The sequence below is a fragment of the Capsicum annuum genome, chromosome 5 (genome assembly GCF_002878395.1).
Source record: "Capsicum annuum cultivar UCD-10X-F1 chromosome 5, UCD10Xv1.1, whole genome shotgun sequence".
In the NCBI taxonomy this organism is placed as follows: Eukaryota; Viridiplantae; Streptophyta; class Magnoliopsida; order Solanales; family Solanaceae; genus Capsicum; species Capsicum annuum.
In genome coordinates, this window is record NC_061115.1 from 199,418,548 (window position 1) to 199,490,636 (window position 72,089).

Genomic DNA, 72,089 nt, shown 5'->3' on the forward strand with positions numbered 1-72,089 from the left:
GAACAATGATCTAGACCTAATTCCACACACACAGACCTGCTTCATTTATTTTCCAATAGGGTTTTGGTAGTTCTTCATCGAGGTCGATAGAAAACAAACTTTGGGGGTATTGGTCGCGGTTTTTAATAAATTTCAGGATGGTTTGGGATAGTGGTCATCGATGTAAATTGAGTTTGGAGAGGGTAGTCGAATCATGAGATGAGGCAATGATTCCGATGAAAACATCATTTTCTGGCGACGAAAAGGTCGCTGTAACAGTAGCATGAATGAGCTATTATTTCTCTCCTCTGTCACACGCACAATCTCTCCTCTCTCTTATTTTTCTCTTTTCTTTTGACTAGATCTCTCTGTTTTTCTCTCACTCTGACCAGCTTTCTCTCTCACTTATTCTCTCTCTCACATCTTCTCTCTGATCTCTATTTTTTTCTCACACAGGTGTGGGCGTACGGGTCTTCTTCGGTAAGGATCTATGTGTGCATCGTGAGGGTGAGTGACTGTGTGTGTTATTATGAGAGTGATGAATAGAATTGTGAAGAAGAAAAGGGAAATGGAGTGTGGTGTGAATTCTGGGGAGAAGATGATTGTGTCTATGGGTGTATTTTTTTCCACTGAAGTGTGTTTTTGTCTGTGTAATGAGAATTGTCTGTATAGGCAGTGTAGTGTGTTCGGTGTGTTAGGTGTGTAAGGTGTATGTGTTGTGTGTGTATAGTGAGTCTATAGGGTAGGTGTAGGGGCAAGCATGTGGGGGTAGGGGTAGTTAGGTAGAGTGGTTAAGGTAGGGTAGGGAGAGGTAAAAATGAGTAAAATTTAATTTTTGGGGTAGACAAAATTACGTATCTACATTTTTTTAATAAAATTCATTATACTTAAAAATAAAAATGACATAATTAACCACATAGAGCTGAAACTTTAGACAGACATTTTCTTTCAATTTTTCTGCATGAGCTTTTTCTTCTCTAAATTCGACTTCGAGTGTATTATTGGTGCTTTCCTCACCCTATATAAACATCAAATTCAGCTATTCCAAAATTTAAGATCTTTCAAAATACAGTTTGATAAACTATCTCTCTCTCTCTCACATACACACATATATCACAATTGTTTTGTATATGGACTTAACATGCCAATAAAACTTGAATGTAAAACCTCAATCCTATTCATAGTGAACATAAGATTAAAAAATAAATATAAGAAGTTATTTATTTACTCTATTATACATTACTGTGTGTTATGTATATGAGTAGATATTTGTAACACTCAGCATTTTGGGTTAGAATGTAAACCATCATTTCTACGCGTAAATATTCCAAAAGCCATAAATCTAATGTGAATGTAGTGTGTTAATCAACTATATAGTGTGGTAATCAAGTTAAGCATGAATTAAGATCATAGAGGTCCCTTAACTCAAGAACGAGTTGAAAGTCTTCCTATCGATTGAGTTTTGGTGAGCGTTTAAACTTGGATCAAATTCAATCGATCATAACTTTTTGTATATATTGAATTAAAGGGTCTACTATATATCAAATGAAAGTTCTTTGGGTCATATTTTCAACACCTCTAGTTTTACCTAAATCCAATATCGGGTTAAAAAGTTATGGCCATTTTACAGTGAGCTATCAGAACTGCCAAAGTACGATGAGAAGGCCAACGAACCATAGCGCCAGCGATGACCATCGCCTAAACCATTGCAACTGAGGTATTAAGTCTATTTTTTGGCCAAAAAGAAATGGTTTGAGGGACATTCCATCCCTGGGGTGACGATTCATCGCCCAAACCATCCCGAACCTCCATTTAGCGACCTAAAGTCATTTTTAATGGGATTTTGGGGTCTTTTCCATTTTTTTAACACCTAATTACATCAAATCACGGGACATAACTCCTTATTAATCGATAACATCAAAATTAGGATTTTTCCTAAGAACAAGGAATCAAGAACCAACCTCTAAGTTTAAGATTTCCAATGAATGAATTGAGATTCAAGTTCTTCTCTTTAAACTAATTAATATATAGTACATGGGGTTTTCCTAAATCTCATGGGTAGGATTTTGATATGAATTTAAAAAAGATTTGTTTTTAAATATGTAAGTATGTACTCCATTATAAGTGAGATTTTGTTTTAACACAAAACGCATACATTGTGATATGATTTTGAGAAGAATATTAAAAGATCATGGGATTGTTTGCTTATATATCTCAATTGCTGAATTTGTGGACATGTGATTTGAATTTTAAAAGGTTTTATGAACATGAGTTGTGAATCCTTGACGTTTATGAATCCCACATAATGCTATTGTTAAAGTACTGAGAGCATGAGTTTTAAAACCCCTTTTTATCATGAAAAGTATGTTTGGCTAATGTTGTACTACTTCATAAATATTGAATTTTCTTGACTATTTTGTGTTGGGGAATCGATATGCATATGTTTGGTAGATGGGAGTCTTGTTGGTGTTCATAAAATGACCTACATAAAACATGTGGAGGAATTACCTCAAATGAAAAGAGGAAGAGAATGTTGTGAGTATGATGCATGTTTTGTCTTATATCAAACTTAAAGCTTAAATTGATGTAAGTTAAATGGTTACCCGAAGAAAGCACATGTCAGATGACTCTGTACTGGAAATCATGAATTGCCGACACGGAAACTTGATACCCTTCTGTGTGATCTTGTGTGTCCTTCCCTCACTAATACTCCAATCTTGGTGACCACCAAGACTTGATAATTAGTGAAAATGTGAAATTGTAAGGTGTACCATCTAGCTCAATAGTGCTAAATTTTTGTTGAAAAAACATTATACTATGCTCATGTGTTTTCAAATGATTTTACATTAAAGTGTTTTATAATAGCTCTCACCTATGTTATATAAAAGTTGTATTTTGTTTTTGGATTACTCTACGTACCAGTATAATTGTATTGTCCTTCTATCTTTCAGGGTCTGAGGCTCAGTCTAGAGGTTCTGCAAAGCCATAGAGTTTTTGGCCAGAAGTGAAGTGTGTGTGCAGCTGCTGAGCCTTCTTTATTTTAGAAGGGTCTATTTCTTTTTGCAATATGTTATTTATTTTGATTTTGGTCCACTGGGGGCCTTGTCCCAATTTTAGTTGTGATGACTGGTTTTAATGTTTTAGAGATTTCACAGATAGATGTTAGATGATATTGAAAGTTTTATTAAATTCTTTAACTTTTCAGTTGTATGATGTTATTGGCCATGTTTTCATATGAATCCATTTCTGCATTCTCTTTATGATTGTATGAATGTGTGCATGATTGCCTGTTAACAAAGGGGCGCTCGGGCCTTCACAGCTCGGGATGCTTGTCACGGCCAAGGCCTTGTTTGGGTTGTGACAAACTTGATATCAAAGCACAGTTCATGATCCCAGGGTGTCTGTGAAATTCCTTCGGATAGAATCATATTTATGGGTGTGTAGCGCACCACACTTATAAGTAGGAGGTTGTAAGTCATTTAGGAATGTTTTCCTTACATATATTCTAGTTTGTTCTATAGAGTCAGAATGTTCCTCTTTTATACTCTAGTTCATGCTATGGTGTCTTCCATACGAAAGTAAAGTTATCCTAATTTTTTCCTTACTCTGATGTTCTTTGATATATCTCATTATTGAGGTGATTCAAGTGCAGAAGCTTAGAATATAAATGATGTGGTCCTTTTTTGATGGAGTCATAAAGGATTATAAAATTGTGCAAAGACTTGAGAAGAGTCCATTAGTTCTTTAAGGTGTATTGATTCTAGTATAAACTATGATCCTGATGAAATCGTGCTCTTCATCCTGAGTTATTAAGTTTATCCAGTCCCTTTCAAAATTTTTGTTGCAGATGTCATGCCTAAGGGGAATGATGTGTAGCAGAATATTGAAATTGTATTTCCACCTGAGTAGTAGTGTATGTTAAAGTGTCATGACCTATTAGTAGGGAGATTAGGCCCAGAAGTTGGGGATATGAAATCACAAGGTTAGAAGTTAGAGTGAGAGAAGTTTTGTGTAAGTGAATACTTTTAGTTGTATAACCGTTAATTGAGGAATGATTTGTCATTTTATATTGATAGACTAATGTGGTAGTGATATTTGTAGATTTTAAGGTATTTGATGAAGGAAGTGTTTGGCTGAGATTATTATCTATTTAGAAATACGGAAGGAGCCTAGAGTGGATAGTTAGGGTAGTTACAGAAATCCCTTATAGGTTGTGAATGGAAATAGTTAGATTATCCAATAAGTTATAATTATAGACTCATTGTTGTTGTGGAATTTGAAGGTAGTCTAAAGGTATGTTTAGGTAAGTAAGTATGATGTGAGAAAGTAAAGTATGTAGATAAGATTGTATTGGGATATACTATAAGATTAAGGTTGACCATGTCTATTATGTGACTTTACCCCCTTGACCTTCTTTTCTTTAGTGGTTGTAAACTAGTGCTACTTGTGAGAAGGTATGTAGTAGATTTTGAGTTACAGTAGTAATGTCATGAAGGTGATTTGGTAGTAGGTAGTATCTAAGTAAAATGAGGTATTTGGGTTGAATTTCCCAATTTGACGGACTAGTATATTAGGTTGCATGCTTCATTGGTTGTAAATAATTGATGCTAGACTATAGGCTTGAATTTTAGGTGTAGAATAGGGTGGTAAGAATAGTAGCTTAATATTAATGATGTATCTCTTTGTGGGAATGAATTAGTAGGCTTGATGGGATTTCTGAAAAATCCTAGGTTGATGATTAAAAAAAATATTTAAGTGGTAATCATGAGGCGTATGTGTATATGAGGACTAGTGTTAAAATGATGAATTATGGGTGATTCATTAAGTGGATAAGGGCGTAAGTATATAAGAATAAGTTGCACCCTGGTAGTATTATGTTAGGTAAGATTTTATGATATAAGTTATATAATTAATGGTCTAATGTTAGAAGGTTAAGTAGAGGAGGGTGGAGTTTTATGTGATAAGGAGTGAGGATGTGTATGTTCATGAGACTGGGAGTTGTAGGTTAATGATGATAGAGGATAGCGAAAATTAAGATTAACGTTCTTGGAAAGCGATGCCTTTAGAGTATGCTTAAAGGGGGGAATTTAGCATTTATGCGTATAAGTGTTTTGCGTACCTAGGTGTGTTCGTGAAATTATAGTATGGAGAAGTCTGGTGAGTTATTGTATGGTGTTAGTTAGAGTTGAGTTGAGGAAATATAGGTAGGCAATATAAGCCTTGGTTATGGTCTTACAAATTTTGTTAAGTTGTAAGTTGTGTGATTAGAAGTGTAATGCGAGTATTCCAAGGAGTTGAAAATAGAGTGTTAATTGTTTAGAAGCGTGGATGTCCATGCCCATAATGATGTTAGTCATGAGTTGATGATTTTGGGTTTAGAGGAAGTTATGATTAGTGTCCTTGAGGGGGAATGTCCTAGAAAGAATTTAGTGTCTTTATGTTAAATTGTTGAGGGAAGTTGTGTTCATGTGTATACCTATGCCCCTTATTGTATTGAGAATTATGATTATAGACTGATAAGAAGTTATGTTTTCAAGTCTAGGATTGTGACTTTGGTCTAAAGGGGAGCTGGTGAGTTAAGGTAGTTTTTGAATTTTCTCATTGTGGCAAGTTAGGGAAGATTCATGGTAAACCTATTCCTATTCAAGCATATTCCTCCTACTTCAGTTTAAGAGTTCATTCTACCAATGTCTTATATATTTAAGTCCTGCATATGTCTAAGAATTGAGTTCTCTATGTCAGTCTTGTCATGTTCCGACCCCCAAATTAGAAGCAACGATATCTCAATAAATCTAGTCCTTCACATATTCAGCTCTATGATACGATGTTTATGATCTATAAATCTATGTCCCAAATCATGCTTGGTTCTAAGAAACTATGGTTTCATATGTTACTATTTCATCTTATGTCAGGATTAGCCAAATGACAAATTTGTGTGATCTTATGACTAATTCAGCTTTGAAAATAAGAAGCGATAGCTCCGAGTAAAAGTTCTTGTCTCAATCATTGACTTTGTGAATTCTGAACTTTTGTTAAATGACTCATGAGGTAAGCGCTCATGTTTCTCACTATGGTTAGCCCTAAGAACTCGTGCCATGTTGAGTTTATGCCATAATGACTCTTCACTCATGATCTAAATACTTGACATATGAAGCACTTCGTGATTGTATCGTATCTTCATTTCAAATCCCTCCTTGAGTAGTGCAAAAAGGTATAACCTATGGTCTGACAAGTGTTACTTCCAATCTTGATGATTGTGCTCGGGTCCCTTAATGACCCTCCATATGTTAGTGTAATGGTGGTTGTGGAAGCGTAGGAATATGTTAGGCAGGGGACTAGATGTTCTTGAAGGTTAAAATCTTGAGGTGATTTCTGGAGCTAAGGTTAAAAGAGAAGAGGGAAGAAGAGACAAATTCTCATTATGAGAAATATTTAGAAAGGAAGTATATGGCGATAATATTTGTGAGAGTTATTGATTTGCTGGTTTTAGGGGAGAGGTTCATGAAGTGAGGTGTCGTAATGATAGGCTTGAATTTTGTGTTTGGTGAATAAATAAACCAATGTGACATGTTGTTAGTAATTCTTGAATTAAGACTTGAGGTTGTGGAATTATAGTGATGAGATGAGGTGATTTCTTAATGTGATTTAGAGTACAGGGTCTCATAGGTTAAGTTAGCACCTTTTTCCTCCGAGTTAGGCTTCAACATAGAAGTATTATACGGCGGAACATAAATTATTGTGGTTAGATGTGCTATGGGAGAATTGTAAGTTGGAAATGATGAAGTACGTTGATTAATGTTGGAGTATAGACAAGTAGTATCTCTGAGTTTAAGTCTATTCGAGATATCTTTGAGTTAGAGAATGTTTCTAATCTAATCTAACCTTATATCTCGCGGGAATCTCATCTCGTGTCTCGTGCCAATCTTAATTGGGCCAAGGAGTCTTAGAAAAAAAAATTCATGCCTTACAATGTTTCGATTATGTGCAATAGAATACATGTCAAGATCATGTCGATGTTAAGCTTTGTTATCTTATGATGGCACCAATGTAAATTAGGCCTACTATCACCAAATTAACTCATTCCTTACGTTGTGGTGATAATGAATCGTAGAACTCATGTGCAAGGTCATCCCAATGTAAAGTTTCACTTCCTCATACTACGTGCTTATGCATTTTACTAGGGGTTATCATGAATCTATTTCGATGCCTTTGCATATATTATTGAGGAAAAATGTTCAATGTGAGGTTACATTCCTTATTCCATACCTTTAGAGCTTCAACAAGTCCCTACCCATCATTCGGGGATGAATGATCCCAAGAGGGAGATAATGTAACTTCGTACATTTCGGGCTAGAATTTAAATTTTCATTTCCACGCGTAGATGTTCCAAAAGCCATAAATCCAATATGCATGTAGTGTGCTAATAAACTATATAGTGTGGGAATCTATTTGAGCATGAATTAAGATCATAGAGGTCCCTTAACTCAAGGACGAGTTGAAAGCCTTCCTATCGATTGAGTTTTGGTGAGAGTTTAAACTTGGGTCAACTTCAATCGGCCATAACTTTTTGTATATATCAAATTAGAGGTCCTACTATATATCAAATGAAAGTTCTTTGAGTCCTCTTTCCAACTCCAGTAATTTTTCCTAAATCTGATATAGGGGTAAAAAGTTATGACCATTTTACAGTGAGCTGTCTGAACTGCCAAAGTGCGATAGAAAGGCCGATGGCCTGTCGCCCAAACCGTCGCAACTGAGGCAGTAAGTCTATTTTCTAGCTAAAAAGCGATGAGGGACGGTCCATCCCTGGGGTGATGGTTCGTCGTCCAAACCATCCCGAACCTCTATTTAGAGATCTAAAGCTGTTTTTAAAGGGATTTTTAGGTCTTTTTCACCTTTTAAACACCTAATTACATCAAATCAAGGGACATAACTCCTCGTTCATCCATAACATCAAAATTAGGGTTTTTTCCAAGAACAAAGAATCAAGAACCAACCTCTAAGTTCAAGATTTTCAAGGAACGAATCGAGATTTGAGTTCTTCTCTCTAAACTAATTAATATAAAGTACTTGGGGTTGTCCTAAATCTCATGGGTAGGATTTTGATACAAATTTAAACAAGATTTTTTTTAATTATGTAAGTATGTACTCTATTATAAGTGGGGTTTCGTTTTAACACGAAAAACATGCATTGTGATATGGTTTTGAGAAGAATATAGAAAGATCATGGGGTTGTTTGCTTATATATCTCAATTGTTGAATTTGTCGACATGTGATTTGAATTTTAAAAGGTGTTATGAACATGATTTGTGAATCCTTGATGTTTATGAACCCCACATAATGCTATTGTTAAAGTATCAAGAGCATGAGTTTTAAAACTCCTTTTTATCATGAAAAAATGTGTTTGGCTAATGTTGTACTACTTGGTAAATGTTGAAGTTTCTCGACCTTTTCATGTTGGGGAATCGATATGCATATGTTTGGTGTGTGGGAGTCTTGTTGGTGTCCATAAAATGACTTGCATAAAACGTGTGGAGGAATTGCCTCGAATGAAAAGAGGAAGACAATGTTGTGAGTATAATGCATATTTTATCTTATATATCAAACTTAAAGCTTAAATTGATGTGAATTAGATGGTTACCCAAAGAAAGCACGAGTGAGATGACTCTATGCTGGAAACCGTGAATTACCGACATGGGAACTTAGTACCCTTCTATGTGATCTTGTGTACCTAGTATTATGTCATCCCAAATTGGGACCTATGGTTAGGAGCCCTGCTTTGTGATCTTGAGCCCAACCACGACATATTGACTTGATTGGAGTTGTGGCACCCTGCTGTGTGATCTAGTGTGTCCTTCCCTCACTAATACTCCAATCTTGGCGGCAATCGAGACTTGGCAGTTGGTGAAAATATGAAATTGTAGGATGTACCATCTAGCTCAATAGTGCTGTATTTTTGTTGAAAATTTATTATACTATGCCCATGTGTAAAGTTTTTTATAATAGCTCTCACCTATGTTATATAAAAGTCTTATTTTGTTTTTGGATTACTCTGCTTACCAGTACAATTAGGGTCTGAGGCTCAGTCTAGAGGTCCTGCAAAACCGGAGAGTTTTCGGTTGGCTAGAAGTGAAGTGTGTGTGCAGCTGGTGAGCCTTCTTTATTCCGGATGGCCTATTTCTTTCTATCATATGTTATTTATTTTTGTTTAGGTCCACTGGGGGCCTTGTCCCAGTTTTAGTTGTGATGACTAGTTTTGATGTACTAGAGATTTCGCAGACAGATATTAGATGATGTTGAAGGTTTTATTGAATTCTTTGACTTTTCAGTCGTATGATGTTATTGACTATGTTTTCGTATGAATCCATTTTCGCATTCTCTTTATGATTGTATGAACGTATGTATGATTGACTGTTAACAAAGGGGTGTTCGGGTCTTCACAACTTGGGATGCTCGCCACGGCTAGGGCCTTGTTCGGGTCATGACAATATTTGATCAAATTTTGATTGAAAATAATCAACTTTTTTTTCTTTGTCTTGTTTCTGTGTTAAGGACTGCATCATTTTGATAGGTTGTTTAACAATTAGTTGTTGAAGACTCTCAATTTGGTTATCAACCTTCACATAAATACAAAAAACATATGAGTATATAATTAAGTTGATTAAACTGATTGAATTTAACATACACTTATATAGGACTGTACATATGACTTTATCTCGTCCAAATCAACTTTCATCATGTATTGATGTTCAAACTTGCTGGAAGATGGAAAAAAGTCTTCTCTGTGTCATGGTGCGATGAAGAACTTTTTAAACCTTTAGGATCTTTAGTTGTGCATTCACCGTCGATTTTTATTTTCTCTGTTGAGATATTTTCTTTTGAATCAACTATTGGTGATTTCTTTGGTTCTTGCACTCCGACAGTTTTTGTATCAAAACTAACTGTCTTCTTTCTTTTTGAATGTTGTGCTAATGATGTATCAGTAACGTAACCCGCCTTTATGAGAATTTCAGATGGTGGTAATGTATTGAAATTCTCAAAACCTTAAGGTTTTAGGAGAGAATCTGATAGCTTGTCATCAACAACCCTTTTCCCATAACGATCTGTCGAAGTAGTAAGTGCAGATGAAGGGGTAGAGTTATATATTTCAATTCCCTCTCGCATCAACAAATCAAGTCTTTGAACTTCTTCAAGCTTTGGACGTCGATTCTTGTAAATAAACTACAAACCAAAAAAGAAAATATAAAAATAAAAATACAAAATATTTGAAAGTTGAAGACTAAGCCGAACCAGAAAAAAACTGAAACAAAAACATAAAAGTTTCAATAGTTACTAAGAATTACCTTACTGAACATGCCACTTATAAATTTCTCATATTTCGACTTGACGCTGACAACCTTCCAGTTAAAAGTTCTTGAAATTATGTTTGTATCCCCCTTGGAGCCATTCGTCCCCCGAATGAAACTAAAACTTGGCTAAAATACCAAGGAAAGACTGAGATGATATATGGGATACTTACGAACTGAGTCATAACTGAATATCTGGAATTTGAAACTGATGCATGATGCATGAACAGAGGTGAATTTGTAATTTGCACAGATGTGAATATTTTACCTCATGGAATGACCATATTCATGAAACTCCGGCTAGTAAGACAAGATGGAAAAACCATAGGAACTTGTTTGTCTGGCTGCTAAACTAAATTACTGGCTATACGGACTGAATTATATTGAAAGCTTATACTCAACTGGAGTATTTCTTTAATACTCTTTCTAAGAAGTTCTAATAACAGCAAGGAGAAAAGAACTTGGGCATGATCTGAATAATATATATGAGTAAGGAATCTTAATATGGCTATAAATTTGTACCATGGAACATAGGCCAATGAAACATAAACTGGAATTTTCTAACCTTAGACAATGCAACTGCTACACTCAAGCTTAGACATACTCCTCAAATACTCCCTCAACTATACATTCCATTTCAATACCGTACTTCACTTGAGGCTACTAAAAATATTCACATGGGCACTGATAACTCTATCTATTGAATCTGAGCTGTACTGAATTCTCTCACTATGTTCAAGCTTACTCGAATCTACAAAGTACTACACATCACACCATGACACTAGTCTGAATCATGAATTTAATACACTCTGCGCTTTCACAACTTCTCATCTCATGAATAATTCCTATTACCACTTCAACAACTACATTCAACCCTTACTAGACATTCTCTGACGCATAATGCATTCATCTACATATATATAAACATGACATTCAAGCCTATCATCATAACCATATATGCACTTCTAAACAAACACCCATAAAAGCATCTTTCTCATATTCTCCAAACCTCTATCATCAACAACTTCCATGCACTACCCCAAGAAAATACACATAAAAATTTCAACTAACTATGACATATATAAAAAACCTGGCCTCAATTTTACTTCACACTTACAGCCTTAGCTAAAGCAAGCATACAACAATCTTTCATCAACAAGAAATGTTTTATCAATCTAATCTAAATAATTGTTCATCATCACTATATTGGCCTAAGGAGAGGTCACTGAAAGGTTAGAACATGAGGACCTGAAATATAAAAAAATACTATGCATAAATGGGACACTTTACTGAGGCTTGAGGAATAAAGTATCCACGACATAGATTTATTACAAAGATCAAAACTGAGGATATACATGACATAATATGAATTTCATTGATCATATAGAGTATAACATGAGTACCTGGAACTGAACATATTGTAAAGCATGAGTACATGAGTCATGAGCTGCATGACCTAAGTTTGGAGTTCATAATTTCATGGAATATGATTCTTACTGTAGAGTGAACTGGAACTCTTCATACAAGGATATGGAAGCATACATGATTCTCTATGATATACATGAACATGAACTATGATCATGGAGCTGACACGTAAGGCATGAGTCGATATTATGATGACTGAATATAATACTGAAATAAGAATGGGTTAGGAATCATCCTTCTTTACTGATTTTCTACACATTCAAGCATCACTACTAGGATCTGGGAGCCTAACTTGGTTTCTCGTTCTATCATCTCCCCCTTAGCTTAAAGCCATCATTCTTAGTATGTGGGACCCTTTTGATGAACTCTAAACTGAACTGCAACCACTTTACTCTAAAGCCTGAGATACATCAATAGTAAACTCTGCCTGAAAGACTACACATGATAGTGAAAAATCTACTGCTAGTACTACCTTCTGATATAAAACTCTTAACTTTCTATAGCCCCAATAGTCATCATATAATAACTTAAGCACTTACTAACTTAGAATTTTCATGAGTATCACCATACCATGAGTTCACACCATCTAAAATTTTAACTTTTTTTTTCTATTAGCTCAACCATCCATAATTCAAACTTAGATTCTAACACTTAACATGGATATTCCCAAACCTTTAATAAGCCATGCTACGTTGATCATAGCCTACTAATATCATATATCTAAACTTATATTTTCCCTCAACTATGAGAACTACCATTACACCAACATACCCAACATTAACAACTTATAATTTTGAATCAACAAATTTAAATTCTTGCATACACTGTTTCAAGCCTTCTGGTTTACCTTCATACAACTAGCCTCATGGATACATAATACATCAAATTCAAATAACACTATCCCCACTTTTACTGCTATTAAACTTCTAGGTTCATGCTTCTAACTCTAGGTCATATGTTGCATAGGATTCTGGGGAGGGATCTGAAAGCATATCAGACTTTGGATTAGTGCACGAGTTTTCATGGTCATGAATGAAATCTTTAAACTTTGGAAAATAACAGAACCGATAGGATACTTTTACGCCTGTGTACAATCCCACAACTGTCTGCGGGGGCTATCTGAATGAAGGAATTTGAGCTTTACTATTTCTATTGCCTTAAAAGTAATGTAGAGTTGACATGAGTGGAGCATGATGAGAATCTACATAAGCTTCATATAGAACCTTTCTATAACACGATCTGATACATGAAAGAAGGGAAAATTTTCTTATATGCCCTGTAGCCTCTCGAAGAAAAGTACAGACATCTCCGTACTGTTCTGCAAGACTCTACTAGACACGGCTTTATAGACACCCTAGGACACTTGAACTATGTGCTCTGATACCATATTTTTCATGATCCGAGACTATCCCCTAGTCGTAACACGGTACTTGAAACCCCAAGTGATCCCAAGATAAACTATGAATTGGCATACTATTAAGCAACTGATTTATAATATATAAATAACTAGTTCTGTAGTGCAGAAATATAATCATGACAAAATCTGGGAAGAATTATAATACTGATACAATTTACAATCTGACAAAACTGAAGAGAGAAATGAAATTACATGACTAACTCTGATTGACATCTACAAAGCCTCTACTATACTAACTATAGATAGCTGGGACATGACCCTAACTACCACAATTAATACATATGAGTAATAAAGTAAAGTATACGAACAACATCTGACTGAAGTCCCCGAAATAGGATAACTCATCACCTGTAGGATGGAACTGCAACTGTCTAATCATGATGTATGAACTTCAATTGGTACCGACATTATGAAATAATGTAGCCACACAGCTGTATATGTGGATCAGTACTTCTAGAATGTACTGAGTAAGCGGGGGTGAATGCAATAAGTAAAACTAATTTCATACGTAATCTTAAAATATGCATGCTAAGTGTAAGTAGACTCATCAAGAGACTGAAATAAATTAAAATCTGAAGTAGCTTAAATCATGAGTAACAAACATAATCTGATAAGATGGTGAATCACTACACTTAGTTTCTTAAAACTTTACTTATTGTAACATAAGTAGAGCTGAAGCTGGGATACGATAAACATGAATACATGAACATACAAAACAAAAAATACATGTACTAGGCTGATCTGATTAACTGAATAACTGATGCCTAGGTGATGGAATGATTGAAATCTAAGAAAAGAGATAACTAGCGCCTATACACTGAGTAGCTGATATATGAATACGAACTACTAATATTCGAACACTGAATAGTTGATAACTGAATACTGATCATGTAATACTGAACTATACTTAGTCTGAATAACTAGACTAAAACTGTGGGGTATTGTGAATATGAGATAAGGACTAACTGAACAACATGAGATAACCGAGCATGAATATATGGAAACTGTAATATATGAGAATGCAAGACAAAGAATAAGCATATTTCTAAAATAATCTGTAAACTAAAAGACTAAAATTTGATAACTGAATAACGGAGTGTCTGTATGTTTTGGTCAAGAAAACCTGAACTAAAACTATACTGAATACTGCACGGAGACTATGGGAGCTATCATGTAACTGACATAAACCATATGAGCTATCATGGAGTCCAACGTCTGACCCACGTTGAGGATTGAGGAGGGATGCTCTATCCTTTCCATCAGAATTGAACCTGAATTGTAGTGATCACTAACTGATGTCCTGAAGGAATAGGGTGTCAAGCCTAAATTGACGGGTGACCCCTGAGAGGAAGCCAAGCCTAAACTGACGAGTAACTCTTTATATCCTACGCTGGCTACGTAGCTCTGAAATGTAGGGATTGCTACTAACGACTCTGCCTAACTGACGGGGAAGCTGTCATCCCTGCATTCGGTCGATGCTAAATCCTACTCCCAGTTGAAAGACACTGAATACTAATTGATGCATGCACTGATAACTTATAAATGATAAGCTCAGGCCATGGTATTTTGGAAATAATAGTGCATACATATTCTAGGGTAATTATGAATATATAAACTGATAAAACTCAACATAAATATGAATATCTGAGTATGTTGATAAGATTCATGGATTAACTGTCTGAATACTTGAATATCTGAATTTATGTAAATCACATAGGTATCGGGTGTTCATAACCCACCAGCACTAAATGGAAATAATAATGATGACATATCAAGCTTTAAAAATCATAGTAGGGGATCATTACTCAAAACCCAACGTTTAGACATTTCGTCAAACATGTAAAGAGTCATGAGCTTGATCATGAGAATATGGTATACATGTGAAAGCAACATGAGTGCATGACTAAATTCATAAGTTGGGGATTTAACATGGAATCAATGGAATAGGACATATAAACTTGCAACTCAAAGAATGAATAGATTAATTTTTCACTTAGAAACACTTGTAGACATGACAAAGTTCATAATTCGATAGTATAACATGAAATTCAATTGGATACGTCATGGGAATCAAAACTTAAAGCATGAGATAACCTAACTTTTCATGAAAACATACTTGGACATGAATTTAGTCAAATTACTAAGGAAATCATGATTTAAATTTATCTTGAACACATGATATTTCATAAACAAAAGGGAAAATTCATATCTTTAATTAAAGAAAAGTTTTTTGGGCTCTATGGGTGAAAGGGGACCCATGGATGAACTCCCACATACCTTAAACCCTTAATCTTGGGAAGGAAGCACCATTCTTGAAGATTATTGAACTTGGGAAACTTGAATTCATGGTTTTCTTGGAGAGAAAGTAATAAAATTGATGTTCTTAGGAGAGGATTAGGGTTTCTTTGAAAGGAGAATTGGAGAAGAAGGCCAATTACGACCTAAAATATACCCTAAATAGTGTTATGGACGATGAGGTAGAAGGGAAAATACATAATTTTCCCTCGAGCAATTAAATTCGCAGCTGGAATGCGGTTTATAGGTTCACTGCGATGTGGTCTTTTTGCAGTGGCTTACTAGTTCTAACAAAAATGACCATAACTTTTCGATCGAGTATCGGATTAAAGAGAAATTGGTATCGTTGAAAAGCTAATTCAATTATCTATAATTTGGTGGGTCTTGAGCTGAAAAATTTCACGTATATAAAAAGTTATACACGTTCAAAGTTGACCCTTGTAGAATAGAATATCAAACTTTGGACAAATCAAAAGCTCTTAGCTTAACTTTGTTCTAAGTGATTTCTATGAACATTCTTCACCTCATAAACACTTCACACACTAGGATAAAGATCATGATACATGCATTCAATTATAAATCAAGAACTGGATGTAAACACCTTCACCGCGACGCGGCCCTATCGCGGTGACTTATTGGATTCGTGACCCAAACCTTATCTGAAAAATTCAAAACTCCCCTGAGACATACTTCTTACATCCCTAAACATGAATTAACTCAAAAACTAACATCTTGGGGTCAGAAAGACCAAAATAAAATTTCTCAAAGTTTAGGGGTCTTAAAAATGGCTAAGTTCCCAACACTTAGTGAAAATTTCAAGCCTTAAGCACCTTAAGCATGTAACTAAGAGTTGAATTGAGTTAGGATAAGTACGGGGTATTACAATCACGCAATTGCAAATACAAAAAATTATTAATGAAATACATAATAGACATGTGCAAAGCATCTGCAATGTTTTCAAAGTTTTTCATCTTAAAACGCTGAACAAAATTTATTTTTTAATAGGATTTTTAACATTTGGAAAGTACTTCTCCATTAAAACAGATTTGGATGATTCATAATACAGGTAACCTCGATGTTATCGCGACATTTAAGACTAGTAATGAGAGCAAACTCAAAGATAGAAAACTTAAGCACAGTTTTCTTCACAAAAACATGTATTTCATCTGGGTTATCTTACTCTATCTCAAGCATGAGCAAGCATTTTGAAGTTTTCCCCAAAAAGTTGCACTAAGGCATGTCGAGAAATAACCCAAAAAATAATTGGCGAAAAAGATTTTGTACTTCTTCGCCCAAATACTTTTTATATCTGACCTAAAATCGCGGTTGCATGAATTGTCGAAATGCAACGAATGCGGAGGAACTTTTTTTATTCGATATTTCAAATCATGTAAACACAAAATATACATAGCAATCATATTTAAAACTCCAAAACACAATAACATTGTTATGTATAATGTACATTATACGCTATATTGGTATGTGTGTGCCTTTTTATGTATGTGTCTTTGTATACATAGCATTATACACTACATATTTATGTATGTCCATAAATATACATATCAATGTTATGTACATTTTTCATATACATAAGAATTGTTGTGTATATGACCTGAAAATACCAGCGTAGGTCATACGTAACACTCTGTTATGTATATATAGAAACAAAAGAAAACACCTAATCTTGAATGAAAAATATTGAATCCCATACTTATTGAAACTGTTTAAGTTATCAATAACTTCTAAAATATATATTATACTTTTTACACTAAATTCTTATGTATATGCCTTTATATACATAATAATATTATGTATATACTACACATATACATAACAATTATTATTATATGGACTAAAAACTAACAAAAATTCTCACATGAATGAAAATAACAAGAAATTTCGAACAAAAAATAAGCAGATTCAAACACAAAACTCACATTACCTTTGGTAGATGAGGCCGTGGGGTATCCTTTTTTTTTCTTCCTTGAAGTTTTTTCGATTTGATTTTTTGAACTTTGAGCAACAACTTTGCTCAACTTTTTCATCTTAACGGGGTTGTTCCGATGTTTTAATCTATTTTTACTGAAATTTGGATCCTCGTTATCAAAATTTTCAGGAACAAACCCAATAACTCGATTTGTTGGTTCACTATGTTCTAACTGAGTTAATCCTAGACTAAAAGATGGAGAATCATCCGTTACTAAGTAAGATTTAACGAATGAAACACATGCAACAACTTATTCCATCGAATCTTTATTTGGTAAAATTGAAAAACAAAATTTTACTAACCTCCAGTATAAAGTTTCAGAATGTTTTTAATGGAGTTTCTAATACTTTTGAATGACGCTGATGAAGAGTTTGAACCAAACAAAATTGAGAATTCAAAATTGGTAACCACTTGAAAGTGGTTCCTTGATTGTAGGCAAAGCGTAAAGATGGAAAGGCAGAGTTCTGTATATGAATCTTAGAGAGAAAAATTGTAAAAATGGGATATTTATAATTAGTTTTGAGAAGTGGGATATCGTGTAGTAAAGTAAAGTAAAGTAGTTGTTTTATGTAACTTTTAGTAAGAATATTACCATTTCTCCCTTGTCTTCAATGAAGCACAATTTCTTTAAAAAAAAATCAATAAAGCACAATCTGTAGCCATTAAAGAACTTGATTTATAAGTTTTTCAATCTCGATTAACTTAAAATCTCCTCTTAACTATTTCAAATTTTAGATACAAGCTCTTCTCAATGTTTCGAGTTCTTTGATATATAATTCGCTTGAAACTGTTCACGTTGGCCAAGTGGCCATTTGGCGTAATTATCCCTATGAAAAAAGTCTCGTTACTTCTTAATAAACAAACGTGTTGCAGTTATTTTAGGAGTGTTATTAAGGATACACAACAATGAAATTAGGAATAACATTTTTTATGAATAGGTAAATATATTTCTTTTCTTGTTACTTTTATGAGTGCTTCGTCAAATTTAAAGTCGTCAATATGGGCCAGACCTGTTGGGCTGGCCTGATTCAGTCTGTAATTTGATAGGGCTGGGATACGATTTTTATAGTCCATTTAAGCACAGGATTTTTAGCCCGGTTCGTATAAGCCCGTTAGTCCGTAGGGCTTGAGCAATATGGGCAGGACTGGCCCGTGGACCAAATAAAAAATAATTAAAAAATAGAATAAAGTACTAAGAACTAAAAAAAATGAGTCCAAACTCAAAGTCTATTTTAGAGGTGTACAAAAATCGAACCAACCAATAAATCAAACCGATAAAAATGTTATTGGTTTATTGTTATTGGGTTATTGGGTTAACAATTTTTTAATAGTTTTATAAAAAAATTATTGGATTATTGGTTCGGTTCAGTTTTTTCTTATTGGGTTATTGGATAAACCGATAACCCAAGAAGAATATTCCAAATTATATATATATATATATATATATATATATATATATATATATATAAAAACTACTCTATATTTCTCTTTCATTTCTATAAACCTATTCAAGCTTGAAGATTCTTGTAAAATAAAGCACATCATGTAGGATTTTTGCTGCAACTAAAATTTCATTTCTTTGCTTGTTAGGTCCTACTATTTCTATATTATGCATATTTTCTTATCAGTTAAACCGGCAACCGAACTATTAAGGACTAAAAATCGATAAAAAATATCTTATTGGTTTGATTATTGATTTAACATATTTAGAAATCGATAATACATAAAATCGAATCGAACTGGCCGATGCACACCCCTAGTCTATTTGGATCATCATAGATATTTCAATATTAGGGAAAGGACAAAAATAACACCTAAAACTAAAATAATTCCACAAAACTAGCACGTAAATTTAACCTAGCAAATAGCCACTCGATCATGGCACTTCTTAGCCCAAGATGTCCACTATCACGGCGGCTACACGTACCTCACCTCCCCATCATTTCTTTTTCTCTCATGCAACCTCACTTTCCATTATTTTGGGATAAACTTAACTGGACGGATAAATATACTTAACGCGATGAATATGCAAGTTACCAATCCATTCAAATTTAAAAAATTATATTTTCATGGACTTAATTAATCCCCGTCACAAAATTCTTATCACAATCCATTTATCTGATGATCCGTTCTTATCATATTCATATTTTGATTTTTATTCTTTTCATTTTGGTCACCTACACGAGCTGTGTGGGCACTGCACTCATATTCCACTTGTTTTCACCCCAAAGCTTTAACTAGTATTATTCTTTTTTCTATGTCAAATCACTTGATTAAGTAACGATAATTATTTAGAGCTCCCGGATTAAGCATTTAAGCTTATACTCAGTTTCATTTTAGTTTTACTTATTTATACAATAAAATACAACATCAGATACCTTTAATATAATACAATTGTTAAAGATATATATATATCTATATATAATAATGATATAGTTTCTATATATACACATATTCTATATAATAATTATAACATTTTTATACTATTTTTACCTACAATTATTATTTAGATACATATTTTATACGACTCTATATAATTTCTACATGCATTATAAGAATGTATCAATCTAGTAGAAGAGAGTATCAATTGAGTATATGGACAAGTGTATCAATGTAGTATAAAAGTGTATTAATGTGGTATAAAAGAATATCAATTGATTATAGGGACTGCATGTGCTTGCATTGAATTTCCCTTCTCTTTTTTAAAAAGTGTATCAATATATTATAAAAGTGTATCAATTTGGTATAAAAGTGTATCATTTGAGTATAGAGAATACATGAAACTAATTGAGCCAAATGGCTAAGAAAAGGAATTAGTTTAGTCGACTGGACAATCCATGTCCACCTTTTCAAATGTAGGCCATTTTTTTAAAAAAATGAACAACCCATGTCCTTGTCCCAATATTAAATATGTTTATAAAAGAAAAAAATTACCCGGACTAGCCACTATTGGGCTTTTATTACCACTTAAAATCTAATTTTTAATTAATTACAATTCATAGCCCCTCTTACCTATTAATTATTCCTAATTACAATTCATAACCTTTTTCATGTATTTTCTCTCTTTTTCTATTTTCTATTATTCTCTTCTTTTTTTTCTTTTTTCAAATTTTTTCTTCAGTTTTTCTTTTCCTTTTTTGTTGCTTTCTCTTTATTTTTTATTTTTTTACTTTTTTCTTTTTTCTTTTTATTTTTTATTCTTTTTTTTTTCCTTTTCATTTTTCTCCTCTCTTTTCTTCTTCTTTTTTTGTATTTTTTCTCCTTCATTTTTTTCTCCTCCTTTTTCTCTTATTTTTCTCCTTCTTTTTTTTTTCTTTTCAATTTCTCTCCTTCTTTTCATTTGTGCGAACTAACAAACACAAATACAAGTGCAAACTATAAAAGACAAATACAAATGTGAACTATAATAAACAAATACAAGTACAAACTATAAAATATAAATTCAAATGCCAATTATAACATATAAATAGAAGTGTGAGCTATAAAATACAACTACAAATGTGAACTATAACATATAAATACAAGTGTGAGCTATCATTTGTATTTTTTAATTATTGAAAAAGAACGATTGATTTTCTTTCAACGAATACTTATTTGTATTTATTGATACTAGTTGTATTTATTTATACAAATAAATACAACTCAAATTTTTATACAAATACAATATATGCAAATACATATTGTATTTGTATTTGTAAAATCATTTGTTTCATTTGTTTGTCATTGTATTTGTATCAAGTGATATTTGTTTATTTACAAATATGAATGATAATTTTGATATACAAATACAAAACGGTACATTTGTATCAAATGATACATTGCATATTTATATATTTTAGAATCACGAAAATACAATTAATGCACTTACTTGTTTGTATACAAATACAAATGATAAATTGTACATGGTCACGACTAAATACAATATGCAATCAACTTACAAATACAAATACAAAATAATTTATTAAAAATAAAAAGGTAAGGAAGAAAATAGAATACAAATACAAGTTTAATCCAAATATAATCTAAATATACAAACACAATAAAACCATGATATAAATATAATCCAATATAATATGCAATCAATTATAAAATACAAATACAAAATAGTTCTTTAAAATACAATTGTCAATTATATAAAATATAAATGATGGCCCAAACTAACAAATACAAATACAAGTGAGAACTATTAAATACAAATACAAATATGAACTATAAAATATAAATATAAGTGCGAACTTTAAAATACAAATACAAATACAGTTGTATCAATAAATACAAAAATATAAATGACGGTGTGACTACAAATACGATAAATAATTATGGTATTTACATTATCATCCATGAATTGTGCTAGACTAGTCATATTTTTCAAAAATACAAAAATTATAAAATAGAAAAAAATAATAATAAAGAAAGTAAGTACAAAAAAGAAAATTAAAAAATCAAAGAAGAAAAGAAAAGAAGAAAGAGAAATAGAAGTTAGAGATAAAAGAGAGAGAAAAAGAAAAAAAAAAAAAAAAAGAAAGAAAAGAAAAAAAAAAAAGTAGGAAAAAAAAAAAAGAAGAAGAAAAAATAGGAAAAACACAAAAAAATAAAAATATAAAAAAAGATAACGGTAGTGTTAGGCAAGAAAATATTCAGTTCAATGAGATAAGCGTGATTGAGATTTTTTTCTTTTTTAAAATATTGAATTCCATTTTTGGCATGACTAAATAGGAATTGTATTCATATTTTATATGAATACATACAATCTGTAAAACCGAATACAATGGGCATAAATCGAATACATCAGCTATAAATGGTAATTATGTAAAATGTGGCTATGGAAGGTGGGTTTTATAGTAAAATGTTGCTATTTTGAAAGATCCCCTTTATAAAATACATAAATAATCAAAATACAAAATACTAAATTTTTAAGAATTCAAATATGTTTTATGAAGTTGATGTGACGATGTTGAACATGCCATAAATGTCATGAGGGTTTTTTTAAGGAGTTTATTTTCACTTTTAATGGACTAAATATTGTCATTTCGTCGTGTTTTATTGTGATTAGTTAAAACAAAATTAGATTAATGTTGCTATTTAGCTTAGTTGTATTATTATTCATTAACAGTTTCATTTGTTTTTTAATATCTCTATTTGATTTGAATTTGGTGTCAAAAATTATTTAATTCATAGATTATTAGAATTTTTTTGTAAATTTGAGACTTGACTAACAAATAGTAACTTCATGTAATATTATATCGTAAATATTTATTTAATTAAAATAATTTAAAATACATATTAAGATTATAAATATAATATATTTTAAAAAATGGGTTGATCCGTAGGGGCCAACCCACAGTATGATGAGTTGGACTCGCTATTTTCTGACCTGTCATGTTGATGGGTCAGTCTAGCCTGACCCGTCAAACTCCAAAGCTCGTGTGAACTAGCCCAGATAGGCTAAACTGACCCGTATTGACAGCTCTAATCAATTTTATAGCTGACTAACGATTACTTAACTTGCTGTGCTTATGTGTATAATTTTATTTTAATACAAGAAAAATGAATCTTCCCCCTGATTGCCTTGATTTTGATTCGAGAAAGGTGTTTTATCACACCACTAGACGTGCATTCATTTTCTTTATCAATTAAATGTAGGGTAATCACTCATAAACTGCACAATTACTACAAGAACATATATATTCAAGCTTTCTCTATCATTTCCAACAGCCACATATGTAAAGCACAGCCTTAAGTAAACTGGTATGACATTACATTTTCCTTAATATTATCCTTAATGTCCGTGTTATGTGGCAACTTACGTCCACATGTAGAGGCAGAGTCAGTATTTCAATTCAGGGGGTTTAATATTTGAAGAAAACCTAATCGAATGGGGTTCAACACCTATTATAGATACATAAAAAAATATTTTAATCATGTGTAAATAGTATATTTTTCATCGAAAGTGGTTCAGATGAACCCCCTGCCAAAGAGCTGGCTCCGCCCCTGCCTACATGTCGTCTTATGTGTATTGTGTCACATAGAATATGTGTGTCTACTTATTCAACTTTATACAAGGTTAAATATCTATCTCTGCACATTCAAAACTGCAAGATACTAGATGGCAGTTGAGACAAAGTCAAAAAAGAGCAAGTTTAGCCTTTAAAAAAAATAGCTCCATCTACTTAGAAATGGGAAAGAACATTCTAATTGAGCATTTCATGTATACAACGATTGAAACATTGTGAAAGTGCGTGTATACAACGATTGAAACATTGTGAAAGTGCGTGAATACAAGCTAGTACATTATTGTATTCTACTTATATCTCATTTGGTCAAGCTTATTTTTCTTCAAAAATGCTTATTTTTTCTCAGAAGTGTTTATTTTTTAAAAATTAAGGTGTATAGCCAAGTTTTTGGGAGAAAATAAGCGCATCTAGGAATCGTAGAAACTGTTTTTTATAAGCTAAAACAAGTAATTTCTCCCCAAAAGCATTTTTGAAAGCTTAGTCAAACACTAATTGTTGCTCAAAAGTGTTTTTTTTTTTTTTTTTAAATTTATGTTCAAACATAAATTACTTCTCACTAAAAGTAACTTTTTGGAAATCACTTTTAAAAAAGAATACTTCTCAAAATAAATTAATTTTATAAGCTTCGCCAAACATGCTATGTAGCTCCAATGTCTACGTTATAATAAGAGCCCGAAGCTAAAAGAGACACTTTTTCAGGCTTAGGAGTCAAAACAGACAGTACTTTTATTTATGTTACAAAATGGACGGTTTGCTCATTTTGGGGTAAACTACAACTAACACCGTCTGTCAACGTTTGGGGAAGAAAAAAAATATTAATACAGCTTGCCCAAAAATGGGCAAACTACATTTCATAAAAAAAATTGTAATAGTTTGCCCACAAATGGACAAACTACTGAGAGATTCTTATTGAAAACGTTTGCCCACAAAATTATTGAGAGATTCGCCACTTTAGTGTTATTTCTAAAACGATTCTTATATAATGAACGTTTTGTCTCTTCAATTTTTGAGAAATAGTACAACTTTTTCACTTATAAATATGTTGTTGTTTACTTTATTTTATCTCATTCATCACAAGCTACATTCATTGTTCACGAAAAGCTTTCTTTTTTCCCAAATAGTTATTCATTTAAATTTCTTATAAGGATAAAAATAATGAGTGACACCGTTAGGGTTAGTTTAGTTATTGGGGTGGAGAAGTTTTGTATGAAGGTGGTTCGGTTAGATATAGTCTTTCTGCAAAAATGGTTCAAGTGTTTAAAATAAAATGAAGTTTGCAAGCCCCAGTAGTGTAATGCATAATCCTTACAAAAATAATACGCATGCCAGTGGTTCCATAACATGGCTACTTTACTGTTTTGCAAAAATTCAAGATTAAATCTTCTTAAATTAATTATAAACATAAACATCCGTACAATTATTTTTTTTCTCTATTGACTATAGTCTAAGAAAAATTTTAAGCCGCTAAATTGAAATGTAAAACTTATTAAGGTTATAAATATAATGCTGGAAAATTTTCTTTTACTGAGCCGAATTAAAGAAAAATAAAAAAATTAACTCAAATTCAAAAGTATCTTGATATTTTAATAAAGTAGATGAACAAGAAAAAAATATGAAAAATCGTGTCAACAAAATAATTGAGATTGAAGATATTGATGTCTTGACTTATAGAAGAAGTTTAGAAACTATAATTTACAATTTTTATGAGATTGATGTTATGAAGTGTGCAATATGAACTTCTTATACAAGAGTGGGAATAAGTTTTTTATTCAAAAAATAGTATACTTCCTCTGTTTCAAAAATAATGACCTGCTTATTTTTTTTATCAGTTTCAAAAGTAAATGTCCTCTTTCCTTTTTTGATAATACTTCTTTAAAATTTCACGTGACATATTTAAGACCACAAGATTAAAGTATATTTTGATACACTTGACATAACTTTAGTTTAGGACCACAAGATTTAAAATAAAATAAAATTTCTTAAACTCCTTGCCAAGTTAAATTAGGTCATTCTTTTTTAAATAGAGGGAGTATTAAAAAAATAGATAAATTATATTCTAAGAAAATATTTATATAATACATAAATTGAATTCTAAGAAAACTGTTATGTAATTAAATACTTTTGTAGTGTTAAATAGGGGTGTACATAGGTCGGGTTGGTTCGATTTTTATTAAAAAAAAAAAAAACCAATCATGTCGGTTTATTAAAACTACAAACCAAATCAAACCAACATAAAATTGGTTTTTTCGGTTTAGGTTTTAGTCGTTTTTTTTGGATTTTTTGTTTTTTTTTTGTTTTTTTTTTATAATCTTTAGTTTTTACAATTATATTGTGATCGAAAATTAGATCAAATATGTTTTCACTCATGTGCTAATAAAAACCATAATTATGAAAAAATGAGGAGCGAAAAGCTCTTTTGAAACTAAAAAGTGAGATGAAGAGTGAAAAGTTTAGGTTTTAAGTTTATATTGGGTTTTCGATCATTTAATTAGCAATTAATGGATGAATATTACAACTTAAAGGCTCAAATCTAAATATATAGGGCAAAATTCAAAAATAGCATACTTATCCCCTTAATTATGAGTTTCATAATTACATAATATAGCAAGTTGTATTTTGTATCTTTGAAAACTGTTGCTACAAAAATACAAATACATATGATTTTTATTGTCCTTATGATCGATATGTATTTTGTATTTTTGCAAATTGTTGCTACAAAAATACAAATACATATGCTACAAAATGTAATTCGTAAAAGTGTCGCTATTTTTTTTGTAATTTAATACTTAAGTATGCTATTTTATGTATTTTTTCAAATATATATCTACATCTACTTTCAAATTATTGAAAATTACTAAAACTAGTTGAAAAAATATTTAAAAAGAAGATTATAATTAATATTTTTTGTATAAAAAATTTTAAATATTATATATATATTATGTCGCTTTGATTCGGGTTCGGTTTGACTTTTTTTTGGTTAACACCAAATCAAACCAAGAATGGTCGATTTTTTTTCTAACGCCAAACCAATCAAACCAAATCATAAGTCGATTTTTTTTCTCGGTTTGATTTGGTTCGTCGGTTCGGTTTGATTTGACGGTTTGATCTGTACACCCTTAGTATTAAATATCGGTATCTCTAATTTTAAATTATGAATTTAAAAAATATAGATAACAAAATATAATTTATAAAAATCAAAACTTGTGATAAAAAATGAATAGCAAATAATACTCCCTCCGTATTCTTTCGTTTAAAAAGGAATGACCTAATTTCTTTTTTAGTCCGTTTAAAAAAGAATGACCTCTTTCCTTTTTTGGCAACACTTTACTTTCAACTTTTCATGTGGCATGTTTAGGTACACAAGATTAAAGGATATTTTGGTACATTTGACACAACTTTAATTTAAGGCCACAAGATTCAAAAATCTTCTTTATTTTCTTAAACTTTGTTTCAAGTCAAAGTAGGTCATTCATTTTGAAATGAAGGGAGTACTTATATTAAGTAAAATAAACAACAATTACTGAATAAGAATAGATTTTATTCAAATTTAAATTGAAAAACATATTACATGACAGATTCGGACTAATAAAATTATAAAAAAGCATACTGCACAAACATTAAACTCACTGAATGACTACATGATAACTAATCAACGGCAAAAAAATTTCAAATCAAACATCAAATACACATAAAAACTTCCAATATTTTCTTTTTTTCTGTTCTTCATTTCATTTCCTTTTCAAAACACGTTTCTCCTGCTCAGTTTCATTAAGCATATCTTCAAATGAGTTTATTTTTCTTTTGATTCTTTTAGCAATGTCATAAGAAAATTTCTATCTTCTATGACTTCATTGAGATTAAATAGTGTGTCAAACTTCATAGTGTTCAGTGAAGTCGCGATATCTCCATCGAATATGGGTCTCTTCAATTGTGGTGGAATGATGTACGTTTCATTTATTGACATACTTTATACACTGAAAATAATCACATCCACCATTTTTCTAAAACAACAAAATAAGGAAAAATGTTAACATACACATATTTTTAATTGAACAACTTAAACATTTTACCTTCGAACGTGCACAGCTCCAAAACTTACGACCAAGAATTTTTGGAGTCCTTGATATTTTTATTTTTATAATATTCATTGCATTTACATACATCCAGTTCAATTCAATATAAAAACATTTCGAATTGTTGAGACATTATTATTAAGGGATTCTCAAAGTCCAAAAAGGTGATATTAGTAGAATAATATGATAGATGGATGAGATAAAATTGAGTGAATAACAACACATATATATGTGAAAAAGTTGTACCATTTCTCAAAAATTGAAGTGACAAAACGTTCACTATATAAAAATCTTTTCAGAAATAACAATCAGGTGGCGAATCTCTCAGTAGTTTTGTGGGCAAAAGTTTTCAATAAGTGCTGTTCATTTCGACTCTTAAGTATGAAAAAATATTCCTTTTAACTCCGAACTCATATAATAACGCATTTGAGCACTCTTGGGGATCAAGGTTGCTTCCTTCGGCAAGCGTTAAAAATGATCAAAGTCATTATTTCACGATTATACACTTTTTTTGTTAACTTTTATCTTACAACTCAAATGTTGTTTTAATAATATTTATGTGCTTTTCTTAAAAATTTCTCATTGAAACAAAATATACGTGTCAAAAGATTAGTTATTGAGAAAATGTACGACGTACTCAATGCAATCCCATAAGTGGATCTAAATGCAATCCCATAAGTGGATCTAAAGAGGGTAATAAAGATAAATATTAGCTAAATTTATATTTAAGAGTAATTAATCGTTGTTGTTTTAAGACCACACCACATTATGAAGAACAACATTATGGAAAAGATCACTAGAAAGCAACACACCAAATGGTTGAGATTTGAGAAGTTAAAAACATCTCACAAGAACATTATGGCAAGAGCATTTTATTTGAAGAGCATGATAGTCAAGTACAACAGCATTACAGCTCTATCACTATCCCATCTAATAAAAACCAACTTCTAAAACATATATTATGCCTGAAACTGCAGAAACAAACACTGCAACTTTGACATGGAAACCCGACGAAGTGAAAATATAGAACGGAGACGAAAGAGTCCTATACGTAAAAGCACTTCTTGTGATTTGTACAGGCCACTTGGATACCGGTGTATAAAAAGAATGGAACTGGCACAGCTTAGAAAACAAGGCATTCCGATTGGAATGTGACTCTGGAAGCAATTCTAGCTAGCAGAATGCGACACCTAAGAAGAACAGCAGCCACTTTTTTGGTTAACAGGTTGTCCGCGTATCTGCACGGTGGGTGGCTTTGCATTGTTTGATGCTGGCTGTGTTGCCATCCTGTATCAAGTAGTCAAAAACGTCAAACAAATAAAATTTTGGCAAAATATATATGGACTACCTACCAGCTTTTGTTCAGACTGTAGTGAAACATACCGCTTTTTAGCATATCAAGATCATATCTTAATGGGATTAATCAGTTTCAAGCAATTACTCCATAAAGTTTTGAAAATAGTTCCATAGTCAAACTCGCGTGAATACAGGTTCGAAGTAATCAATAAGGAGGTGAAAGTACTAGAATAATGAACAGAAAATACCTATTCTTTATCTCAGCTGCCATTGCCATGAAAGCTTGCTCAACATTAGTGGCACTCTTTGCACTAGCCTCCATAAATGGAATGCCAATTTCATCAGCAAATGCCTAGTATGTGAATCAAGAACTATTTCAGTCAATTGAAAAGCATTGTGCTAGAAGGACAAACCAAAAAAGAAAATGAACAGAATGCTAGATCTTAACCTTTGCTGTATCGTACGACACTGCTCGGTTATCATTCAAGTCAGACTTGTTTCCAACCAAAAGCTTGTTTACATTTTCGCTTGCATAGCGATCAATTTCACTCAACCATTGCTTAACATTGTTGAAGCTTTCTTGATCAGTTATATCATAAACTATCTGCCAGAATATTCAAAGAAAAAATACAAGAGTAAGGATTTCATCAAGCGAAAAGGAAAAAAGTTAACTGATTCATTTGCTTTATAAAGGAGTCACGGAAACATACTATTATGCCATGTGCCCCACGGTAGTAACTACTTGTGATTGTCCTGAAACGTTCTTGTCCAGCAGTGTCCCACTGGCAAATGTAACACAGACGAGGACTTAAAATTTCATTTTGAAAATGCATAATGACAGGAACAAAAGCTAGCAGATAAATTCAGATTATTTTCAATTGTAAAAGAACACAACTCAATCCTAGAGCACCTGATATCTGTATGGAAGAATTAAAATAAAGATTCAAGTGAAGTGCATAAATCCATGGAAAACCACACAGAATATTATAACAAAAATATTAGAAGTTGTATTCATCACCTAGCTAATTTGTAACCTCTAAAGCTACTTGACCTTTTCCAAAAGAAATTAACATGAATAAATTCTGTCAATTCTCAACCCAAAAAAACTAAAAGAAAGAAAGAAAACCATACAATTTGAAGTTTAATAGTCTTCCCATCTTGCTCCACAGTACGTATTTTCTGCAACATAAAGTAGGAACTTCACCAACTGCAAGAATTTTATATATGTAAGTCACTACTAATTTTGGCTTACAAAGTCAACACCAATTGTGCTGATGTAGCTGTCCAAATAAGAGTCATCCTGCATCAGAAGAGAAGGAAGCAGTTAATCAGCTTATAAAACATAATGATCTAGAAATGTATCACATTTGTTTGGACACAAAGCAAGATTTCCAAAACAATTAAATCCAGTGCCCATCACAAATGCTAAAGAGTTTACATCACTATCAAAAGGCAATTTACACCAGGATTCTAATAACTGCAGACATCTACATTTGAAATAAAAAATGACTGTACTTTATCCTCAAGGCATCTATCATTTTGTTCTTTCCCCACAGCCCAAGACATGCTGGCAGGCACAGTTCTCCATGTTGCTGTCTTCCTTTTCTCTATTTTCTAACTATCATCAGCTGCTTTAAGCTTTCTCTTAATAGCTTGTGCAAATGTATTTGACAGGAAGGGTCCAAACTCGAGATCAAAAAAAAGCCAAATAAAATAGAAATGTGGCATTCACAAGGATAGTCATGACATAAGTATGTGCATGACCTAATTGAGCAATGACCTAATAACTTGGACCTAACCTGACAGAAATTCTAAAATGCTTAGATAAGGCTATAGAGGAGCAACATGGGGCAACTTCCATATCTGCTGCTAAATACACGAGCACATGTCAACATGTGCAACTTCCCTGGTTTCATTGCTTATATCAGCCATTAAAAGAATCATGCAAGTAACATTCAGCTCAGATGCAAAAGTAACTATAAGTGGGACAAAATTGAATGAGATGAAAATACTCACGGCAAATCTCAGGAGAAGACATGACTTTCCAACACCTGAATCTCCTATCAACAGAAGTTTGAACAAGTAGTCACTGCAGAAAGCATAAGAAGAGACGGCGTTAAGTTCCATTTGAGCTGAAATTAACAATAATCTTTATAGGCAGATAGATTTTTATGAAGGGAACTTAAGAAATACAAGGTCCCATCCAGTAAACCTTCTGGCATCTTTAGGTCGAGGTGCAAACTAGTAGTCAGCAAGAATTGAGGTTACATAATGAAGCGGAGTAAGAACCATATGGTCCTAAGTTCAAATTCTAGAGGAGGCAAAACACTAAGTGATTTCTTTCTGTCTGTTCAAGCCTTGGTGGATAAAGGTACCCCCAGTGGCTACACCATAGATTTGTCAAGGTGCATGTAAGGACCTGGACACCATGGTTATAAATAAAAAGAAGAATCGTGTGAACATTGATAGGACCCCAGCAACCTAATCCTTATGAATCAAATCCATCAAAAATTCTCTACGAGCACCTGGACTAAGACAAAAAAGTGATCAATACAGTTCTTTTTTATCTTGTTATTATGGTAATGTCAGGACAGCTTGTGTACCTTGACCAATGCATGGGGCAGCCTGCTACAGCCAACAAGCACAAATTCCGTGTAAATCAATGCACATAGAAAACTCATATTCTTCCCTTTCTTGAGATTGATTTGAATAACAGGCAGAAACTAAAAACCAAAATGGTACCAACCAAGCTCCTAAATCATCAAATAAGAATCAAAGAAAATGGTCAATTTAGCACTCAAAGGGTGTCGCATAGCGGTCAATGAAGTGGTTTGAGAACCATGAGGCCTCACATTCAAATTCCAAAGATAAAAACACTAGGTGATTTATTCCTATCTGCTCTTGTCCTAGCCTTGGTATACAAAATTATCACGTACCTATGGAATTAAACTGACCCGAACACCACAATTATCAAAGAAAAGGGCCAATTTTAGCACTCGGTCAATGAGAATCATGGCGTATCCGGTTCAAATTCTAGAGACAAACTTCTTGTTGGTGAGATGTGACAAATATCCCGTGGAATTAGACGAGGTGCGCAAGCTGGCCCGGACACCATGTTATCAAAAAAAATAAAACACTAGGTTATTTATCCTATCTGTTTTAGGCTACGAGCTAGCCTTGCTGGACAGCTTTATCTGAACCCCATGGAATTAAACTGACCCAAACACCACGATTATCAGGAAAAAAATGGCCAACTTTAAAATTTTCATGGATCTAAAGGACACGACAATTAAATATAAGATTCAATTGAACAATCAATAAAAATCTACGCGATCCAAGCTGAAATCAACATTTCAATAGCATTTTTCAACACAGAGAAAAAAAATGCTAGCAATGAAATTCAAAGGAGAGGGTATTTTCAAAGAACTGACTATTCGGAATTCATGATTTTGCGAAACGATTAACGATTTCGATTAACACTAATTTAACTTGATATATGGGCAGATAGATCTTTACGAAGGAAGTTCTTAAAGAAAATACAAGGTCCCATCCAGTAAACCTTCTGGCATCTTTAGATAGAGGTGCAAACTAGTAATCAACAAGAATCCAGTAAACATTGCACCCACGGTGTGGCCTAGGAGTCAATGAAGTTGGAGGCAATGCACTAGGTGATTTCTTCCTATATGTTTAAGCTATGGTGGATAGAGGTACCCGGTAGCTACCTCGTCGATTAGTCAAGTTGCATGTAAGTTGCTTCGGACAGCACGGTTATAAATAAAAAGAAAGAATCAAGTGAACATTGATATGAGCCGAGCGACCTTAATCCTTATGAATCAAATCCTGCAAACATTCTCTACGAGCACCTCGACTAATAGCCTGTTGACCAATCTTCTAAAATCAGCTTATTTAATTAGTGGTTTTTCCAAAAGTGTTTTTCAAAAAAGTATTTTTGGTGAGAAACAATTGTGTTTGACCAAAAAATTTAAATCACTTTTTTGCAGCAATTTGTATTTGTCCAAGCTTTTAGAAGTGCTTCTAAGTGGGAAAAGCTACTTTTTTAAGCTTATGCTACTCCCCAGAAGCACTTGTTTCTCCCAAAAGCTTGGCCAAACACAACATTTTTTTAAAAATAAGCACTTATGAATTTTGATCTCCAAAAGCTTCGTCAAACAGGCTATAAATCAAAAGGTGATCACGGCAGTTCCTTTTTTATCTTTTAATTATGGTAGTGTCGGGCTAACTTGTGTGTACCAAGACTAAGCTGCTACAACCAACAAGCACAACCAATGCACATAGAGAGCTCATAATCTTCCCCTTTTCCAGATAGATTTGGATAATAGGCAGAAACTAAAGACTAAATTTGTACCAGCCAAAATCATAAATCATCAAATAAGAATCAAAGTGAATGGTCAACTTTACCACCCAAGGGTGTCGCTTATTGGTTAATGAACTGGGTTGAGAACCACGAGTTTCAAATTCCAGACACAAAAAACACTACCCCTCTATACCAAGACTAAGCTGCTACAACCAATGCACATAGAGAGCTCATAATCTTCCCCTTTTCCAGATAGATTTGGATAATAGGCAGAAACTAAAGACTAAATTTGTACCAGCCAAAATCATAAATCATCAAATAAGAATCAAAGTGAATGGTCAACTTTACCACCCAAGGGTGTCGCTTATTGGTTAATGAACTGGGTTGAGAACCACGAGTTTCAAATTCCAGACACAAAAAACACTACCCCTCTATTCCACCCCCCAAAGAAAAAAACACTAAGGGGTCGTTTGGTAGAATGTATAAGAACAATGCAAAATATAGTGTATTAGTAATGCTTGCATTAGTAATACTTGTATTATTTATGCTTGTATTAGTTATGCATGTATTATTTCTTATACATTGTTTGGTTTGCTTACATAATTTCTATAAAAGAAATTTTTGTTTACAAAAATACCCTTCTTTGATTTTGTACACTTTTTTGCAACAAAGTTCTTTTGTTATTTCAAACATAATTAGTATTGTTGAACTATTATATAGAGGTTTAGGATTAATTGCAAGACCTTCGTCTTTGCGCAAAATGTTACACCGACGTATTAACATAGTCGAAACAAAAATAAAATACAAGACGTAAAATTAAGAAATAGGCTCAATTTTTTTTTAAAAATCTTTTTAAAAACTCTCAAAGCAAAGCAAAAATATGTTATAGTTATTTAAATCATCATTCATTGTTGTAAATTCAAATGGCGGGAAAAAAAATTGTGAAATGTTTTGAAAAGATTCACTATTACAAATTAAAATGGCGGGAAAAGAAATGGTGAAATATTTTGAGAGGGAAATTAAGGGGTAATAAAGTCATTTAATAAGTTAATGCATGTGTTTAAAGTCTTTGTATTACTAATACATAGGAAATAGAGTGTATTACTAATACACACTTCAATACACAATAGAGTGTAACTAATGCTTGTATTAGTTATACATAGGCAAAAAGTCGTACCAAACAAGGTACTAGCAGTACACATTAACTAATGCATGCATTATATTTTACAATACACTCTACCAAACGGCCCCTAAGTGATTCTTCCCATCTGTCCTATCCTTGATGGATAGACTTAATAAATGTTGTTAATGGGAGGTGGCACGTATCCCATGGATTTAGTCGAGGTGCCACGAAAGCTGTCCTGAACACCACAGTTATTTTTTTTTTTTTTGTAAAACCATTATTTCCCTGACGCACTTTCTCAAGGGGTTCCAAATTCATCTTTCTCATTCACTCTATTCCTTTAGAAATGGATTTTAGCATAAATGGCTTTTTTTTTATCACAAGCCTTGTTTTATAGAAATGAAATTGTGATTTATTCCGATCTATTCTAGCCGTGGAGAATAATTAAACTGGTCCGAACGCCATGGTTACCAAAAATGCTTGTTATATATATATATGATATACATAGAAATGAACATGGTAATCTAGTCCTATTTGTTCTAGTGAAATCAAATTCTCCCGAACACCACGATTATCAAAAAATACCAATTTCAAAACATTCATGGATCTAAAGGACACAACAATTAAATACAAAATTCAATTACGCTATCAACAAACTCCGCAAATCCAATCAGAAATCAACATTCAAATCGCATTATTCAACACAAAAAAATGTCTAGACATGTAATTCAAAGGGGATTTTGAAGAACTAACTATTCGGGATTCATGATTTTTGCGAAGCCGATTGATCCAAATACGAGAAGGGAACCGGAAAGATTCTCTGTTCCCAACGGCCGTATATCGCCGGAAAATCGGATCGTCGCCGGGAAATCGCCGAGGGAAAATGTTGACAGCGCGTGAGAAAGAGATAGATCAAATGAGTGATGAGACAGTAATATATATATATATATATGGGCACCGACGAAAGGGATGAATGGTTTTGGGGAAACTAAACTATAATTCTGCTTTGCTTTATTCAATCATCAAAACTATTTTGGACCACATACTCCTTCAATATCAATATAAGACAAAAAGAAAATTATTAGTACTAGTAGTATCTAAAAAAGTGATTTTTTTCATGGTGTGTTTGGTGACACTTCGTTAAACAAATAGATATTTTTAAGTCAAAAAATTAATGAAAAATATTTTTGCTTCATTTCAAATAGTTCAAGAATAATTTCGATCCCTTTTCATTTTGATTATAATAATTATACTCAATCTCTATTAACCTAATACGATCATTAAAAAAAATTAATTAAAGGTATTTTTTAGTAGGGATTAAAAAAAATTAATTAAAGATATTTTTTAGTAGGAAGACTTACGCGAAATAGCCACAATTTGAGCAAAAGGGGCACGGGACAGCAACACTTTCAAAAATTATAATTTATAACTGATGTATTATTGTATTTGTAGCAGTGAATACAAGCGTATCATCGAATACAAACCTTCTTTCTCTTTTTTCTTTTTTCGTATTCTATATTTTCACTCCTCTTTTTCTCCTTCTTTATATTTTATATTTTTCCCTCTCTATGTCTTCCTCAAATGTATCAAATTTACATTTGTATTTAATATACGAAAAATGTTCAAAAATATTCCTAAACTATCTGAAATAGAGCGAAAATACACTTTGTTAGTTTTTTGACTAAAAAATTATAATACACTGTAATTTTTAGCTCAATTCTGCTTCTAATTGCATGCATAAGGGGCTTAAGACTTGAAATTTTCACTAAGTGTTGGGGACTTAGTCATTTTCAAGACCCCTAAACTTTGAGGATTTTTATTTTGGTCTTCCCGACCTCGAGATATTGTTTTCTGAGTTAATTCATGTTCAGGGAGTAAAAGTATGCCCCGGAGGAGTTTCGCATTTTTCTGACAAGGTTTGGGGCATGTTTGGGCCATGAAACTAGTGGGTCACCTTGATAAGCTTGCATTACAACATTAGTCATGACCTCATACTTACCGCGTCGCGGTGAGGGATTTCTTCAACTGCAACAAGACCACATCGCAGTGAGGATGTTATGTCCAGATCTTGATTTAAATGATTGGGGGGCAATTGGGTATTTTACACCTTCAACCTAAATGGTCCATAACACGACTTGGGGCATATTTTAGGGTATTATTTGCCCTTCTTCTCAAAATCACTCTTAAGAAAACCCTCCTCCTTCCCCAAGAACAAATTTAATTCCTTTTTCGCTAAGTAATCAATAATTCAAGCTCCCCAAGTTCAAGAACCTTCAAGAAAGCACCAAGATTAAGGTTTCTTCTCAAGATCATCTCCCAAGTCTTAAAGGTCAAGTTTACTTCACCAAGACAAAAACTTTAAGGCTTGTGGGGTTATGAACAAGGGTACCCTTTCACCCTTGTGCCCAAAGTGCATAGTTTTAAGGTTTAATTTACTTGTGTTGAATTAGGGTTCATACCCAAATTGCTATATTCTTGAAGTCTGTTATTACCATGATATTGAAAGCTTTAAGTACATTAAGGATTGCTTATATTCATGTTTTACTTGTAAGATTCATATTGTGATTTCGATTTCATCATCTTTACTCGATATTGTTGAAAGATTTTAATGTGATCATTGAGCATGACTTTTTGTTATGAATTTTCATGAATTTAAAGCATGAATTTTAAACCCTGAAGTGAAGTATTGAGTTTACAAAAAGATTATGCTCTTAAGATCTATTGACAAGTTTTATATCATAATTTAAAGCAAAAAAGAATCCACATTTGTTCATCCTCATTATGATTTAAAGTAAGAGATGCATAACTGGTTTTTATTCTATAAACCCTTGTGCTATTTTAAGGTGGATTTCCTAAAGTATGAGCATATAAGTAATATGGAAGTAGTATTTAGCACCGAGTTAGGTATGAGTTTGAGGTCACATGCCCCAGAACTACGTGCCATTGTAGGTTTAAGTCCCAATATGGGTTAAGTATAGTGATCACTAAGTTAAAGTTCTATTTTGATGGAAAGGGTAGAATAACTCTCCCCAACGTGGGTAAGACATTGGACTTCATGATAGCTCACATGGTTTATGTTGGTTAGAAGAACCTTCCAAAAGAAAGAATAAAAGTAAAGCTTTTATAAACTAAGTGTTATGGCTCACAAAGTTTATTCTTATGCTTCATTACTCATTTTTGTGATTTTGCAATCTTTGTTTATTCAAGCTCAAGGTGAGTCATTTATACTTAGCATGCATTATTGAAAGTTTATCTGAATATTCAGTTATTATATTATGTATGCATTCACCCCCACATACTTATTACATTTAGGTACTGACCCACATATATGTCTATGTGCTACATTGTCTTATAATATAGGTTCTGGTGCTCAGTTCCAGCAGCACGATTGATTACAGGCATCATCACCTACATCCTGACTTTTGGTGAGTCCTCATAGTCTGAGGACCCAGTTTATTAGACTTTGATATTGAAGAAGTATTTCAGTTATTTGTTTTCTATTCATGTTTGGGTCAGCTGGGGTCTGTCCCAGTAGCTCTTTAGTTAGAAGTAGAGGCTTGTTCGACTATTTTCGTTTTTAGTTCAAAAGTGTCAATTTTAAAGATTTTCAAGATAAGGACTTTCAATTAAGATATTAATTCAGTTATATTCAGATTTCATATGTCAAGTTTACTTTTATCATGAGTTCCAAGTTTATAAGGCTTAAAGGATTAGCTTGGGACTACTTATAGTCTTGGGCACCGTGTGATGTATAGGGAGTACTTTCGGGGTGTTACAAACTTGGAATTAGAGCCTAAGGTTTTAAAAAGTCCTAGGGAGTCAGACAAGTTGCGTTACGTAGAGTCTTGATCATGGATGTGAAGCGAGCCACATTTATAAGCAAAAGGTTACGAAATGAGTAAGGAATCATCATTTCTTTCATAATCTATTATGTGTACAATTGTTTTTATCTTTCTTAACTCATGCTTTTACGTGACAGAAGATGCCTCCTCACCGAGCCAATGCAGAAATGGCGACCAACCAACCATGCACGCCGACCCCTTGAATGAGAACGTATCCTATGCTGAATTTTAGGTTGTCTTTCAGGCGTTGGCCCACGTTATGAATGCCAACGTTCAGGGCAACTAACACGTGGCAGTTCCCACTTCAGCAAAATGGTAATCTAGTTGCAGCCAGAATTCATGATTTCATGAGGATGAATTCACCAGAGTTCTATGGGTCAAAGATGGATGAAGATCCTTAACGCTTCACTGATGAAGTTAGAAAGATTACCCAGATTATGCATGTTACTAAGAAGGAGAGTTTATAATTGGCATCCTATAGACTGAAGGGTATTGTTTATGATTGGGTTGTTATGTTGAAAGAAGGCAGAGGTGAGAATGCAGCTCTTGCAAGTTGATAGGTATTCTATAATGCATATCTGGATATTTTTTTTTGCATGAGATGAGGGAAGCTAAGGTGGAGGAGTTTATGAACCTGAGGTAGGGCTCTATGATGGTGAAGGAGTACTGCCTTAAGTTCACTCAACTATCTAAGTATGCTCCCGAGTTGGTATCTGACTTTAGATCTTATATAAGTAAGTTTGTTACTGGGGTATCTGATTTGGTATTCAAGTAGTGTAGGACTGCCATGCTTATGGGGGATATGGATATTTCTAGGTTGATGACTCATGCTTACAAGATTGAGGCAGAAAAGTTGAAGGAAAGAGAGAAGAGAAACAAGAAGGCCAGGATGGAGAAGTTTGAGTATGGTCAACCAAGGTCTAGAGAGGGAAACTGTTCTCAGTTTCAGGGTCATTCTTCAGTGCCAACGTCATCTTTAGCCAGTGCCCCTACACCTAGGACCAAGTAGGAGCAGTAGGGCAGGACTTCTAATCCCAGGTCTCAGATCAGTGTGGGTGAAAGACCCAATCATCCGATATGTGCAAAGTGTGACAGGATTCATCCGGGTGAGTGTTTGCTAGGAAAAAAGGGTTGTTATAGGTGTGGAAAAATAAGACACGGAATCAAGAAGTGTCCATATGCTAAGCAGGGAAGTAGGGATGGTTATCTCCATACTCAGGTTATTAATGCACTAGCTTCACCAGCTTGCCTAGTTCCTCTTCAGGGTGTATCATCCAGTACCAGTGGCGGTCAGTGCCAGAATTGGTTCTATGCTTTACTATCTCGATAGGAGTAAGAGAGTTCACCAGATATTATTACTGGTATGCTTCGTGTCTTTCATCTTGATGTATATGTGTTGTTAGACCCGGGGTTACATCTTTTTTATATGACTCTATTGATTGCGATAAATTTTAGGTCAGGACCTGAAAATCTCTCTAAGCCCTTCTCAGTCTCCACTCTTGTGGGTGAGTCAATTATTGCCAAACGAGTTTATGAGAAATGTCCTATTACTATCCTCTATAATATCATACTAGCAAACCTAATAGAGTTCATGCATCAATAAATTGTCGCACCTAAGTGGTGAAGTTTCAGATTCTTGATAAGGCAGTTTTTGAATGGAAAAGTAGTTATGTGTCTCCTAAAGGTCGTTTTGTATCTTATCTTAAGGCCAGAAAGTTGGTATCAAAAGGGTGAATCTATTATTTAGTTCAAGTCAAAGATACTAAATCTAAAGCTCCAACAGTTCAGTCAATCCGTGTAGTTAACGAGTTTTTCGAGGTTTTTCCCAAATATTTGCCAGAGGTACCTCCAGATACAGAAATAAAATTCGGTAGTGATTTTCTCCCTGATACTCATCCCATCTCCATCCCTCTATAACGTATGGATCCATCCGAGATTAAAGAGTTAAAAAAGCAGCTTAAAGACCTCTTGATAAAGGTTTATAAGTCCTAGTGTCTCTCCATGGGGTGCTCCAATCCTTTTCGTGTGCAAGAAAGATTGTTCTCTCCGAATATGCATCGAATACCGCCAGTTGAACAAAGTCATAATCAAGAACAAATATCCTCTTCCTAGGATTGATGACTTATTCAACTAACTTCAAGGTGCAAGTTATTTCTCTAAGATAGATCTCAGATCTAGCTATCATCAGCTTAGAGTCAGAGAATGTGACATTCTGAAGACAGCCTTCAGAAGTCAGTATGGTCACTACAAATTTTTAGTTATGTCTTTTGGACTAACAAATGCCCCTGCAGCTTTCATAGACTTGATGAACAGGGTGTTCAAGACATTCTTGGACATGTTTGTCATAGTCTTCATTGATGACATCGCTGTCTATTCTTATAGTGAGAATGATCATGCAGACCACCTGAGGGTTGTGTTGCAAACCCTTAAAGATCATCAGTTATTTTCTAAGTTTAGTAAGTGCGAATTTTGGTTGAGATTAATAGATTTCGTTGGGCACATTATTTCTGGTGATGGAATTTGAGTTGATCCTCAAAAGACCGAGGCAGTGAAAAACTGGCCTAGACCCATCTCTCTATCTGATATCAGGAGTTTATTGGGTTTGCCTGGCTATTACCAACGGTTTGTTGAAAGGTTCTCTTTTATTTCTACCCCCATGTCTAGGATAAACCAGAAAAGGTTAAAATTCTATGGTCAAAGTCCTGCGAGACGAGTTTTTAAGAGTTAAAGACTCGAATCACTTCCGCTCTAGTCTTGACTTTTCTAGATGGCCCCAATGGGTTCATAGTATATTGTGATACTTCTAGATTTGGTCAGGTTTGTATTTTGTTACAGAGAGGTAAGGTCATAGCCTATGCCTCTAAACAGCTAAACCCCATGAAAAGAATTATTCACCCCATGATCTTGAGTTGGCATCTGTTGTCTTTGCCTTGAAAATTTGGAGGTATTATCTTTATGGGGTTCATGTTGATGTGTTCACAGATCATAAGAGTTTACAGTATGTATTCACATAGAAAGACCTAAATCTTCATTAGAGGAGATGACTTGAGTTATTGAAAGATTACGATATGAGTGTGTTGTATCATCCAGGCAAGGCCAATGTAGTGGCAGATACCCTTATCAGATTGTTTATGGGTAGTGATGCCTATGTTGAAGATAATAAGAAGGATTTAGTTTGTGAGGTTCATCAGTTTGCTAGATTAGGTGTTCGGTTGGTTGATTCAGCTGAAGGTAGTATATGGGTTCAGGATGGTCCAAAATTTTTATTGGTTGCCGAAGTGAAAGAAAAACAAGATAGGAATCCTAGTTTGGTTAAGTTGAAGGAGACAGTTAGAGATCAGAAAGTAGAGGTTTTCTCCCAAGGGGGAGATGGTGTGCTTTGTTGTCAAGGCAGGCTATGTGTTCTGTGTGTTGATGGTTTGAGATAACAAATATTAGCAGAAGCACATGGTGCGCGGTATTCTATTCACACAGGAGCTACTAAGATATACAGTGACTTACGAGAAATCTATTGGTGGAGTGGCATGAAGAAAGATATTTCTAGTTTATGGCTAACTGTGCAAATTATCAACAGGTAAAGGTTGAGCACCAAAGGCCTAGTGGTACACTTCAAGAGTTTAGAATCCCCACCAAAGGCATCGTACTCAGCTGAAGATTATCCCAAGCTTTATCTTAAGGAGTTGGTTAAATTGCATGGGGTTACGTTTTCTATCATTTCAGATAGAGGTACTCAGTTTACCTCTCACTTTTGGAGGGCTTTCCAGAAGGGTCTTGGTACCCAAGTTCACCTTTGTACGACCTTTCATCCTCAGATGGATGGCCAAGCAGAGAGGACCATGCAGACTTTAGAGGACATGTTGAGGGCGTGTGTTGTTGACTTTAAGAGAAGTTGGGATGACTATTTACCTTTTATTGAGTTTGCCTATAACAATGTTATCACTCCAGCATTCAGATAGCTCTATTTTAGGCTCTCTATGGGAACAGATATAGATTTCCTTTTGATTTCTTCGAGGTAGGTGAGACTACTTTGATATGGCCAGATTTGGTGTTTAAGGCTATAAAGAAAGTTTAGTTAATTCGAGAGAGGCTGAGGACAACCCAAAGTCGTCAGAAATCTTATGCGAATGTGAGAAGAAGAGATCTTGAGTTTGATGTTAGTGACTTGGTCTATTTGAAAATTTCACCTATGAAAGGAGTGAAGAGATTTGTCAAGAAGAGAAAGCTCAGTCCCCACTATGTTGGCCCTTATAGAATTTTGAGCCGTTTTGGGAAGGTAGCTTATGAGTTAGAGTTGCCTATAGATTTGGCATCAATGCATCCAATGTTTCATATCTCATTATTAAAGAAATATATTGGTGAACCAGCTTCAGTCGTGCCCTTAGAGAGTGTGGAGGTGGAAGATATTCTCTCCTACAAATAAATCCTAGTTGAGATCCTTGACCCTCAAACTCATAGGTTGAGGAACAAAAAGGTTCCATTGGTGAAAGTTCTATGAAAAAATCAGTCTGTTGAGGGAGCTACTTGGAAATCAGAAGTAGATATGCGAGCCAAGTACCCACATTTTTTCTCCGCAAACTCAGATTGAACTTGAGGTAATGATTTTTCTTTAGATTGATTTTTTTGTTCTCTGTTCCAACTATGTAACCATTCTCATGTCATTGCATGCATTCGTGAAACCAGTTCAGTTTAAGTATCATGTTTAAGACTCAGTTGTGTAATTAGGTTCAAAGTCATTCATGTTCAGTATATGATCTCAAGTTCCTTGAGACACTGCTCTCAGTCTAACCAGCCTCATTCGAGGACGAATATTCCAAAGGGGGAGATATTGTAATACCCCATAATATTATTAGCTCGATTCATCTCCTAGTTGCATGCATAAAGGGCTTAAGGCTTGAAATTTTTAGTAAGTTTTGGGGACTTAGTCATTTTCAAGACTCCTAAACTTTGAAGATTTTTATCATGCTCTTCCCGACCCTGATACGTTGATTTTTGAGTTAATTCATGTTCAGGAATGTAAAAAGCATGCCTCAAAGAAGTTTTGGATTTTTCATACAAGGTTTGGGGCATGTTTGGGTCACAAAACCAGTGGGTCACCGTGATACGCCTGCATCGCGGCATTAGTCCAACTTCATACTGACCGTGTCGTGGTGAGGGATTTTTTCAACCGCGATAAGACCACGTTGTGGTGAGGATATTACGTCTAGCTCTTTATTTAAATGATTGAGGGTTGTCCATAACACGACTTGGGGCATCTTTTAGGGCATTGTTTGTGGTTCTTCTCAAAATCACTCTCAAGAAAATTCTCCTCCTTCTCTAAGAACAAATTCAATTCCTTTTTCCCCAAGTAATCAAGAATTCAAGATCTACAAGTTCAAGAACCTTCAAGAAAGCACCAAGATTAGGGTTTCTTCTCAACATTATCTCCCAAGTCTCAAAGGTCATGTTTATTCACTAAGCGAAGAACTTTAAGCTATGTGGGGTTATGAACAAGGGTACCTTATCACCATTGTGCCCAAAGTTTATGGTTTTAAGATTTAATTTACTTATTTTGAATCAGGGTTCATATCCAAATTTCTATATTCTTGAAGTCTGTTATCACCATGATATTGAAAACTTTAAGTACATCAAGGATTGTTTATATTCATGTTTTACTTGTAAGATTCATATTGTTATTTCGATTTCATCATCTTGATTCGATATTGTTGAAAAATGTTAATGTGATCATTGAGCATGAAGTTTTGTTATGAATTTTCATGAATTTAAAGCATGAATTTTAAGCCGTAAGTTAAAGTATTGAGTTTACAAGAAGATTATGATCTTAAGCTCAATTGACAAGTTTTATATCATGATTTAAAGCAAAGATTGATCTTTTGATCTTAAGATAAGATATAGAATTCACATTTATTCATCATGATTATGATTTAAAGAACGAAATGCATAACAAGTTTTCATTCTATAAAAGCTTATGATATTTTAAGGTGAATTTCCTAAAGTATAAGCATATAAGTTGTAAGACCCCGCAAAATCCTAAGCTTCATTCTGTCCTTTAGGCTTGTCAAGAGGTCCCAGACTTAGAATATTTTCGCTAAGTACTCAAACTTAGTGTCATTTTAACCTACGAAGGTTGGAAATATTATTTCAAGACCTTTACATTCATTAAATATTGATGTTTAGGTTGATTCATGATCAGGAATATCCGTAGGAGTTTTCGGACAAGTTTTGGATTTTTCAGACTTCGTTTGAAGCCCCTTTAGAAACTTAAAATAGTGGATCAACACAATATTGGTGCGCCACGTCGACTATCATGTTGATTAATATTTTACCAGCTACCAGCATCCAATTCTAATGAATCGATGCGAACATGGCATGACACATTGGCTATCGTATCAATGCCATCGACGCTCCGCATTGGCCTGCGGTTGGTAACCCAATTTTCAGTCATTTAAAAGAACGCGTTCTTGGGGGTATTTAGGTCTATTTTACCTTGACCCTCATCCGCCAAAACACTAAATTAAACTCCCTATGGAGCAAATATAGTCATTCATTCTCCAATTAGCTCAAGAACAACACCCTAGGTGCTTAAATTTCAAATCAAGAACTCAAGATTCAACCATAAAATTTCAGAAAATTTTCAACACAGGTATGTGAAGTGTTCATCCAAGAATCTCTTTTAAACTTCAAGTAATTGATTTTATGATTTCCACGGTTGGAATTAAAGTGTATCCATGATTACTATTTGGATTAAGTTCCTAATTCGTGATTATATATATATCATGTGAAATTGATCATTGTATGTGTAGATTCATGTGAATCCATAACAAACCCTTGACTCGAATTAGAGATGAATTATGATGCTCACTTGTTGTTCAATACTATGTGCATATTCTATGCTCACCAAGTGTTGGATAAAGTGTCCATGTGAACTATTAAGAGAATGAAATCATATCAAGTTAGCTTATTTGCAAGTTATATCATGCTAGTGTTTGTTAAAATACCCCAATGTATGAATGATGATCAAGTTCATAGTTTACATGTTTCATGTTATGCCATGTCTCTTAATTTATGCTATCGAGTCTTGGGGGTACTTGTACCCAACAATTTAGCTGATTACCTAGAGCCATGGTCAGTCATAGAACAGTCTCAGTCATGACACGATCAGTAGTACTCTCAGTCAGTTACAGAACTCAAAAAAATTTAGTAGAATCCATATTAGTCCAGTCTAATTCAGTATCTAGTTCAGACCTCATAAACTCAATCAGCTAACAGAATTCAGTAGTATTCGGTCAGTTAATGGAACTCAGTTCAGTTCAGCTAAATAGTAAGCTCAGTAATTATTTAGTCCAGCCTAGTACAGACTAGAAATCAGTTTACTGTCTATTCAGTGGGGAGTAGGATTCAGCACCGTGTTAACCCAGGGATGGGGGGCATTCCTATTAGCAGAGGGTTTGATCCTTAGCAGTAATCCCTTTGTTACAGAACTACATAGCCAGCATAGGTTGAGGTATCTTTCTACCAGACATTATGAGGGTTGATACTTATCATCTGAGTTATATTTATCAGCGAGGGTTGATAAAAGAGCTTCCAGTCAGAGAGAGTTAACTCACATCTTGTCCTTACCTGTGGCACGGTATTGAACCCTTCCAACTGGGGTTACAGTTTAGACCCCAAATCAACTAGAAAAGGGGGATGTCGGTTAGATGATTACCTCCCACAGTCTCAGTATAGAACTTAGTTAAGTTCTATAGATTCAGAACTATCAAACATTGTCACTCAGCTCAGTGTGGTACTCAGTATAGTTCCACAGTATTCAGAACTATCAGATAGTCATTCAAATAATTAGTAATACAGTATTCGTAAACCCAGATATCAGTTATCAGTATTACGATTTAGTACTCAGTATTAACACAATCTCAGTTACAATCTATGTGTTTATGCATGTACTCTTACTCAGTCACTCATGTTATTCAGTTATTATTGTTCATGCACCTGAACCCATACATTTCAGCCTACCTCACTGAGCATACTAGTACATTTAAAGTACTAACACATGTTTTTTCTTTGTGCTATGATTTCTTATATCATAGGTCCAGACGCACGGGCCCTAGAGCACCCTTAGCAGTTCAGATTTTCAGCTTTCAGAGTAGTGGTGAGTCCTCATAGTTCGAGGACATGCTTATTATTTACAGTACTTCATTTTTATTTTGGTAGATGGAGTTAGTTGGGGGCTTGTACCATCAATTCCACAGTTCAGACAGTTAGAGGCTTTTTTAGACTAAAGTATTTTCAGATAGTTTGTTCAGTTTTTCAGTACTTATATTCAGTTTTGGTATTTTGATACCATATTTAGATTTGTTTATAGATTTGAACCTTATGGCATATGTTTCTACCTATTTCTACATAATTACAATATTTATTACTCAGTTATTACTGCAGGTACCAGACATGGGTTAGCTTGTGGTCCTTTAGGATTAGGAGCACCGTGTAGTGTCTGGGGTACTGATTCGAGGCGTAATAAACTGGGTATCAGAGCCTAAGGTTCAATAGAGTCCTAGGAATTTTGAAAGCCATATTTAGTAGAGTCTTGTTCATGGGTGTGTCGCACGCCACACTTATGGACAAGAGGGTACGAGATGTTTTAGGAAAAGTTTCCTGTCTTTCAGAATTCACGTCGTGCGTGTAAGCATGAGCTCCAGTTACACTCTCTTTCTAATCTTAGTTTCTCTTTCATATATAGAATATGCCTCCAAAGAGGACTTAGGAAAGAGTAATAGGAGATCAATCAGCCCCTCAACCCATCCGTCTAGATCCTTTGGCCCAGCATGTCTCCCACGCAAAGTTCAGAGCAACCTTCATCACCCTAGCTCATTCTGTGGCAGCCCAGAATGAACGTCCAACTATGGTTCCAATCAACCTAATGGCCAATACTGATGCTTCTAGTATTCAAGACTTCACCCGAATGAACCGTTCATTATTTACCGGGTCTAAGTCAGATGAGGACCCTCAGGAATTTCTTGATCAGGTGTAGGTTACCAATATCATAGGGCTGACTGCTATTGAGAGATTTGAGTTGGATGCATATTATTTAAAAGATGTGGCTTACTCATTGTTCAAATAGTAGAAGGCAGAGAGGGCCGCAGATGCAGGGTCCATAGAATGGGAGGAGTTTGCAGTTGCTTTTCTGGATAGGTTCTTCCCTCTAGAGTTGAGGGAAGCAAAGGTTTTAGAGTTTATAAAACTAAAGCAGGGCAATATGATAATGCAAAACTATTCTTTCAAGTTTACTCAGTTAGCCAGATATGCCCTGCATATTATAGTAGATAGCAGAGCGAAGATGAGTAAGTTCGTGTCAGGAGTGTCTAGCAGTATGGTCAAGGAGTGTAGGACCGCAATACTTATTGACGAGATGGACATAGCCAGGATCATTGTCCATGCTCAATAGACAGAGAAGGACAAGAATAAAGAGAAACAGAGGGAGAATAAGAGGGCGAGAACAGGTAGTTTTAATTTCACTCAGCCTAAGTCAGAGGGTGGGAATCATTCTCAGTTCCACCCGAAATCCTCAGTTCAAGTCCTTTCTCAGCCAGTGCTCCAGTACCAAAATTTAGAGATGGCAACTGAGATAGGGCACAGGCCCTAAACCCCAGGGCAGTGTTAACAGTACCCAAACCAATCCCTTTTTCCAGAAGTGCGGTAGAAACCACCAGGGTGTCTACAGAGCTGGTAGCGATATGTGTTTTGGATGTGGAAAGCTAGGACACAGAGTCAGACAGTGTCCTCAGGTGGGTTCGTAGAGTCAGCATAACTATCTCCCAGCTCATTTCGCTTGCCTGAATCAGCAGGGTGCCTCTTCTAGTGCCACCAGTGGGCAGTGCCCAAATATAATCTATGCTCTTCAGTACTGATAGGATCAGGAAAGTTCTCCTGATATGGTCACTGGCACGTTACAAGTTTTCCATTTACATATTTATACTTTGCTAGATCCAGGAACTTCTTTGTCTTTTGTTACTCCATATATAGCTGTTGATTTCAGAATTAGTCCTGAAATTCTAGTAGAGACCTTCTTAGTTTCTACCCCAGTGGGTAAATCTATCATAGCCCAGCGGGTATACAGGAACTATCCAATTATGATATCTCAGAAAGTCACTTCAGCAGATTGAGTCAAATTAGAGATGACTGATTTCGATGTCATTCTCGATATGGATTAGCTTCATTCCTATTATGTCTCAGTAAACTGCAGAAACAAAGTTGTCCAATTTTAGTTTCTGAATGAACCCATCCTAGAGTAGAAGGGTAGTACTTCAGCACTTAGGGGTCAACTTATTTCTTACCTTTGGGCTAGAAAGATGATATCTAAGGGATATGTCTACCATCTCATTCGAGTCCAAGACTTTAGTTCAGAAATCCCTACTCTTGAATCAGTATCAGTAGTATGTGAATTCCTAGATGTGTTTCCCGAAGATCTTTTCGGAGTTCCTCCCGAAAGGGAAATTGATTTTAGAATTGATCTTCTATCAGATACTCAGCCCATCTCTATCCCTCCATATAAAATGGCTCCAACTGAACTTAGAGAATTAAAGAAGTAGTTAAAGGATCTCTTATAAGGGATTCATCAGACCTAGTGTGTGTCCCTGTGGGGCACACCAGTATTATTCATGCATAAGAAAGATGGTTCTCTTAGAATGCGCATAGATTACCGTTAGTTAAACAAAGTTATGGTCAAGAACAAGTATCCACTCCCCAGAATAGATGAATTATTTGACCAACTTCAGGGTGCCAGTTATTTCTCTAAGATAGACCATAGATCAGGCTATCATCAACTCAGAATTAGGGAAAGTGATATCCAAAAAATAGCTTTCCAAACTTGGTATGGTCACTTTGAATTTTTAGTCATGTCCTTTAGCTTACAAATGCCCCTGCAACTTTCATGGACTTGATGAACCGTGTGTTCAAGCAGTACTTGGACATGTTCGTCATAGTCTTCTTAGATGACATTCTTGTTTACTCCCATAGTGAACAAGATTATGCAAACCATCTCAAAACAGTATTGCAAACTCTCAAAAACCATCAGTTATTTGCCAAATCCAGTAAGTGCAAATTTTGGCTGAGGTCAGTAGTATTCCTTGGCCATATAATTTCTGGTGATGGCACTGGATTTGATCCCTAAAAGACCGAAGCAGTGAGAAAATAGCCTAGGCCCATCTTTCCATTAAATATCAGGAGTTTCTTGGGTTTAGCTGGATATTACCAATGGTTTATTAAGGGATTTTCATCTATTACATCCCTTATGTCCAGATTGACTCAGAGAAAAGTCAAGTTCCAGTGGTCAGATTCTTGTGAGAAGAGTTTTCAGGAGTTAAAGACTCGACTCACTACAACTCTAGTTTTGCCAGATAGTTTAGATAATTTTATTATGTACTGTGATGCTTCCAGAGTTGGATTAGGTTGTGTTCTGATGTAGAGAGGTAAGGTCATAGCCTCTTCCTCAAGACAGTTTAAGCCCCATGAGAAGAACTATCCTACTCATGATCTTGAGTTAGCAGTAGTAGTTTTTGCCTTAAATATTTGGAGGCATTACTTGTATGGTGTGCACATTGATGTGTTCACTGATCATAAGAGCCTGTAGTATGTGTTCTCTAAGAAAGACCTCAACCTCCATCAGAGAAGGTGGTTGGAATTATTGAAAGACTATGACATAAGTGTTTTGTATCATTCGGGCAAGGCCAATATAGTGTCTGACACTCTCAGTAGAATATCTATGGGTAGTGTTTCCCATGTTGAGAATAGTAAGAAGAGATTAGCCCAGGAAGTTCATCAACTAGCCCCGAATAAGTGTTCTTTTAGTTGATTCAGCAGAAGGTAGTGTATGGGTGCAGAGTAGCTCTGAATTATCCCTAGTTTTTGAAGTAAAGAAAAATAGCATAAGGATCCTAGTCTAGTCCAGTTGAAGGAATCAGTCAGAAATTAGAAGGTAGAGGTTTTCTCCCAAAGGGGAGATGGTGTTTTGCATTGTCAGGGTCATCTGTATGTGCCAGCTCTAGATGGCTTGACGCAGAAAATTCTTGCAGAAGTACATGGTATGCGTTACTCTATTCATCCAGGGGCCACGAAGATGTACCGTAATTTGCGGGAGATCTATTGGTAGAGTGGGATGAAAAGAGACATTGCATAGTTTGTGGCTAAGTGTTCAACATATCAGCAGGTTAAGATTGAGCATCAGCAGCCTAGTGGGTCCATGCAGGAGTTCAGTATTCCCACTTGGAAATAGGAAGAAGTGAACATGGACTTCATGATGGGCTTTCCTCGTACTCGTCGTTAGCATGATTCAGTTTGTGTCTTGTAGATAAGATGACCAAATCAGCTCATTTCCTTCTAGTTCATACCTCTTTTTCAGTCGAGGATTATGCCAAAATCTATGTCAGGGAGTTGGTTAGATTGCACGGTGTTCTGTTGCCATTATCTCAGATAGAGGTGCCCAGTTCCCCTCTTATTTTTGGAAAGCATTCCAAAAGGGTCTTGGTACCCGAGTTTATCTTAGTATAGCCTTTCATCCTCAGAAAGATGGTCAAGTAGAAAGGACCACTCAGACCTCGAAAGATATGTTACGAGCATGTGCGATAGACTTTAAAGGTAGTTGGGATGACCACTTGCCTTTGATTGAGTTTGCATATAACAACAACTATCACTCCAGTATTCAGATAGATCCATTTGAGGTGCTTTATGAGAGGAGGTGTAGATCTCCCATTGGTTGGTTTGAAGTGGGTGAGGATATATTAGTAGGACCTGACTTGGTGTTTGGTACCTTAGAGAAGGTCCAGTTGATCAGGGAAAGGCTTAAGACAGCTCAGAGACAACAAAAATCGTATACAGATATATGCAAAAAGGATCTCGAGTTCAAGATTGGTGACTATGTGTACTTGAAGATCTCTCCTATAAAAGAAGTGAAGCATTTTGGCAAGAATAGGAAACTCAGTCCCCGATATATCGGTCCTTACCGAATCCTCAGTCATTTTAGGAAGGTAGCTTACGAGTTTGAGTTACCTTTAGATTTATCTCCAGTTCATCCAGTGTTCCATGTCTCTTTGCTAAAGAAATGCATAGGTGACCCAATAGTCATAGTCCCTATTGAGGGCATAGATATTCAGAACAACCTCTCTTATGAAGAAATCCCAGTCAAAATCCTTGACTATCAGATTTGCAGACTGAGGAACAAAGAAGTTTCTCTAGTTAAAGTTCTTTGGTGAAATCAGTCCGTTGAGGGAGCTACTTGGGAAGCAGAAGCAGACATGCGAACCAAGTATCCTTATCTATTCTCCGCTAATCCAGACTTAGCTCAAGGTAATAGTTTCCTTAAGCTTAATTAGTTTTATGTTCGGATTTCAGTTACAAATATGGTATCAGTTCTCATTGCATGTTCAGTATATAGATTCAGTTTATAAGTAATCCCAGTCAAGCATTGATGAATCATGTTCAACTATATCCATGCAGCAAATATGCATGTTCAGTATGATAATTTAGAATACCAGTAATATCAGTCATATAGTCATATCTAGATGTTCATGTCTAGTAAGTAAGTCAGCCTCTCAGTATTCTCCATCACAGTAGTCTCATTTGAGGATGAATATTCCCAAGGGGGAGATAATGTAAGACCCCGCAAAATCCTAAGCTTAATTCAGTCCTTTAGGCTTGTCAAGGGGTCCCAGACTTAGAATATTTTAGCTAAGTACTCAGACTTAGTGTCATTATAACCTACAAAGGTTGGTAATCTTATTTTGTTACCTTTACGTTCATTAAATATTAATGTTTAGGTTGATTTATGATCAGGAATGTCCGTTGGTGTTTTCGAACAAGTTTTGGATTTTTCAGACTTCGTTTAAAGCCCATTTAGAACCTTAAAACATTGGATCAACGCGATCTTGGCACGCCGTATTGACTATCGCATTGATTAATATTTTCCCCAGCTACCAGCGTCTAATTCTAGAGAATCAATGTGAACATGGCGCGACGCGTTGGCTATCGCATCAATGCCATCGACGCACTGTGTCGAACTGCGCATCGGTAACCCAATTTTCAATTATTTAAAAGACCACATTATTGGGGGTATTTAGGTCTTTTTCCTTTGACCCTCAACCCCCAAAACACAAAATTAAACTTCCTATAGAGAAAATATAGCCATTCATTCTCCAATTAGCTTAAGAACAAAACCCTAGGTGCTTAAATTTCAAATCAAGAACTCAAGATTCAACCATAAACTTTCAGAAATTTTCAACACAGGTATGTGAAGTGTTCGTCCAACAATCTCTTTTAAAATTCAAGTAATTGATTTTATGATTTCCACGGTTGGAATTAAAGAGTATCTATGATTGCTATTTGGATTAAGTTCCTAATTCATGATTTTTTATATATATATATATATATATATATATATATAGATATAGATATATATATATATATAGATATATATAACTTTCAGAAATTTTCAACACAGGTATGTGAAGTGTTCATCCAAGAATCTCTTTTAAACTTCAAGTAATTGATTTTATGATTTCCACGGTTGGAATTAAAGAGTATCCATGATTGCTATTTGGATTAAGTTATATATATATATATGTATGTATATATCATGTGAAATTGATCATTATATGTGTAGATTCATGTGAATCCATGAAAACCCTTGACTCATGAAATTAGAGATGAATTATGATGCTCACTTGTTGTTCAATACTATGTGCATATTCTATGCTCACCAAGTTCTTGATAAAGTGTCCATATGAACTATTAAGAGAATGAAATCATGTCAAGTTAGCTTATTTGCAAGTTATATCATGCAAGTGTTTGTTAAAATGCCCCAATGTATGAATGATGATCAAGTTCATAGTTTACATATTTCATGTTAACCCATGTCTCTTAATTTATGCTATCGAGTCCTGGGGGTACTTGTACCCAACAATTTAGCTGATTACCTAGAGCCATGGTCAGTCATAGAATAGTATCAGTCACGACATGATCAGTAGTACTCTTAATCAGTTATATAACTCAGGAAAATTTAGTAGAATCCATATTAGTCCAGTCTAATTTAGTATCTAGTTCAAACCTTCGTAAACTCAGTCAGCTAACATAATTCAATAGTATTCCATCAGTCAATGGAACTCAGTGAACTCTGTTCAATTCAGCTAAACAGTATGCTTAGTCACTATTTAGTCCAGTCTAGTATAGACTAGAAATTAGTTCAGTGTCTATTCAGTTGGGAGTAGTATTTAGCACCGAGTTTACCCAGGGATGAGGGGCATTCCAGTCAGTAAAGGGTTCAACCCTTAGCAGCAATCCCTACATTACCAAACTACATAGCTAGCTTCAGTTGAGGTATCTTACTACTAGACATTATGAGGGTTGATACTTCTTATTTGAGTTATCCTGTCAGTGAGGTTTGACGAAATAGCTTCCTATTAGAGAGGGTTAACTCACAGCTTATCCTTACCCGTGGCACGGTATTGATACCCTTCCAATTAGGGTTACAGGTTGGAACCCAAATTAACTAAAGAAGAAGAATGTCGATTAGATAATTACCTCCCACAGTCTCAGTTCCAGTCTCAGTCTCAGTATAAAACTCAGTTCAGTTCTACAGATTCAGGAATATCAGACATGGCCACTCAGCTCAGTATGGAACTCATTATGGTTCCACAGTACTCAGAACTTTCAGATACACTCTTTTAAATAATCAGTAATGCAGTATTCATAAACCCAAATATCGGTTATCAGTATTTCGATTTAGTACTCAGTATTAGCACAACATCAGTTACAGTCTATGTGTTCATGCATGTACTCTTACTCAGTCATACTCATGTTATTCAGTTATTATTGATTACGCACATGAACCCATACATTTCAGCCTACCTCATTGAATATACTAGTATATTCAGAGTACTAACGCATGCTTTTTCTTTACGCTATGATGTCTTATATCATAGGTCTAGATGCACTGGCTCCAGAGCACCCTTAGCAGTTCAGATTCTCAGCTTTTAGAGTAGTGGTGAGTCCTCATAGTTCGAGGACATGCTTATTATTTATAGTAATTCAGTTTTATTTTAGTAGATGGAGTTAGTTGGCGGCTTGTACCATCAATTCCACAGTTCAGACAGTTAGAGACTTTGTCAGACTAGAGTATTTTCAGACAGTTTGCTCAGTACTTATATTCAGTTTTGGAATTTTGATACCGTATTCAGATTTATTTATAGATTTGAACCATATGGCATATGTTTCTGTATATTTCTGCATAATTAGAGTATTTATTACTCAGTTATTGCAGCAGGTACCGGACATGGGTTAGCTTGTATTCCTTCGAGATTAGGAGCATCGTGTAGTGTCTTAGGTACAGACTCGGGGCGTTACATAAGTAATATGGGAGTAGTATTTAACACTGAATTGGGTATGAGTCTAAGGTCACATACCCCAGAACTACGTGCCACCGTAGGTTAAGTTCCAATATGGGTTAAGTATAGTGATCACTAAGTTAAGGTTCTATTCTGATGGTGAGGGTAGAACAACTCTCCCCATCATGGGTAAGACGTTGGACTCTATGTCGATTAGAAAAACCTCCCAAAAGAAAGAATAAAAAGTAAAGCTTTTATAAACTAAGTGTTATGGCTCACAAAGTTTATTCTTATGCTTCATTGCTTATGTTTATGATTTTGCAGTCTTTATTTTATTCAATCTCAAGGTTAGTCATTTATACTTAGCATGCATCATTGAAAGTTTAGCTGAATATTCAGTTATTGTTTTATGCATGCATTCACCCCCACATAGTCAGTACATTTCAGAGATACTGACCCACATATATGCCTATTTGATATATATTATTATAATGTAGGATCTAATGTTCAATTCCAGCAGCACGATTGATTACAAGCATGTAACACCCCAATTTTTTGGAACCAGAACACTACACGGTGCTCATGATCCCGAAGGACTACAAGCTAACCATTTTTTGATATCTATACCTGAGAACTGCATAATATACTGAAATAAATACAGAAAACTAGTGGAAACTTGCCATAAGGTTCAAATATCTAAAAATAATCAATACTGAAAACTGAATACTAATACATCTATCCAAAAAGCCTCTAAACTTGTCTGAACTGTAGAGTTGATGGGACATGTCCCCAACTAACTTCGTCTACTAAAAATAAACTGAGTCTAATGCCATAATAAAATAAGGATTATCCTCTAATGAAGAGGACTCACTGCTATGTCTACTTCTGCTGACTGAGTCTGGACTTCTAAGGGTACTCTGGATCATACACTTTATAACCTATGGTATAGACACCATAGCGCAAGAGAAAGGTATGTGTCAGTACTTTGAATATAATGGTATGCTAGATGAGGTAAGGCTAAATGCAAGATCTTATGTATAAACATAGCTTAACTGAATAGCATGAGAGTACTGAATGAGGACATATGCATGAATGCACAAACCAAAATTGAAACCGCAGTAACAGTGAATACGAACTTTAAATACTGGTTTCTGAATACTGACTTACTGATGACTGAGTCTACTAGTACTGATGTCTGAGTTTACTAATACTGAGAGATAGAATAACTGAGTCTATTGAGACTGATGTCTAATCTTGCTGATATTGCTACTGATTTATTATATCTGAGATTAAGCCTATATAACGGGCGACATTAAAACTAGTAATGATGCCTGATACTTGATAAACTGAATCTGAGATCAAGCTTATATAAAAGGTGACATCTGAGTTTACTGATAATGAATATGATTGTCTGAATCTGAGATCAAGCCTATATAATGGGTGATCTCTGAGAGGTAGTCAAGCATAGTATAACAGGTGACTCCTCATCTGAATTCTATTACTGAGACTGAATCTGAAATTGAGACCGTGGGAGGTAGTCATCTAACCGACATGCCCCTTCTAGCTTCTTTGGGGTCCAATCTGTAACCCCAGTTAGAAGGGTGTCAATACCTTGCCATGGGTAAAGACACTTCTCTCTAAACCCAGGATGCCATGCATAACACAACGGGTTACACCTGGTCGGAGCCAAGCCTAATATAACGGGTGACTCTGGGGAGGTAGTCAAGCCTAATATGACGGGTGACTCCTTATCCTGCGGTGGCTACGCAGTTTTGGAGTGCAGGGATTGTTATTAACGACTCTACCTAAAATAACGGGTAGCTATCATCCCTGCCCTTGCTCGATGCTGAATTCTACTCCCAACTGAATAGACACTGAATTGATTCCTAGACTGAGCTGAATCTGTTACTGGTCATCTTCCTTGACTGAGCTAATTGAATTTACCTGGTTCCGTTATTTGAGAAAATGCTACTGAATTCTTGTTAGCTTATTGAGTTTCACTGAAGTCTGAACTGAATACTGGATACTACTGAATACTATTGAATTGAAACTGAATACTGAGTTAGATTAGACTGATACTGAGACTGAATTGAACTAGTACTAAGATTATTGAATTTTTCTTAAGTTCTGTACTGGCTGAATTCTACTGATCATATAATGATTGAATATATCTTGAAACTGATTCGGATCTAGACACGTAGCTAAATTTTTGGGTATAAATAGCCCCAGGAATTGATAGCATAAATAAATAAGACAGGGCCACACTTGAGTATCATGACAATGGACTTTCATTCACAACACAATCAATACGATATCTCATCAATCACTTGAATGTCAATAACATGTAAATTTATAGGGAATACATACTAATACCTCATAGTTGTTCAATAAGGAATACACATGGATAAGAATGCATGCAACTTATCATAATATATTCACTAAGGCATTTCAAAAAATGCTTGGCATGCACAAGTTATCGCATAATTGGGGATTTCATGCTTAACATACTAAAGAGCGCACTATTTTCTTTACTTAAGCGTTCTATCAAACATATGGGGAGCATGTTTTGGTTAAACCACTTAATTATCATGAATACATCAATATCATGCAACTTGAAGAGGGTTTATCAAGAACATTATACAATTCAACACATACTAGAATCAACTTTTGAAATTGGTAGTCTAACTCATGAATTAAAACTCAATAATAACATGAACTTCAATTTTAATTCACATGAATCATGAAAACTCATAAATATAAGATCTTTAAATTTAGAAAAAGGATTCTTGAACTTCTTGGGTGGAAGGAACCCAAGAATCAACATCTGCATACCTTGTTATATGATTCTCGAAAGATTTACGGAGGAATCTTAACGACTTGGGTCTTGAGCTATAAACACTAATGGTTGTTCTTAAAGAAAATTGAGAGAAAACATGTATATTTGGGTGAAATAATGAGAAATCTTGTGTTAAAGAGTATATAAAGGGGTAGCAAAATGACTGTCTTGCCCTTGGAATTAAAATTCGAAACTGGAAAAATCCCAATTTTATATGCTGGCGTGACACGCCATAATTGTGCCAGCTTACAGGAAATTGGAAAATTGGGAAACTAAGCCTTGGCACGATGCGGTGGAAATTGCGTTGCCCCATTGGTTGCAAACTGGAAAGCCACCGAGATGTGGTGGAATCGCGGAGGCTTACTGGATTTTGATAATTGCCATTTTGGATGGCTCTGCGATGCACTAAAGTACCAGGTGGTACACTGTCTCTCTAAAATGGCTCTAACTCTTCGCCCGAGTGTCGGATTTGGGCGAATTTGGTATCAACGGAAAACTTATTCAATTCTCCACATGAAAAAAAGTTGGTATTAGGTAAATTCTACACGATTTAAAATATTTCTTACTTGGGAAGTCAGCCCTTACTCCCCTAAAGGATAAAACTCGACTTAAAGAAAATTCGAGGTATTACAGGGCATCACCACCTACATCCTGACTTTTGGTGAGTCCTCATAGTCTAAGGACCCAATTTTTAGACTTTTATATTGATGAAGTGTTTCAGTTATTTGTTTTTTTATTTATATTCGGGTCAGCTGGGGCCTGTCCCAGTGGCTCTCTAGTAAGACGTAGAAGCTTGTCTGACTGTTTCTGTTTTATGTTCAAAAGTGCCAGTTTTAAAGACTTTCAAGATAAAGACTTTAAATTAAGATATTAATTCAGTTATATTCAGATTTCATATGTTAAGTTTATTTTTATCATGATTTCCAAGTTTAGAAGGCTTAAAGGGTTAGCTTGGGACTACTTGCATTCTTAGGCACCGTGTGACGTCTAGGGGGTATTTTCAGGTCATTACAAAAATATCCATCCATTAAATATTTGGCTAAAAAATGTCTGTTTCTCAAACGGAATGCCACCAAGCATGCCACATGGAACAAAATTGCCATATAATTAATCCGGTCAGCGTCCATATGAAAAATTACCTTTTTAAATACATCAAAGATTTTAACTTTAGCCAAATTGATGCTATAGTTGACGTCGACGATGGAACCATTTCTGCTTTCTACAAATTCACACACATTAGAGAACCAATTAGATTAATGGATTTGAGGATATTACAAAAATTATTATGTTTTAGGTTAGTATAAGTGATTACACATTCAGGCAATCAAATATAAACAGAAGACTACCGAAGTCATTAATGATCACACTCTAGCTTAAAACTAATATATTCTTCTAATTGAAGCAGTTTTTCACTACTCTCAGGCATTATTTACCAATTAAAAATGAGCTCATAAAACCCAATTCTCACCTACTTTTTTTTAAACTAATATTTAATACCCCCCTCTCCCCGCCCCCAATGAGTTCAACGTACTTATTCTACTAGCTTATGATAATGAGATTTATATGTATTTTGTTGTCCAATTTATCTATAACATACAACATTGGACATTCTAAACAATCTAATGGAGATCCTAAGTACCACCTAGGCTGTGGCAGTCTAAGACCTCTCTTCCTTGTAAAATAATCCTCATTATTGGCATATTTAAAGCAATGACTATTCACATGACAGTAATTCATAAGCGATTCCAGCTGTGACATTTCTCATTAGCCGTTAGCTTCGATTGAGAACATTAAGATTCCGCTATTGCTCAGATATCTGGTGAAAATCGAAGAGAATATGGTAGCCATGGATGACATTTTCATTGAGCCAAAACATGGTTCAAACTTCAAGAGCTAAATTGTCATCATTGATGTCAAATATAGTGTCAATTTGGCTAATGCTAAAATCTTTTGATATATTTAGAAAGGTGATTTTTCATGTGGACTTTGACGTGGATTGATTATGTGACAATTTTATTTAATGTGGCATATTTGGTGGCATTCCATTAGAGAGAGGGGCATTTTTTAGCCAAATATTTAATAGAGGGGTATTTTTGAGTCAAATATTTAACGGAGGGATATTTTTGAGCCAAAAAACTAACGAAATGGTATTTTTACTCCATTTTAAATAGTTCTAGGGTATTTGTAACCCATTTCCATTTAATTTATATATTAACAGGTATTTGTCATTTGTATTTACTTGAGTCTATCATATATAAATATAGATGTATCATTTGATGTAAATATATTACTCCCTCCATTTAAAAAAGAATAACCTACTTTGACTTGACACAAAGTTTAAAAAAATAAAGAAGACTTTCAAATCTTGTGGCTTTAAATTAAATTTGTGTCAAATGTATCAAAATACCTTTTAATCTTGTGGCCTTAAATTAAATTTTGTCAAATGTATCAAAATACCCTTTAATCTTGTGGTCCTAAACATGTCATGTGGAAAGTTGAAATTAAAGTACTGCCAAAAAAAGAAAGGGGTCAAACTTTTTGAAACAGACTAAAAAGGTGAATAGGTCATTCTTTTTAAAATGGAGGAAGTATTTGAATAATTTAATTTGTATCAACAAATATAGTTTATATTTTATAGAATTGTATAAATACAAAACGCGGAACATCAGTCTGAAATAATGTAGCCTGAAAGACTCTAACTGTTTGAACGTGGAGATGATGGGACAAGTCCCCAACTAACTCCAACTATTGAATATACTGAACTACTAAAATATTGAAATGATAACTTTAGCCTCGAACTTTTTTGGACTCACTGCTAAATGTACTGCTGATAGGCTGGGCTGCTAAGTACAGTCAGGAGCCCGTGTGTCTGAACCTATGATATAAGACATCATAGCGCAAAAGAAAGAGATTACATCAGTACTTTGAATATACTTATATGTTAAGTGAGGTAGGCTAATATGCAAGGGTATATATGCATGAACAATAACTAACTGAGTAACATGAGTATGACTGATTGCGAGTACATATATAATTGAAACTGCTATAAATACTGATTATGCAATGTAGCATGTAAATCTACGTACTGTAACTGAGATCGCTAATAACTGAATTACTGAGAACTGAGTTACTGATAACTGGATGACTATTTCTAACAGTCCTAATTCTGTACAACTAAACTGAATTCTATACTGAGCTGGGTGATTGTGTCTGACAATCCTGATTTTATAGAACTAAACTGAGTTCTATACTGAGTCTGAAACTGAAACTAAAACTGTGGAAGGTAATCATCTAACCGACATTCCCCTTTTTGAATAGATTGGGGTCTAACCTGTAACTCCAGCTGGAAGGGTGTCAGTACCGTGCCATGAGTAAAGACAAGTTGAAGAGTCACCCTCATCTGGTAGGTTCCCTAAATAAGAATGGTGGTACCCTTAACTGGCAGGTAAAACACCTTATCAACCCTCAACTGGCAGGTTGATATCTCAACCTCCGCTAGCTATGTAGTTCTAAAATGCAAGGACTGCTACTAGGGATCACACCCTCTACTAGCAGGTAGGCCCCCATCCTTGGGTTTACTCGGTGCTGATTCCTACTCCCCAATGGAATAGACACTGAACTAATTTCTAGACTGTACTAGGATTGACTGAACTATTACTGATTGTACTAACTAACTAAACTAGACTGAGTTCACTGAGTTTTGTTAACTGACTGAATACATTGTTTATGATACTGAGCTGAAATGGAATGATACTGAGTTTCACTAAGTTCTATAATTGACTGAGTACTACTGTTCGTGACATTACTGAGATTGTTCTGTAACTACTGTAGCTCTAGGTAAACACCTAGATTTTTGGATATTGAATACCCTCAGGACTCGAAAGCATGGAAAGTAAAGCATGAAATGATCTTGAAAAGCATAACAATAAATACTTGTTAACAATATATTCACCTAGGCATTTTATCAAACACTTGAGATACATGAACTTGTACATAAATGGGACCACATAATGACATATCATGATTTCACTGTTCAATTTACATAGGCATTCTATCAAACACTTGGGGAGCATGATTATTTCACATGAGGATAGTCAACACATGACATCATAGATACAATAATCAATTGAAATTTCAAGGGTTTGACATGCAAATCATATAATTCACCACACATGCTAATTTAATTTCATGAAACTTGTAGTATATCATCGATTAAAACCCAAATAATCTCATGAACATGAATACAATCAAATTCAACATGAAATTCATTAAAGCAATCAACTTGTAGTTTTAAAAGAGGTTCTTGAACTCCAAGGGTGGAAGGAAACTCTTAGATGAACACCTAACATACCTTGGTAATCAAATTTGTGAAGATTCATGGCATGATCTTGAAGCTTGAACTTGAAATTGAATGCCCTAGGATTTTGTTCTTTAGAGTATTTGAGAGAAAGTTAGTGATTTTTCTCCTTTGGATGATTAATTTCGTGTTTAGGGGATGATTAGGAGTGGGAAAAATGACTTAATTAACCCTCTAGATGCGAAATTAAATAAGCAAAAACCATTCCAAGTGACGCACTGGGCGCCACGCCGCATCGATAGTCGATGCGATAACCAACACGACACGTCGATATCACGTTGGCACACTGGATTTTTCACAGAAAGCTGGTGAAAAATCCTATTCGACGCGATGGGAGATGCAACACATCGAGATCGCATTGATCCACTATTTTGAACTCCCAAACATGCCTTAAACGATATCTAGAAAATTCAAAACTCACCCGAAGTGACCTATTGATACACCTGATCATGATTCAATCCAATAAGGGTTGTAAAAATAAGATCGCTAACATAAGAAGGCTAAAAAATTGTTCTAAGTATAAACACTTAGCTGAAATCTCTAAGTTTGGAACCTCTTTTCATGCTCTAAAGGACTGAGTTAAGCTAGGATTCTGCAGGGTCGTTCTATATCTTTCCCTTGGGAATATTCATCCTCAAATGATACTAACCAAGCTAAGAATATTGATAGACTGAGTCTACATATTGAACATGCACAACTGAAGCATGATTACATGACTGAAACTACTGATATGCTGAGTTTTTATACTGAACATGCATAACTGAAGTATGACTAAATTCTGAAGACATGACACATGACTGAGTTGTTTTATGATGGTATGCATGATATGAGAATGTTAAACAACTGGAACCAATACAGAGTTTGTAAAGGTAATCTGAGAATAGAACTGAGTAAATTCAAGGAAAATTGTTACCTTGAGTTAAGTCTGAGTTTGCGGAGAAGAGGTGAGGATACTTGGTCTGCATATCTGCTTCTGCTTCCCAAGTAGCTCTCTCAATGGACTGATTCCACCAATGAACTTTGACTAGAGAAACTTCTTTGTTCCCTAGTCTGCGAACTTGGTGATCAAGAATTTTGATTGGAACTTCTTTATAAGAGAGACTATTCAAATATTTATACCCTCTATAGGGATTACAATTGCTGGGTCACCAATGCATTTCTTAAGAAAGGAGACGTGAAGCACTGGGTGCACTAAAGCTAATTCTGAAGGCAACTTGAGCTCGTAAGATACTTTTCCAAAATAGCTGAGAATTTGGTAAGGACTGACATATCGAGGACTGAGCTTCCCCTTCTTACCAAACCTTTTCACTCCCTTCATATGAGAGATTTTCAAATACATATAATCACCAATCTCAAATTTGAGATCCCCTATTCCTACATCTACATACGATTTCTGTCAGCTCTGAGCTGTCTTAAGTCTTTTCCTAATTAACTGAACTTTTTCTAAGGTATGAAATACCAAGTCAGGACCTACCACTATGGCCTCACCTACTTCAAACCAACCAATTGGAGATCTACATCTCCTTTCATAGAGTACCTTAAATGGAGCCATTTGAATGCTGGAATGATAGCTGTTGTTATATGCAAACTCAATTAAAGGCAGGTGGCCATCCCAACTACCCTTAAATTCAATGGCACACACTCTTAACATATCTTCTAAAGTCTGAATGGTTCTTTCTGCTTGACCATCTGTCTGGGAATGAAAGGCTATACTGAGGTAAACTTGGGTACCAAAATCCTTTTGGAAGGCTTTCCAATAACGAGAGGTGAACTACGTACCTCAATCTGAAATGATAGACAACGAAACTCCATGCAATCTGACCAACTCTCTAACATAGAGCTTAGCATAATCCTCAGCTAAATAAGAGGTATGAATTGGTGAGAAATGAGCTGATTTGGTCATTCTATCTACAATGACCCAAATCGAATCATGCTAATGACGAGTATGGGGAAAACCCATCATAAAATCTATGTTCAGCTGCTCCCACTTCCAAGTGGGAATACTGAACTCCTACATAGATCCACTAGGCTTCTAATGTTTCATCTTAACCTACTGACATGTCGATTACTTAGCTACAAACTCTGCAATGTCTCTCTTTATCCCACCCCACCAATAGACTTCCCACAAGTCGCAGTAGATCTTGGTGGCCCCTGGGTGTATTGAGTAGCTTGCACCATGCACTTTTGCAATAATATGCTATCTCACACCATCCACACATGGCAGATATTGTCTACCCTGGCAGCGTAACACACCATCTCCCCCTTGGGAGAAAACCTCTACTTTCTGTTATCTGACTGACTCTTTTAGCTAAACTAGACTGGGATCCCTGTCCTGCTTTTCGTTTACTTCAAAAACTAGAGATGATTCTAAACTATTCTAAACCCATACGCTACCCTACGCTGAATCAACTAAGTGGACACCTAGTCGGGCAAGAAGATGAACTTCTTAAACTAACTTTTTCTTTCCATCCTCCACGTGAGTAACACTACCCATAGATATCCTACTGAGAGAATTAGCCACTACATTGGCCTTTCTTGGATAATACAAAACACTTATGTCATAGTATTTCAACAACTCTAACCATATTCTCTGATGTAAATTCAAACATTTCTGAGAGAATACATACTGTATGCTTTTGTGATCTGTGAACACATCAACATGTACTCCATACAAGTAATGCCTCCAAATCTTTAAGGAAAACACTACAACTGCTAATAAAAGATCATAAGTGGGATAGTTCTTTTCATGGGGCTTAAGCTGTCTAGAGGTATAGGCTATGACCTTACCTTTCTATATCAAAATACACCCCAAACCAACTCTAGAAGTATCGCAATATACCACAAACCCATCTCAACCATCTGGTAAAGTTAAAACTGGGGCTGTAGTGAGTCGAGTCTTCAACTCTTGAAAACTCTTCTCACAAAAATCTGACCATTGGAACTTGGCTTTTTTTTGTGTCAATCTAGACATGGGAGATACAATAGAAAAAATCCCTTAAAAAATCATCGGTAATAGCTATCCAAACCCAAAAAACTCCTAATATCTGATGGAGAGATGGGTTTGGGCCAGTTTCCCACTGCTTCAGACTTTTGAGGATCAACTCTAATACTATCACCAAAAACTATATGACCAAATAAAGCTACTGACCTTAGCGAAAATTAGTATTTACTAAATTTGGCAAACAACTGATGGGCTATGAGGGTCTATAACACTATTTTGAGATGGTCTACATGATCATGTTCACTGCGGGAGTAGAAAAGAATATCGTCAATGAAGACTATGATGAACATGTCCAAGTAATGCTTAAACACGCAGTTTATCAAGACCATGAACATTGTTGGGGCATTAGTAAGACCAAATGACATGACTAGGAATTTAAAGTGACCATATTGAGTTCTGAAGGCTATTTTCAAAAGTCACTTTCTCTGACTCTGAGTTGATGATAGCCTGATCTGAGGTCTATCTTAGAAAAGTAACTGGCACCCTAAAGTTGGTAAAACAAGTCATAGATTCTGGGAAGGGATACTTGTTCTTGATCATGACTTTGTTCAACTGACGGTAGTCAATACATATTCTGAGAGAACTATTTTTCTTATGCAAGAATAAGACTGGTACACCCTAAAGGGATACACTGGGTATGATAAATCCCTTTTATAGGAAATCCTTTAACTGTTCTTTTGGCTCTTTGAGTTTAGCTGGTGCCATTCTGTATGGTGGAATAGAGATAGGCTGAGTATCAGGAAGAAGGTCTATTCTGAAGTTAATTTCTCACTCGAGAGGGACTCCAGGAAGATCTTTGGGAAACACATCTAGAAATTCACATGCTACTGGAACTGACTCAAGACTAGGAGTCAAAACTAGAATCCTTAACTCGAACAAGATAGTAGACACACCCTTTAGATATCATTTTCTCGCCTTTAGGTAAGAAACAAACTGACCCCTAAGTGCTGAAGTACTACCCTTCCATTCAAGGATAGGTGTAACGCCCCAATTTTCTAAATCGAAATGCTACAGGTGCTCATGACCCCAAAGGACCACAAGCTAACCCATGACTGATATTTGTACCTGTAACTGCATAATATACATATAAAATGTGGAAACATGAACAAAGAGGGCGTTAGGTTCAATCTTGAATAATAAAATATCTAAAATAAGGTGGTATCACAATACCAAAACAAAACTGAAAATACTAAAGTCTAAATATGAAAAATCTATAAATGTTTGAAAGCCTCTAAACTGTCTGAATAAGGAGTTGAAGGAACATGTCTCCAACTAACTCCCTAAATTGAAAATAAACTGAAATACTAGAATAATAAATGTAATGATCATGTCCTCAAAAGATGAGGACTCACTGCTTACTGAACTGCTACTACTAATCTGGAATCTGCACCTCAGAACCTATGGTGTAACATAAAAAGAAAGCACCATAGCGCAAATGCATCAGTATAACTAAAATACTGAGTATACGTGGGGGTAGGCTAAATGCATGGGGTTTATATGCATGAACATGCTGACTAATATGAATGTGAGAATACATATATACATACATACAAAACTGCTACTGAACTCGTAGAGATACTGACTACTTGAGTTTGAACTCTGACAACATAAGTTTCGTGATACTAAGATACTGAATGACTGATAACATAGATGACTGTATCTAACAGTCCTAATTCTGAGGAAAACTATCTGAGTTTTAAATTGTATATGAATATCTAATTCTGAGATCAGTCCTAGCTAACGAGTGATCTTTGAAACTGATAATGAGAATACTTGACTGAATCTGAGATTGAGATCAAGCATGTCTACCGGGTGACCTCTAGATCTAATAATAATCATCTAAATATGGGACCAAGCCTATCTGACGGGATGGTTTAGGAATCAATGGAACTATCTGAGTTCCTTACTAGATCGATGATAGTATCTGATAGTCCTGGTTCCTGATTTCTACTTTGAAGACTGATACTGAAACTGTTACTGTAACTGTAACTGTGACTGTGGGAGGTAGTAACCTAACCGATATGCCCTGATACTATACTAGTGGGGTCCAATATTTGACTTGATTAGAAGGGTTTCAATACCGTGCCACGGGTAGAGACCTCTACTATGGTCAAGCCTCTCTGACGGGTGAACCTGAATAGGAAATCAAGCCTAAGGCAATATAATAGTCAATTATAGCCATAATCTGATGGGTGACTCCTTTCCTGCTCTGGCTACATAGTTATGGAGTACAGAGATTACTACTAACGACTCTGCCTTTATAACGGTAAAAACTGCCATCCCTGCACTCGCTCGGTGCTAGTCCCTACTCCCAACTGAAAGACTCTAAAAAGATTAACTGCGCTAAACTGACTAACTAAACTAAACTGATTTATAAACTGATTAACTGAGCTGATAATATTTTCTTAGCTGAACTAAGCTGAATTCACTAAGTTTCGTTGACTGATGAAAAATCTACTTGAGATCTGAGGTTTGACTGAGAGTACTGAAACTACTAGGACTACTAAACTACTGAGATTTCTGAGTTTTTCTAAGTCACATAACTAACTGAAATCTATGGAGCATAGCTTGACTGAGAATGTCTTGAAACATGACACTAGCTCTAGGCACACAACTATAGTTTTCGGGTACAAGTACCCCGAGGACTCGATGGAAGGAAACTAACACACATAACTGACTTGATCATAAGAGTAGAGTCCACAATTCACAATATCATAAGTAAGGATTTCATAATAAGAATGATTCTCAATAAACTATCACATGATCAGGAATGCACACAATATGTATATACTTGCATGGCTTCAATAACATAGTCATTCAATATCACAACAATATCATGAGCATCTCATACAACATCTTCAATTCAGGACAATAGCGTGGGGATCACGTTGAACATAAACTTAGAACATGGAATAGTCATTTAGGACTTATTATGTCATAAAAGCATGATTTCTATTCCCTTAGGTATTTTCACAAACACCTTACATGCACATCTTAGGCGTAGGTGGATTCATCAAGATTACAAATAGTCAACCACCAATTTCACATATTTATACATTAAATACCACCATATCCTCACACAAAATATACAAAGATCCCATCTTAGGCATCATCAAACTCCAACCATATGAATATCAACCACCAACAACATAAACATCATAATACATAATTTAGAAGATGGTTCTTGAGCTTCATGGATGAAAGGAGTCCATAAATCAACTCACGCATACCTTAGTAGGAAGATTCTTGATAATTGACGGAGGAATTTCCTTGAAATTAGATCTTCAAGCTTAATTATGCAACCCTAATTGTTTTTCTCTTTTAGTGCTCTTGGATGATGAACTTAAAATGTTAGTAGGGTTATAATATAATTAGGAGCTATATATTTTGTATGGTTAAGTTTAGGGACGTGTAAGAAGTGTTAAAAGACTTAATTACCCTCAAAATAACTCAAAGCGGAGTGTTTAAGTCACTTGAAACCATAAGATATCCGCGACATATGATATCGCCTATATCTACATAGGCGCCGCATATGCTATCACTTATATTTCCATAGGTGCTCTAGTGGCCATATGCGATTGGTTAGGCGACGCACTATACTTCACAAAGCCATAACTCCTAGCTCGGGTGTCAGATTTTGATGAAATTGGTATCGTTAGAAAGCTAATTCGACTCTATATAATTTGGTGGATAGAAATATGCAGAAATACCACATTAACAATGAATTATACTCATTCAAATATGACCCTTATGAAATCGAACACTAAAACTTGATGGATTCAAAAACTCTTAGCTTGTATTACCTTAAGTGACTCATATGAACATGCTTAATGCATCATAAGCTATCTTATCACTAGGATACTCATTGTAAGTCATGTACTCAAGTATGAATCACAGGATAAGAAATTTCATATGTAGGAAAAATGGTTTGTTTCCTAGCTTAGAAACATCGGGGTATTACAATAAGTTTATTCGAAAACTAAGAATAGACAATTCCATTTCTACAGTCAACTGAAGCATAGCATGAGTGAAGCTAATCCATGTTGAGAATGAAATCAAAATTTGTCATCTCTAGCTTTACTAAGTTTGCTGATGTAACTTTCTGAGATACCATAACTAGATAATTCCTGTATACCCATCAGGATATGATAGATTTACCCACTCGGGTAGAGATTGAGAAGGGTTCTGCTAGGATTTCATAACTGGCTCCAAAATCAACAACTATATAAGGAGTTATAAAGAACAAAGAAGCTCCTGGATCTAACAAAGCATAAATATTTAAATGAAAAATCTGTAACGTACCAGTGACCACATCAGGATAACTTTCCTAATCTTATTAAGACTTAAGTGTAAAAAGCCTATTTAGTCATTGCCCACTTGCGGCACTGGAAACGGCACCCTGCTGAGTTGGGTGATCGAACTGAGATGAAGGACGATTGCACTGACCTTAAAAACCCAACTGAGGACAATCTATGATTCTATGGCCTGTCTTTATAAATCCAAAATACTACCCACTACCATCCCTACATACATCCTGATGGTTTTTGCCATATTTCTAGCAAGGAGAATTTATTTGGCCACTCTTTGTCCTTGATGTTCTGACCCTCTTATTCTTTCTACCTTTTTCTTTGTGCCTTTCCTCCTTACTCTGTAGAGCATAAGACATAAGCCTAGATAGGATAATAAATAATTGATTATTCTGAGAAACTACTGAATAAGCTAAGGCAGTAAAAGTAGTCTTGAGCTCAGAGTAAGAGACATTCTCATTTAGGGGATCTACCTAAACGGGTGGAGGTTCTGGTTGATTTCTAGTTCTTCTTCTGTTAGTCTTTAAGAGAGTCATATTCTGTAAACGAAAGGGAAAATTGGATTATACAGAGAGTTTAACTTGATCTCATGCTCACTCGCATGACATAAATACTGAAAGAATGGAAACTTTTTCTTAAAACGTCTCATTGCCTCTTGTCAATAAGTGTGGTGCGCTGCACACCTATGGACAAGAATCTACTAGACGTGGATTTCAGACTCCCTAGGACTCTGTTGAACCTTAGGCTCTAATATCAAGTTTTTAATGACCCAGGTTTGCACCTCGGATGCCACAAGGTGCTCATGACCCCGAAGGACCACAACTAACCCATGAATGACACCTGCTGTGAGCACTAATTAATAATACTAAAATAATACAGAAAATAGGCTAAAATTTCATAAATTTCATAATCTAAAAACAAATACTAAATACTGATAAATAAATACTAAAAACTAAATATCTGTTTGAAATAATCTAGCTTGAAAGCCTCTAACTATTTGAACGTGGAGTTGATGAGACAAGTCCCTAACTATCTCCGACTATTGAATATACTGAACTACTTAAATACTGAAATGATAAATCTATCCTCGAACTATGAGGACTCACCACTAAATCTGCTGCTGATAGGCTTGGTTGCTAAGTACGGTCAGGAGCCTGTGCGTCTGAACCTATGATATATGACACCATAGCTCAAAAAAAAGAGTATGCGTCAGTACTTTGAATGTAATAGTATGCTAAGTGAGGTAGGCTGGTATGCAAGGGTTCATATGCATGAATAATAACTGACTGAATAACATGATTATGACTGAATGAGAGTACATATATAACTAAAACTGCTGTAAATACTGATTGTGGAATGTTGCATGTAAATCTAATTTACTGTAATTGAGATCACTGATAACTGAACTACTGAGAACTGAGTTACTAATAATTGGGTGACTATTTCTGACAGTCCTGATTCTGTAGAACTAAACTGAGTTTGGGGGAAATTCCCACATTTTGACTCAATTTAAAATTTTTAGGATAAGAATAAGTGAGATATTTGAGTTGGTTCTATTGTTGATTGCATGATGCAAGTGGTTTTTTTTGTATAAGATGTTTATTTGTGGAATTACTACTTTGAGACTCTTAGGCTCAAGTTTTTGACTCTTAAAATTTTTGGCTTAAATTTGAATTCATGCTATTGTTTGGTTGGGAGTCTATGATGATTCTATTGATTCAAGCATGTGACATGTGTGATGTGATTTTATTATATATTCCTTGTTGCATGTAATGTATAGAACTTGCCCGATGTGTATGCGAAGTAAAATAAAGAGTGTGAGTTTAGCAGATGATTTAGGCATTTCTTTGATAGCCTTATTTTATACCTTCTATTTGTCCTACCCATTATGCATTATCCTAGTTAAACCCCATTGACTCTTTAGCTTATTTTCTTTGGTAGCCTCATAAGTAGCCTAATCCCTTCTTTGATAGACCATAATTTGATCCAAAAAAAACTCCTAAGTGCTTTAATGAAAAATTGATTTGCTAAGGAGTTTGAGAAATTAAAGAAGAGAAAGGTGAAATTGATGCTCCAAGGCAAGAGTTATTAGTGTTTATAATTGAATTATGGTAGATTAATGTGATATAAATGATGTTATAAATATTGCCATAATAGAAAAGTAAGATAAAAATTAATTCTTGTGGTAGTAAACTATACGTCCACCAAGTGTTTGTGAAAATGCTTAAAAGAGATGGGATAAAAAAATAGAAGGTATGGGTGGATGAAAAAGTGTAATTTGGTTATTGGATATTGGTTTTAAATGTATGATGTAGTGTATAAAAGAGCTTAGAGAGGTTAATCACTATTTCCAAATAGTTCCCACCCATCCCTTAGCCTACATTACAACCAGAAAAAGCCCTAATTGATCCTAAACTTTACATTCGACTATTAGTGGAGCACTACACTAAGGGAAAGCCTATGGTTCATTGTATGTAACTTGTGAATTCTTTGTGAGAGTGAATGTAACTTGATTCCTATACCCATTATGTTATGAATTTCATAATTGTGAGTGATTATGGGTAACTCTCATGTTGTGAGGGGCACATGTTTGATGAATGTGGATTATTTTTATGATGTTCTTGATTGAACGATATGTATGATATTGCTACTTGTGGAGTCCATTCTTAAGGATAGGATGTTTTGGGAGTAGGATTCTTGAGCTTTCAATTGTGTATAACATGCTTAGTGTTGTGAACTTGCATTCCGTGTAGTCATTATAGTGCTAGCTTGAGTGTCTTACATGAAATAGAGGTTTGGAGTATCTTCATCTCATGGTGTTTATAGTTAAGAGTTGTTCAAGGACGAACAAGGCTTTAAGTGTGGGGTGGTGATGTTGGGTGTATATATGTATTCTAGCGTTAATATTCTTGCCTTTTTAGCCTTGCTTTGAGGATGATTCTTATGCTATATGTATTGATAATGATATAAATGAGAATTTATGTGTCCAAGTATGTGTTTACAATGTTCAATGGTGTTTTCACATGAGTTTTGATTCAATTTGAGCATTTAGAGTTAAACCGAGAAAACTAGTGTAACTAACTTGAGCTAGGTGTTTTTCTAGTCTATT

At 34.8% G+C, this 72,089-nt stretch overlaps 1 protein-coding gene across 3 annotated transcripts; it reads right to left on the reverse strand.

Annotated features, from left to right (window-relative positions):
• Positions 1-28,392: 28,392 nt before the first annotated feature.
• LOC124898973 (ras-related protein RABD2a) lies at positions 28,393-35,342 on the reverse strand. Of its 3 annotated transcripts, XM_047413323.1 has the most exons (9): positions 35,024-35,163; positions 31,436-31,585; positions 30,849-30,921; positions 30,085-30,132; positions 29,964-30,011; positions 29,543-29,614; positions 29,281-29,436; positions 29,081-29,184; positions 28,393-28,823 (listed from the first exon to the last, which is right to left on the reverse strand). In XM_047413323.1, exons 2-9 carry the CDS (start codon positions 31,447-31,449, stop codon positions 28,727-28,729), a joined length of 612 nt encoding a protein of 203 aa, XP_047269279.1. In that variant the 5' UTR covers positions 31,450-31,585; positions 35,024-35,163; the 3' UTR covers positions 28,393-28,726. The 3 variants fall into 3 exon arrangements, with proteins under 3 accessions (XP_047269279.1, XP_047269277.1, XP_047269278.1); XM_047413321.1 differs by lacking the exon at positions 31,436-31,585 and having other exon boundaries at positions 35,024-35,342; XM_047413322.1 differs by lacking the exons at positions 31,436-31,585; positions 35,024-35,163 and adding an exon at positions 32,264-32,292.
• Between the last annotated feature and the right edge of the window lie 36,747 nt (positions 35,343-72,089).

Coding starts and splice junctions, on each gene's coding strand:
- LOC124898973 (XM_047413321.1), bottom strand. Junction 29,615..29,963: donor AGACTATTAAACTTCAAATT/GTATGGTTTTCT, acceptor TACATTTGCCAG/TGGGACACTGCTGGACAAGA. Junction 29,185..29,280: donor TGTCGTACGATACAGCAAAG/GTTAAGATCTAG, acceptor TTCACATACTAG/GCATTTGCTGATGAAATTGG.